This window comes from Micrasema longulum, unplaced genomic scaffold (genome assembly GCF_059751315.1).
Source record: "Micrasema longulum isolate JH-2025_06_02 unplaced genomic scaffold, ASM5975131v1 h1tg001169l, whole genome shotgun sequence".
Lineage (NCBI taxonomy): Eukaryota > Metazoa > Arthropoda > Insecta > Trichoptera > Brachycentridae > Micrasema > Micrasema longulum.
Window position 1 is genome coordinate 193,466 of NW_028278356.1, and position 69,035 is coordinate 262,500.

The 69,035-nt window shown below is 35.0% G+C and overlaps 1 protein-coding gene across 3 annotated transcripts; it reads left to right on the forward strand.

The window, feature by feature from the left end:
• Positions 1–16,790: 16,790 nt before the first annotated feature.
• On the forward strand, positions 16,791–59,034 carry nau (myogenic-determination protein nautilus). 3 transcript variants are annotated; one of them, XM_088233971.1, is made up of 4 exons: positions 16,791–18,111; positions 31,670–31,849; positions 51,418–51,529; positions 58,245–59,034. In XM_088233971.1, exons 1-4 carry the CDS (start codon positions 17,128–17,130, stop codon positions 58,337–58,339), a joined length of 1,371 nt encoding a protein of 456 aa, XP_088090097.1. In that variant the 5' UTR covers positions 16,791–17,127; the 3' UTR covers positions 58,340–59,034. The 3 variants fall into 3 exon arrangements, with proteins under 3 accessions (XP_088090097.1, XP_088090098.1, XP_088090099.1); XM_088233972.1 differs by lacking the exon at positions 58,245–59,034 and adding an exon at positions 55,779–56,771; XM_088233973.1 differs by lacking the exons at positions 51,418–51,529; positions 58,245–59,034 and adding an exon at positions 41,363–41,502.
• The last annotated feature ends 10,001 nt before the right edge of the window (positions 59,035–69,035 follow it).

Below are 69,035 nucleotides of genomic sequence, written 5' to 3' on the forward strand. Positions count from 1 at the left end.
GTTTTATTTCCTCATGTGCTTGGCTAAGAGGCCTCGTCGTGCTCAAATCAAAATCGTTAAAAAATCACTGCTCTAGTGCCATAATCCATGGAGAAAATACGGGAATACGTGTTATAAAAGAAAAGTCAGACCGAGTTTTACCCTGAGCCTTCAAAAATGTTGACGCTCAACTTATGCCCAACGCGAATTTATTCATTCTTTAACCGCCAGCTGTGTTTTAATTTAAGCTGGACATTTAAGTCAAAACCAAAATAAATGAAAAAAAAATGACTGTGTTGTGAAAGCGTGCAAAAACTGTCCGGATAAAAGGAAAAATACTTTTCATTGATAAGTAGGTACCTAGATACTTGTTAATGAATCAAACAAACAAACCATCATGTCGTTTCGCCGTAAGGGTAGGCAGAGAGGATAGACCGCCACGTCATTCTATCTTTGCATACAGAGCTTCCTCTACATTCATACATCTTCTAATGCACGCGCGCCGATTATTTCGACTTTTGACATGTCCGTCTTCAAGTATTGGTTGGATTTGGTCATTCCATGTCTTTCTCGGTCTTCCTCTATTTCTGCATCTATCAACATTCGCATTTTAAACATTTTTAGCCGTTCTTTTGCTGTTTACTCGCTCTGCATGTCCAAACCAATGCAGAGCTCCTTTCTTGATTTTGTCGATAATGCTTATCTCAGCCTTACATAATGTACAGATCTCGACATTAGTGCATCTATCATACACAGTTTTACCACACATTCGCCTGAGAGATCGCATTTCGACATTATTCACCCTACTTTCATCTCTGTTTTTCCAAGTTCGTACTTCGCTCCTATACATCAGGGTCGGGACCACGACTCCATTGTGAACTGCTAATTTTGCTTCTTGCGACAAACATTTATTTGCCATGTTTGATTTATGTGCACCGTTCACTCTGTTCCCGAGACACCCTCCTTTCAATATATTTCTCAGTCATTCCATCCCTAGTAAACATACTTCCCAGATATACAAATTCCTCTACCTGTTTTAGTATAACCCCGTTCACAATGATTTCTCATTTAGTCAAACTTTCATTTCTTTAAAAAACCCTTTAATTCGATTTATCGAGATCGAATAAAAATGATTACTGAATTAAAGTAGGTTCCTTGGTACTTGTTTGTGGTTGAATTCCAAAACATGAAATAATAATTTTTCAAATAAAGAATTCTTTTTGCAAATGTCAAACTCTACACTACTTACCGGCAGTGGTGCATTCCGTTTTGTTTTTGTTAAATTTTTTTAAACATTACTAAAAATCCATTAAAACTATGTTAACATGTAGAAATTGTAAGGAAATTAATTAATTCAGTATCTATTAAGCATAATTATTGTTGTTTGTAAATGATAAAATTCAAACTCTTTAAATTTACAAAAAAACAACATCCTCCAAATTTTTCAAAATATGCATTTCATTCTAATGCAACCCTGGAAAATCGACAAAAACACATATGTGCTTGTAACTTTTTTCCACTTAACTAAAGATGTTATTATTTGTAAACCTTCAGTACGTGAAATAGAAAATTTTGTAAAAAACCGCACGTAAATCTGTCGAGCCATTTTCGAGTTTTTGCGAGACACAACACGGCGATTCATTTATATATATATATATATAGAAGATATTTTCATTAATACTTATTCTAAGATTATTTATCACTATTGTGCACTTATATTAACTTATATATATCTAATCTAGTATTTTTTAATTCAAACTTTGTTAAAAATATATTCAGAAAAATATATTCAACTACTTTCACAAAATACCCCACCCAATACATATACTTTAATTTTTCAGCCTACATATTTAGTTTTTTTTTTCAGTTTCAGTGCTGCAGAGCAGCGTTTATTTGATAATTTAAAATAATATAACAATTTGTTACCCACCAAGTCTAAAGACTTTCTTAAAAACCACACCAGGCTGACAACATCGCGAAAGCGATGAAACCAGTTATTCGAATACGGTAGCTAAAAGGTACTGCTTAAGTGCCTATATGGAGTGCACACCCCTGGCTGTACCAGTACAAGTTGTTTATTGTAGGAAGAACGCTACTATGAGATCTCGTACATAATATTTCATTTTCAATTAAATTTTTTCATATATATATATATATGTACATTACAAAATGGAATATCTTGATTCATACATATAAAAATAATAAAAATAAAAAGGTAAAATTAGGTATATATAAAAATAACACATAACCTATACATTATTATCCAGAGAATAATGTGTTAAAAAAGTAAGAGAATCTTGTAACGAAAAACTCTCTCAGAGATGTGAAAAATGATAATGTCCAATGTAATATTGTTCAACATAGGATAGCCCTTCCAACAGGCATAACCATTGGCAGGTTAATCCTGTATATTGAAATGTGAAATAGTCTATGTTGACGATGTCTAAGGTAATTATCCGGAACATAAAAGCTAATTTCTTTTCATTTATTTTATTCAGATATTTAGAACATTACATAAAAAACCCAATTCATTCTAAATACAATAATAGATCACAAATTATAGTCTACTATATACTAGTTATGTTATTAAAATAATATAACAAAATGTAAAAAGAAAAATTAAGAGTTAGAAAATGCCTTCCTAAGGGAAGGCCCACTGTCGTGATATATGTCGACATGCGAGGTGATGCGATTAAGTAGCAAGATCGCTCTACCAACTGGCATAACCATTGGCAGGTTGGTTCTGCATCATGGTAAATGATGTCAAACAATCGATCCTGTCTTTGTCGAAGAAAGTTATCAGGTACGAACAAACCTACATCCATAAAAATTTCTGAGTTATGTATGCGACCACCAATCACCTGTAAAAAGTGAACACCCAAATGAACGTCGCTCCTCCTCCATAATGACTGATAGTCTAGCAACCCCAGCAAAAATTCGGTTGGGAAGAGCCAAGGATAATATCCACACTCTTACAGGTACAGATAGCGCATATTTGTTCTGCACTCTCTCCACTATCAAAGAGTATCGAGCCTCATGTGGCGACCAAATAATGGAACTAAATTCCAAACGACTTCTTACCAAGGAATTATACAATGTCTTTACAATCTGAGTGTTAGAAAAGATCTTGGCATTTCTAAGAACAAAACCAAGCATTTTAAGGGAGTCATACACAGATTAACTATATGAAGATTTTTTTATTTAAAAAAAAAAGAAATATTAGCATTCTTATAATTTACCCAAATATTTCAATTTTGGTGGCCATTTTCAACGAGTGGTAAATAACTCACTATTAGTAAATGGAAACCAAGTTGGAGTAGAGTGGGGTTCAAACCACGGACCTCTGATCCGTGAGTCCGCAACACTAGCCACGAGACCACAGCCCGATTATTAAGATAACTGAGCGTCAAACAACACCCTGAGATCTCTGGACGTTGAAGCCCTTTCAAGCCTCACTCCATCCATGAGATAACGATAGTATATTGTTTTGGATGCTCTCGTGTATGCCATTACAAAATGCTAATGCTCCGCATAATTTCAGGGTTGTCAATAATACCGCGCAACAATCGAAAGAAGTGCGTAGTTAAATACACATTCCTTCTGGTCTTCAAACTGCTGTAACCAAGCATACCCTGGAGGAACTCAGTGGGATAAAGCCATGGATAATATCCGCACTCCCTCATATAGAGAAACCGAAAAAATTTCTTCTGAACCCTCTCCACCATAAGAGAGTACTTCAACTCACACTGTTTCGGATTCATTTTCTTTTATTCAAGTGTCAAGCCATTCCTTCCTTTGATTCCGGTGGTCCTTGTTTTGAATCCCAATGTACCTACTCCTCCCTGACGGCGAGTCAAGAAAGCAACGCTCGACAACACAACAAAAAACCGTACCGCGAACAACAACGAAAACCGTACCGCGAGCGTGACAGTGATTTCGAATCACCAACATACAAAAACGTGCAAAGTGACCAGTGCAAACGGTAACGGTGTCTTTCTGGACCAGTGCCAAAGGGAGGAAACCGTAAGTCCTTACTCCTTTCATTAATTCCAGGATTGACACTCAAAACCATAACGTCAATTAGTTAACCTAAAATCAAACATTCCCTGTTTTCTTCGAACATGCGTATCGCGAGAGGGCAGGCCTTGTTTACAGTCCCGAGGTCGAAGGTATCGAGCATCCAACACACACCGTCCCCAAATCATCAAGCCACTCTCGAGTCTACTTTGCACCAGCGAGTTATAAAGAATTCTCAGTACTCTTGTACTACCAACAACCCTGGCAGAAAGCAAGACGAATTCTATCATCTTTAATGAACTACTACAAACTGTTTCGATCTGATCATGAAATGTCAGGAAACTCACTAAAGTGATGTCTAGATCTTTGACCTTCGAAATCCGCATAAGATTATGTAGGTGGCAATGCGAGCGGTGATTTTTTATATGTAAGCTACAAAAAATGATAATAATTTGTACATACATGTATATAATATTATGTACATACATATCAGTAGTAAATACATAGCTGTTTTTTCCGTGGTTCTGTGTAATACAACTTCATATCTTTGTTTTAGCTGCTGAAAACAGAAGACAGAATACTTTTTTTAAATAAAAATAATTATTACCAATAATCTATTAATTTAACTTAAACAACAGTTAGTAACTTGATGATATAATATATAGGTATATTCTCCACTATTTTAATACATTGTGTATACGAAAGTTTAAAAATAGAACAATGACATTCAGTAGGTATATTCCCAATAATATGACAACAAAAATGTTAACACAGAGCATCGCCACTTTCCGATTCCTTTTAAAAATGAAGATTGCCAAAAGTGGAAACAATAGCGCTGAGCGCTGAGCGCCACATATTCTGCTAGACTCGACTGTATGAACACGGTACTAAGCCTTCTAAAATGCAACGTTTACAAAATCATACTTTAGTGAGTAAAGTTTTCCAAACATATTATTTCCCTTTCGGCTTACTCATCATGGATAAAATACCGACTTATCTTACATAATATTATAACGATGGCAACACTTAGACACTTCCGCCGCCGCTAGGGTCAGCACTGAAGCTCTACCCTTTCTCTCTCCTGCAGATCTCACCGTGTACGCATCGTTGTCGTTGCTCCGTCCATCTTTTCTCTTGTTAAAATAAAGTGTGATTTAAGAACTGCGAGATTTATTAAATGGGATAGATCCTTCTTTTGTTAACAATATTATATTTCTATAATTTGAATTTCTGGTTAATTATTTGTCAATCTAATAAAGTTTACACATTTTATATTAAGACAGGCGAACAAAAAAACTGGGCCCCGATTATGATGGGAAGATAAAATTTATCTTCAATTTTATCTACAAAGTAAAGTTAAGTTTTCCGTATGAAAAATAGAATATGTTTACAATTTTTTTTCCAAACATGTTCAATTACCGGTTACCGACGAAGATGCTTTGAATTTTTATACAAATATACACACTTTTGTACATAATTATCGATATTAGTTTATACCGTCTCAGTAAATACCTATATCGGACATCGCCGCTCGTATGGCAAAAAAGGCGGAATGCGGCGGAAAGTACCGATCATTTAAAACATCATCAAACCTAGCGGCCCTTGTTGGGGCTCATAGACGGAGGCGGTTTCTACACGAGGAAAAATGTTTGACTGAGCGCTGAGAAATCCTTAGACCTCGATGGCAGCTGAAGCTTCGCGAATCGTCACTAGGGCTACACGCGGCGCTTCAACCAGAGCGACCGGCGCCGGAGTTTTTACAAGTTTTCCTATATGTTAGTTATCTTACTTATTTCGGCTAGTAGTCTCGATTTTGTAATCTAATAAGCTGCCCCTTTAACAAAGACGGTTAATTATGTCACTTGCGGGGGCAGACGTTAGAATATCAAGACTCTAGCCACAAATATGTATAGGATTATGAGGTACTAGGCCTCACTGAATCCCACTAAAACGTGTGTCACCCTTTTAATCGGTATGTAGGATCTTTTCCCGTGTTATTTATGTATTAATTGGGACACGGGGGTGATGCCTACATACTTCATTTTTATGTAAAATGTGTACCGAGGGTGTTATATGACTTTAAAAGTACTAATGTAAAAATAAAATATAAAAATGTCCAGCCAATGAGAGAGCGTTCTACGCGTTAATCTGGGGCAGCTCGACCCCCTCTCGCTCTCTCCTACGGCTTAGGTATGCTGTCCCGCACCCTGTCCGACAGCGACACGGTGCAAATAATTCAATAAAACCTGTGTGTTTTTTGTGAAAAAAGTTGTGTATAAATCAAGACTAAGCGTGTTTTATTGGAATTACGTCTTCTCTGCCTTCGACTCTGCCGCCTGCCCTTCTTGGAGTATATCACCGCTGACCCAGCCAGAGAAGCCTATCTCATCCGAGATAGCCGGACTACAGCAGCTACAGAGCCACCCCTATCTACAGTTCAACTATACACACGGCCAGGTGTCGTGTATAATACCGGTCAACTGTATCCTCTCAAAGAAAATAAAAGCGACCGGTTTAAGGTGTTAATTTTTAAATATATTTAATGAATTAATTTAACATTACTAAATGTTATCAAATATTTTTTTTTAACCACTTACCGCCTTTTCTATGTCTACCGGTTTCGAGACGTACCGGTCTCTTCGTCAGGACACCAATTAAAACCAACATGCCTTTATACCTCTTTCATACTACGTGCACATTGACGGTAAACAGGCTAAGTGACTGATGCGCCACTTTGGGCGATATTGAGTTATATATACCAGAATTTTCAGCTGCATCGTATGAGCCGACTCCCACGGAGATCGGACATAATTTTTGGCGATTACGTCAAAAAATCTCTTGTATGACGTTCATAAAATTAACGGATTTATAGGTATCAGCTGAAAATTGTCTTTTTTTAAATTTAGGTTCTTTAAAAGTATTTTTCGACTGTTCAGCAAATTAAGCTTATTGGCAAACAAAAATATCGTTACCACATCAAACATTTTACTTCATTTAAAAATGAAACATGTACAAAACAGATAAAAATAACTTTATTTAATGTATTTTCATATAATTTTGAATTATCTATCCTTACCTCTGTTTTGTATAAATACATTGAACTCCTTAATAAAGATACCAGTCTCGAAGATGTCGCAAAAGGGATGAAACTGGTCATTGGATATTCCAAATCTGTGGATTAAAGTATCACTCGTATAATAAAAAGTCATTGATATTTTTATAAAAAACCGAAATGCCCACCTCTAACTTTCAGATCGTTTAAATTCTAAAATTTAACCCATGTGAGTGGTTATAGTAATTCATGCTCCGGTCAAAATAAAAATCGGATAGTATTTGCCACCATACATTATATTTTATATAATAAACATCAAACTATTACCACCATTCAACTGAATTATCTTTTTCCGAGGCATACAAACATTAAATTTATGCCCGTAGATTATATGCATTCGGTTATAGAAGATAGTACATGAAAAAAATAATAATCTGGGCTCCATTTAGTGGTTTACAGTTTTCGAGCTTGCCAGAAAGTCCAAGCCTTATTTTTTATTTTTTTATTTTATTTTATTTATTTGGATAACCAAGAGCTATAATTATCTTATCTGTATATAACAAAACAAATAACAAATAAGCCAATTACAGGTTTTCACAAGTAGCATCACAGTAAGTTAAAAAAGATTCAAGATTCAAAGATTAAACTTATGAAGTAGAAATCTTTTCTCACGTAGATTTTGGTCGATTGAGTGCTATATCTGAGAAATACTTCAATGAAAATCTGACGGGAAAAACTAATCGTTTCCGGATTGCTATGTTAAAAAAAACTGCACCAAATAAAATGTTATGCATTCAATGTATTCAAAACCACACGGCAAAGATATTTTGCTACGGCACAAAAATGAAAACACGAAAAATGATGTAATTCCAAAGGCAAAGTATAATGAGTTGGTCAAATTATGTACCTCATAGATATAGGGCTGAATTTAAAGATGAAATGAAAAATAACAACGGAAAGGACACCAATAAAATCGAAAATAACGGATGCTTCTGATTAATAAGAAAGTTTTTATTATACTATAAATATATTGACCACACACAGGAGGCTCTTAGGTTTTTTTGAGAATGCTGTGTGGAGTTTTTTGTATTAGCAGGTTTTAAAAACCTGTACATATTTTGTTTATTAGTGATATATTCGATTTAAAAAATAGCTTTTAAATAATAAATGTAACTATTTCAATATGTTACCGATAAAGTTATTTTACACTTTTTAGAATATTCCTTGATTGCTCAAAATCTTATCTTCCGTTTTTCTTTTACATGATGGTGCATGAACTACTGCATTGGACAGATGCAGTGTTAACATGATCGACAATTAAATAAAGGCAAAGTGATTCTTGAATCTAGTGATGGAATATATTTGATGGAATACAGATGACGCAAGACAAAGAGCTCACCCCGAGGTAAAGGAGATTAACGCTATATGGGAATGTAAATGGAGGAGTGTGGGAGTAGAGGGAAGAGAGGAATCACCAATGGCTAAAGCAATCGGGGTTGTATACCCATCAGAGTAGGTAGTTAATACGACCTACTCGTTAATACTAGCGGTACTCCGCTAATTTGTATGAGTCCTTTGAGGTAATCTTATTACCGCGAAACCGTCCAATTTTGCCCTTAATGGATATTTTGCCCACTGAGTCTAATCTATGCTCAACCTTTAATAAAATATATTTCCATTTGATTTCGGTAAATTTGGTACATTAAGGAGGAAAGTAGATTTATGTCACTAACTTCACTCAGAAGCTTTTGTCACTAACTTTACTCAGTGGCTTGTCAGAACCTGTCAAAGTGCGCGGGTAATTTGTTGTGAGCCAATTACGACTGTGTTTTTTTAATACACTCCTCGATGGCAAAGACAAAAATCTGTGAGCGAAAGGAATAACGGAATGAGTAAAAAAATGCAGGTTTTCAGGAGGGCCAAAACAAATTTAAGAATTTCGTTTTTTTATTAAATATCCCACAAATCGTAAACAGCTTTATTATTTTTAATGATTTTTTGCACCAGTAGGTTTGAGAATGTATATTAATTTTTGTGAAACCTAAAATAGTGTAACTTAATAATTTATTAGTTTTTTTGACTTATGCTATTGTTCCTTTCCAAATATTCTGTCAACCGATAAACAATAAAAAACAATTATAAATTGAATCAAATTTACTCCCAAATGGTGCGTAGGGTACTGGATCATAAAGACGTGGTTTTAAAAATATATATATTCGAGTATAATATATTTGAAAACAAATTTATACAATCTCGTATTTGACAGTATTTCAATTTCTAAATACTATTTTCAAGAAAGCCTAAGCGGCTTGTGTTTGAAAATAGGAATCAAGTGGTGTCGGAACGAGAATTTGAACCGAGGATCATTGGAGTCCGCGACACTACCACTAGGCCACAGTCCAACTTGAAATAGTTATAATAATATTATTATTATTTTATGATATTATAAAGATTAATAATTATAAAAAGGAAAGGTGATCAGACTTGCGCTTCAGAGAGTGCAAAATATTTATTTAATTATTAATCCCATCTCATTACTTAAACTCCATTCCTATATCAAACAGATCTGAGATCTGATATATGATGGGATTCAGATAACATAACTGAAGAAGCTCAGGGGATGAGATAAGAAAAAAATAATATTTCAATTCTTTTTTTTATTATGTAGGTATATTCAAGAGACTTCGCTTATATTTATAATTAAGATAAAATAATCTATACCTGTATATATAAATATATTAATTTTTATAAAAATAATTAATAACTTATGTACATGGCACATTAGAACTGTATTTTAAAGTTTTGAAAAAATCGTGACAGTCATTATCAATTACTTATATTTAAAATACTAAAAAGGTCTTTTTTCTCTGCATTTATTGGCACTGGGCCATCGTAGCATAGTTTTGGTTGCAATAGTTTATTGGATTTGCTTATCCGAAAAAAAATTCAAATGGTTGAGATATATTAAAGGACTCTTTGAATTGTACATTATTATTTTCTCCACCATATCGAAACCATTTGACTTGTTGCCCTAAATAGCTCTTTGAAAAGGCTAGCGAAGTCTATAAAAAAATTATACTCGTACGTCATTCCTCTGACTTCTATCAGGTCACTTTTTTTACTAATATTCTAAATTGTACCAATCTCTTGGCACATGAAGAATACCAGCCTTATTTTTTTTGCGCTCTATTATCGCATGTATTGAATCACATTCCATTGGAGTGTGTCTCAGTACCAAAATTTTTTGGTTGATAATTAAACCTGGTCGCTTTTGCTTCATACATAAAAACATGGCAGTAACGTGACTATTTTTGTTTTGTCCACACAAGTATCGGAGTAAAAGGTTAATTCCTTGATTTCTAAAGACAAACTCAAAATAAAAGTATACAGACAAGAAGCTGTTTGATTAGCTCCTCTACCACCTTCTCCTTCATGCCACATAAAACATTCAGTTTTTTTGATGTGACAGTTGTAGATTGTAAGATTGAAGGTCCACAATAGACTTTTATAAAAAACCTATGTTTGTGTTTACGTTAGGTGTTGGCAGATATTGTTGTCGGTCAAAAAAAATTTTTTATGCTCATTACTTGCTAAAGCTTTATCAATTATTTTAGCCTCATAGGCACCATCAGCTTCCACTGACTTCTTTTCTTCTGGAATTCTGCGTTTTCTTCTATTTCAGCCAACCGGGCTATTTTTATTTCCATGGCAAAAGTGTCGCAGGTATTACATGTATCTAGGGCTGGTTTTTTAATCTTCAGTCCCATGCTTTTGAAAATGGTGCCAAATTTACGAACTGATATAGTTAATTGGCACTTCTTCTTTGTACATTTCATACATAGTGTCCAGAGTTAAGCCTACTGGCAAAAACTTTCTGTCAACTGTTTCCTTTCTAGAGTAATCGGATTCATATAAAGGATACGAATTTATGTGAAGTTTGTACGAAATGGCCAACAGAGTATAGTAAATATGGCCAAATGCGGAAAGGAATATTGAACCAAGTTGACTTATGCCATTGTTACTTGCCAACTGAACGTTAAAAAAATACGCTCCATTGGAATAAGTACACTTATTTCATTAATCCTTGCCAAATATTAAAATAGTTTTTAAAAAAAATCTTTTTTTTTTTGCACCACAACAGGCCAGGAGGCCTAATTACAGTGGTGAATTACATTACAGAACAACCAGGCTTGAGATAAATCACATTTTTTAATTTTTGCGTTCTCACCGGGAATCGAACCTGGAACCTTCCGTGCGTGAGTCAAGCATCTTGACCACTACACCACGGAGGCCGCCATCATGTCATTTGTCCCTTTTCAAAATAAAATCGAATTTTCTTTCATTTTCTTACTCATCTTATTTTTCCTCGGTAGATATGTATCTAAAGAAACACTGTGCATACTTAACTCAAAACTCGTTTTTTTTTTATCATTCCATTTTTCCTTTCGCACACAGAAATAAGTTTTTCTTATTGCATGATATAGACAAAGGTTTTTAGATAATTTCCTGTTTATATTATGTGCTGTCAGTAGTTTAAATCAAGAATTATGATGGTGGGCAAATTAACCCGCATAAGTTGAGCCTCTGGGGTGTCAATTTTTCCCAAACAAAAAAATGTGTTAGGGTTGTCACTTTATTATTTTTATAATAAGTTTGAATTAAATTAAAACTTTTATGAAGGTTTTGCACACAGGTATTTTAGATTTTCAAAATTATTAATCACTATTGTGGATAATATAATTTAATTCTTCTTTGCCTTTCTTAATTCATTTGATAATGTGTTTTTATATTCCTAATATTGCTTTTTAATAGTTTCTCAAGCATTTCTCATTTTTTGCATGGTATACAATTTGTTTTTATATTAGATCATTTTCATTACATCTGGAGTTTACCAATTATTATCCACCCTCAAACGGTATTTTTTCACTTTCGTAGCTATGGAGATTCTGAAATAATTTCTATTAATTTTTCAAATTGATGTCGTCTGGTTTTAACCTTTTTAGTTGTTCATCAACTATATTCCTGAAACAGTTATTATTCCTCGCAATAAAGGTATATTTGCCATTTCGAAAAATATGTGTACCTACCTGATATTAAAAATTGTCATTTAGGTCATTAAGACAAGGATTATTGGTATGTTTACTTAAATAAAACATTTTGAAAAATAAACAAGATTAATTATTTTTTCTTAAGTTACTAACCAGATTTTGATAACCCTTAGGCCCAAAAATTGCTTGTATGAAGAAAAATAGAGTTCGGCGGCTAAATTTGCCCAATTGTTTTTAGGCGAATATTTTATTAGTTAGTCATTGAAAATATGCTCAAACGACAATTTTTTCCTTGAATAAATAATTAAATTAAGTAGTTCTTAGACAAGAACGCCATATGAGCTACAATTCGACAAATAATGGTTGCAGGCAAACATGGATGAACATGAGGGTAATTTTGCCCGCCATCTAAATTTTAAATAGCTTGGAATCGCATTTAAATATGACTGAATTTACAATTGTTACCCAATTCAATGATTACCAAAGTTATTCTTAGTTTTTAAAAACTAAAGCATAACGTACATTTTTTTTGAGAAAATCAACATAATTGTAAAAAAGCGGGCAAAATTGAAAGGTTTTGCGGTACTAAAAGTAATTGATACAAAATGATATTTATTCGTATTCGTAAAGCTAAATCAAGATAAATAGTAATTATTATTTTGATAATATAAATACGTTAAATACAAATAATTTTTATGGAAAACATCTATTTTTAATATATTAAGTTAATTTCCTAAGTATACCGGCTGGATTTTGAGGTTATTTGAGGCTATTATCAAAATGTGAATAATATTGTGATCGGTTATTTTTGGTTCATCTAAAACTTTTACTTCAATATTGTATGTGTTGGATATAACGAGATCAATTAAAGTTCTTGATTTATCTGTTATTCTAGTTTCAGTTTCAACTAATCGTTTCACCATACCATTCGCTTGAGTACCTCATCGTTTTTAGTTTTTTAGTATATGTGTCTTTAATGTTCATCATATTTATATTGAAGTCTCCAGTGATAATGTTATCTTCATTGTTCTTTAAATTCTCGCTTCATTAGTTCTCAATAAATGATAAAATATCTTTAGTGCTTGCATTTGGGGAATGATAAATCATTCCATATACCCCTTTTTTGTGAGTAAAATCCAACAATTTTTCTCAAGTTTGGTATTACTGATAACTTCATATAAATTGTATTTTTTTATTAAAATTCAAACATCTCCCGTATGCTTACTGTGAGAATCACATATTTTTTATTTATATCCTTGAAAATTTATTTCACTATCTTCAATTTTGTTTGTACATAACAAACAAAATTGAAGATAGTGTTTCGCTCAATATTACAATAGAGGGTTCGTTGCGTTCAAAAAGTATTTGTATCTCTTCGTTATGGGAAATTAGGCTTTGTCATTTAAATACATTATTTGGTTTAGTTAATCCATTAAATTTAATTTTTTTGTATTCCATTTCCAATTTTCGTTTAAACACTGGGCATTCAAAACTCGATGCTGGATGTCCCAAGTCTATTTTAAGTTTTAGTTTGTTTCCAGTATTAATGCAATTGACACATTTTTCATTGCCTTTTCCAACTTTGCATTCTTCGCTTGCACGATCTTCTGTGTATTTGGGACAAACATGTTTGACGTTTTTACAGTTGATTCCTTTGTGGTTAAAACTAACTATCCACCACGGTGAAATAATTATGAAAATGACCTATTCTCATATCTATTTATAAAATAAAGATGATAAATATGTATACATCTGAAATCAGTTAAGAAAATTAAGGCAATTGTTTTGTTTAGTATTAATTCAGCTAATTAATGAAATAGTTTTAGTCACAAATGGGAGGAACCGCACATTGGAAATATCACGCCTCACACCTCACACCCCACACCCCACACCCCATTCCCCAGCCGTTCAGAGCAACACGTAAAAGTACCTAGGTATCAAACACATCGCGGTATTTATATTTCTACTTCCCACAGGGTGATTCTACTCGTACTTCCTTACAGATTCAGAATGACAATCTCATATCGCAACGCATCTCATGTGTTTCTTATTTCTTCTTAATTCTGTTTGTGAAGCGTGAAAATATTCATTATGAACACGACAGTAGCACCATCGTCTATAAACAGCATTGCACTTAACATTATAGAATGCATACATTCTTGGATTTTTTTTCTGAAAAAAAAGTTTCATAAATATAATTTAATGTAATATTTTATATAGCTACCTATGCACATTATGTAAACCTTATAGTAAAAATATTCTAGGTTAAAATACACACATATATAAATATGTCAATGAGATGATTTATATCACGAAATAATCCGCATCTTAGAAAATACAGTGTACCGGTAAAATCTGAAGATGCGGATGTGAGAGCGCTTGCCCCCTACCTTACGGTCCATTTCAGACGGGATTTGTACGACCGGCACTTTTGTGAAATCGGTCAGTTTCTGATACTTTAAGGATCTGTGATTGGAGAAAAATTAGTGATGTATATGAGCTTGAATGCAAAAAATACACACTACCTTTTATTTGGAAAGAGGAGCAATGAATCTATTGATATCTTTATTGGTGAAAATTGCCTGGAGAAAAAGAGTAGAAGGTTTTCAGTACTACTTTAGTTTACAGTTTACTGTTTTAGTGGACTCTCAGATTACATGGAATGAACATGCTGAGCGTGTGAAGGGAAATATTGTCCCAGTGGCGGTGACTGGAATACTGTTCAGATTTCAGAGAATGCTCTCAGTCTCGTTGCTTGAAAGCAATCTATTTTTCTGTGGTCTATTTGCATTTATCGTACCTTTGTGGTGGGTATTTGAAATTTTGCATCCAAGCGGAAAATTTCATAGGTGCTGAAGATTCAGAATAGAGCTAACAGAAACGCATTTCACTTACCGTATGATACTCATGTAAGGTACATATATTTTGAAACAAAAACTACGCCTTTTAGCATGCTTCCCTATCACAAGATTACTATCATTCATACAATTTTCGACCCAATGGACATTGCTCAGTAACATCGAGCCCGCTTTTAATACAGTACATTATTTGATCAATAAATAACATTTATATTAGACCTGTGAAGTCCACGAGTTTGGTACTAGATCTTTGCAATCCAAGGTTTCAAAGAATTTGATCAAATGCCATATAGAATTTAATTAATTGCCACAAATATTTTGTATATAAATAATTTTCTTAATTACTTTTTAAGCCTGTATTGTGTTTAGTTTTAATTTTTAAAACTCTTTTAGACTTTTAAATTTTTTATCATTTATTTGTAATTTTTAATAGTGAATCATGGACTTTTTTGATTTTATTATGAATAATATTTTTAATATTTAATTAAGCTTAGATTTTTTTTAAGTTTGCAAAATGTGTGTTTTTTGCGAGTAACTTTGATTTATAATGTACCATAACTCTTATTCTACTTTTTTATTTTATTTTTTTATTTTTGAAAAAACAACAGTTTTTACATATATATACAGAAAATAAGAATATGAACGAAAATCGTGAAAACAGTCAATAAATTTTTTCCACAGTGGTGTAAGATATTGATTAAGTACATTATCGGTATCAAAATAAAAGCAATTAATAATTGTTAAGCACTTAGAAGTTGCAAATAAAATAAAAATACATATACTTATATACAGTTATCAGAATAAAGTTAATAGAAACAAGATAAATTAAAATTTAAAGAATAAGAAAAGAAAAGAAAAGAAAAGAAAAGAAAAGAAAAGAAAAGAAAAGGAAAGAAAAGCTTTTTTTTCTTTTGTAAATTAAACTATGGTTTCATACGTCTGTAAATAAATATTGCTTTCTGCATGTTCCTAAATGAGTTTTTTACAAAACTCCTTGGTATTGTATGAAATTTTGTATGTTTTCTAAATAATGAAAAAAAGCAACATTGTTATCAACTGCTTCCTCACATGTAAGTGGAGTCTTTTTGTAAAGTGGCAATTAAAATTTTATAAAAATAAATAAACTTTCAATACGGTTCACTGTTCACCCGGTACTGATATGAATGTCTCAAACTAAAGAGATTTGGAGACTCTCTGTATCCGTATAAATATATCGCACTAGTGTGGGTAGCTCCATATCTCCACTCTCTAAATCCTAATGCCGACTGTCAGCTGCCGACACTGCCGAGTCTCCCGTCTCCGCTCCGCAACCAGCGACTCGCGAGCCTACCGTGCGCCGTGCCTCAACGTATTGCAATGTCAGACCTTCACAGGCCCGTCCGACTGTCTTTCGCTCTCGACTGTAATGTGCACGAAACGCTCGCTTTCGCTCACGGCTATGGGATTCGATCAATTAGATGACGATATAAAAATGTGATTTCCGATATTTTATTTTATTGAAATAAACGGCACTTCGTGCCCTTTTACACATATGGAGAAAAACATAATTTATAAAATTTTACACATACAAGTAAATTAGGTTGTTTCAGATGTTATTTCAAAACTACTTGAGTAAATCGACAATTTATAAAAAAATAACAAAAAGTGGAAAAAAGTCAATAGGACAGCATTTACTAACGTACCTATCGGAATTTACCATTTACAACTTACAACATATAATACGCAATAATAAATATGCAAGTATGTGTGTGAGCGGTATGTTAATGATATCCAGAATGTTGGTGACTCCCCCTGACAAGCAGCAAGCAGCCATCCTGTTTTAGTACGTGCGAACATCGCTTTATGCAGTCTGGGAACTAACTCGATACCGCGCTTACTCCTATCCCAGGACCACCCTGGACTCGCAAATTATATACAAAAAATACAAAATGTCCATTCGCGCGAAAAAAAGGGTTTATTTTCTGTCATTTTCGACCGTGTGGCGTGTAAACATTGCTCATTTTTTAAATTTAACTTTCTCACTCTAGTGTTCAATGTATTAAACATTTAAAGTAGGTACCTAACGTTCACTTCGGAATCTAAAAAATGTTTCAATACATAATCATAATGAACGAGTGAATGATTTGTTTCTGTGCTGGTTTAAATTGTCGGTTGTTGTTCTTTTGTTTTCACGATGGAACCTTTGGGTTACGATTTAAATAGAAGATTTATTTCTCAAACGGAATATCAAAGAAAAGATGTGAATTTTCCAATAAGAAGATACGCGAGTTGGCAATATGGAGCTAGTTACCGAGAAAATCAAACTCATGGCATTCAGCACGAAGAAAGTAATGTCCCGTATAGAGAAATTAATTCTGCGAGCGACGGAAGGTATCAGGATGTTTACAGTAGACATCAAGAGTACTACGCTAGTAAAGAAGTTCAATACAAATGTGACAATGGATTTAGTCACTGCGGACAAAAGAATTTTGAAGGATCCACCGTAGGCCGAGAAATTAGTTTGCGGCAGAAAAAATGTTTCAGTACGATAAATGCATACGGGAATACCAACGGCCTCGATTCAAAATCAACCCTTAATAATGTTAAAGATACAAAAGTTTACTCCGAAAACATAAAAAAATCAATTTCGTCGGTAGTAAAAAAGCGAAGAAAACAAATATCAGATAGGATGTTACGGAATATGATAAATAAAAAAAAAAGGTCAGAGAAACAAGAAAACGGTGAAAAAGAAGAGCTAGCAAAAATAGCAAAGGATTCAGTAGATCAAATTTCAAAATCGCCCAAAAAAGTTGGAAGAAGAGGAAATAATCATGACGGGAAATTGTCCAAGGAAAAAAAAGGCGTTTCAAAATGTACAGAGGAAGATACTATGGAGAGCGATGAGGATGAGGGGTTTCCGGATAACGAATCCGAACAATTAGAGTACTTTGATGATGAAGATGGCAGTGTGAGCTCTGAAGATAACATCCCTCATGTTTTAGCTCCCTTCGGTTCTGCAGGCGCAGATGGCCCAGTGAACCATTGCTGGAGTACCCAACACGGCGCAGGAGGAGCGAGGGAGTGCCTGGCTTGGGCGTGCAAGGCCTGCAAGAAGAAGAGTGTGACGGTGGATCGGAGGAAGGCGGCTACCCTGAGGGAGAGGAGAAGACTAAGGAAGGTAGAGTAGTGTGGTATCATGGCAACCATACGTGTGATCGCGGACTCGCCAAATAAAATATTCACCGAGGACTCCTTATCTTGCTCAACTTAGCTTAACTAAATATTATAAGGTAGCTTTTATTTGTTTTATACCTTACATAATAATATATTGAGAAAGTTGTAACCCAAAATATCTTTTTTAAATGCTTTGTTTGTTTTTCTCTAGGATAGACATTTTTTCTTCGAGGGTGTTATATAATTATTCCAAATGAGTGTAAAAGGTGAATTAAAATAAAAAATAATTTGCCATATATATATTTTCGAATTTTCGTGAAAAGTTAAATTTTTAATAGTAAGTATATAATAATTTTATCATGCTAACTTACAGTTTTAATTGATTTAATTATATACATACCCAAAGGAATATTCGCGTTCTTTCGATTGACCAAAATGTTTTTATTTTGAAAGAATCTTTTATTTGATGTACATTATTATCGTGTTAGAAAATAAACAAACTGAAATTCTAGTAGAGCGGTGTTCGAACCTTAGAATTCTAATACGCGAGTGCGCGGCACTACGACGGGACCACAACCCTATAATTTTGAATCGGTTTTTAGTGCCAAATAATAAAAAGAGATTTTTTTTACAATTCTAAAAATATTGTTTCAGACCTCGGTCGTTAATTCAAACAATAGCAATAATACTCACCGTGTGCCATGGCAGTACCCTCAGAGTAATAATGCTGCGGTAGCGCCTTATTTAACATGTATGATTTTTATTTAGAAACATCGCTGGTCAGTTTAAACCTCATTTTAATTATGTTATTTTATCAATGTTGACTGTATGTTTCTGTCAAATAAATAATAATTACTTTGAGGTCATGCCTACCTATCTTTTACTTACTAGGTAATATCGTCTAAAATCGAACAGTAAAATCCTCTAAATGACAAAATTTGGTAAAAGAATATTAAAATGCAGTTTTACGCCATTTTTCGAGCTTTGTCAGCTGATAAAATAAGTTTCAAAGTTAGCTTGAATTAAAACAAACTAAAAGTACTTTTTTTGTGAAAATGTTTTCTGGTGAAAACCATTTTTTCCCACACATTTTATTTCGAAATCTCATAAGTGGAAACAATCTAAAGTCTAAAGGAACTAAAATGATTTCACGAGTGCGTATCAGGTACAAAATATGAAAAAGGAAGACCGGAAGACTTTTGTCGAGTCAAACATTCGAACAGATTTTTCTCAGTATAGAGCAATAAGTACATATTTATATTGCAACAAAATATGAATTCAAGTCATTTTTTGGATCGAACTGGCGGGTTACATTAATCACTCGACACTCGACACTCGACACTCCGTGTAACAATTACATAACAATTATTTTGGACAAGCGAACCTAAAACATCGTCAATTGTTATGGCATTTTAAGTAGGTATTTATGTATATTTTATATTTCTGTCAGAGCTCAAAACGGTATTATGTGTATTTTAATAATGATATAACATCATATGTATTATTATTATTTGAAATAATTTATATGAACATTGAAGCCATATTTGACGATAATAACGGTTATCATCATCACCATCGTTATTTCCCCATCTTTATTCGGCGCAACATTAGTATTCTAAGTTACACTCGATGTTATCGAGAGTTACTATCACTTTAAAACGGGACGCGGGAGGAGGGCAACTAAGAACAGATGGTACTTGAAAAAACGCAGCATCATTGTAGAATTAATCAATTTGGTAAGAAACAAAGTTGAACAGAAGGGAAGGTTGGGTAGCTACCTGTAGATGTAGACACGGGGGTGAATGCACATAATAATACGGCGACGCGGGTCGCGGGGAGCGGGTAGCGGGTACCCACTTATGCAGTTTAGTGCATTAATGTGTCGCAGGAAGTGTCGAGTCAAAACACATCTCCCCAGATCCAGATGCGCATGCGCACGTTTATGGGTAGCCGAGGCCTGAGCGCCCGAGTTATTACCGAGGACCACTTAACACTTAATATTTTGTACCTACCGACTGACGCATGGTCGATTGATCGCGCCATTTCCCCGTAGGGGTAGGCAGACAGAATGGACCGCCACACACGTCTATCCTGGCATACATTCCTAGCCTCTTCCACATTCATACATCTCGTCATACAACCAGACAGATCTTCCACGCCTTCCTCGGTCGTCTTCGATTGATAAGGAATATTATAATATTATATCATAGTTGCACTTAGACACCACTGCATTCGTCTTATGTATGGACAAAAACATACCTCAAATATAACGTAGGTATCGAACTGAAAAATACCGCATTAGCCCGAATATAACGCGATGTTTTTACTCAAAACAGGTATTTTGCCAAAAAAAAAAACGTACCCGCTATATTCGATAAAAAGAAAGGTAAAGATGAGGGGTACGGGGTAAAGATGACCTTAACTTTTCCTTTCATTTCTGCTCCAAATATAGGTATAGGTGGCGTTATATTCGGACTTACGGTATTTACTTAAAATATTTTGAGTGCATCGAAATATTTATAGACAAGTACCGAATTTGACACTTCAGGGATGGTCATGGACCTAGAATTACCTCCTCGAAAAAGTTATCTGTTTTTGTTGAGATGTCCGTTTATATTTATGAAATCGGTTTTGGGCACAGGTTAGGTAGGTATGCAAAAATACACAAACATAAAGGTAGAAGAGTAAACGATCCAATCGCAGTGGGTCGGGTAGGCTGGGCTGGGCTCTGTCAGCGCCGACAGGAGACGTGATATGAATTTGTCAGCATCTGTTCACCGCTCTGTTCGTCTCTGGCTGTGGACTGTATCAGTATAGCCATGACAGGTGACGAGTAGTGCCAAGTTATGTCGAGTAATTCACACGCCGCAGGCGCACGCGCACGTGTCACTCACGTGTGGTCTGACGCTGATGATGTAATTTGACGTTGTCTTCAATTTTATTCATATTTAACCGACGACGGTTAAATATGAATTTTTATTCATATTTAACCGACGACGGTTAAATATGAATAAAATTCAGATCAAACGATTGAGCTATATAAAAGGAAGAAGGAAATGACAAAAAAACTCAATTTTACAAGTTTAAAGATACTAGTATCAATGAGGGTTCCTGAGGGGTCAATATTAGGCCCCCTTTTGTATTTATTATATATTGATAACCCTAGACATTCAAATGTATTGGGAGGTATTTCGTATATGCGGATGATACCCTGTTGATCTATAGTGACGAAAATGAAATCCAACTGCAAAACTATATCAATGGGGGTCTGAATAAATTTATTTACTGGTTAGTTAATAACTTATTAACAATAAAAACCAATAAGATGAAATATATGATAGTAAAACAAAAAAAACAAGCGCCTCATTAAACTTAGCCTAGTAATTAAAAGAAAGCAGAAAATTGACAAACAGAAAATGTAAAGTACCGGGTTTTGAAAGTAGATGACAAATTAGCACGGACAAAACATATCAAACAGGTTATAAAACAAATGGGTTCAAACTGCAACGTAATCAAAAGTACAAAATTCATAATGTAAAATACAATACTTTCATATTTCCAAAATGTCTATAAGGATTAATAACATGGTTGCAGTGAAATAAACAAATGCAAGACATAGTTCACAAGAACAATGAATAAGGCACTTAAAGTAACATTTAATTGAATCAATATACATGTAGACAAATCATAATTATAATTTCAACTACGTTTTTGTATTGATTTCAATGATACTATTATTTTTATATTTGATTATGTAAATAACTGATTTTCTATAATTTATAAATAATTATTTTTTATGTTACCTTCTTTGGAATATTTTATACTTTGTTTTTCTGGATTATTATTCTATTGCATCACGTTTTATAATACTTTAATTTATTTTGCGGTGTATTTTTTATTGTTAATTATTATAGCTTAACACGGGCACAGCCTAAAAACTTCAATAAACTTATGAATATGTAAACGACTGTAATTTTGAATGAATAAATTATTAAATTATAATTATATGTACTAGATATACAGATTTATACAGATTTATATAAAATAACAAAAATGCTCAATTTTGATGAATTAATTTACACTGAAAAGTTAAAGATGATATTTGAGATGAAAAACAATAAAATAAAGACGAATATTAAATTAAATTTGAACTGTAATATACGCTCAAGAAATACAAGAGCGTCAAATATTTTAACTTGCTAACAACTTAACACTAACAGTAAAAGAAAGAGTTTTGTCTAAATCTTACAGTTTTTAATTAATAATCAAATAAAATAGTACAGACATAATACTGTGTACGTATAAAATAATGAACATTTATTATTTTGTTTTTGATACTTTGAAAAATATTATTAAGAAGGTAGAAAAAAAAAACTCAACTTATTTTATTTTTCAAAGTAAAAAAATAGAGAAAAATAATACAATTTAAATGAAAGAATAGCCATTTACATAAATATGTAGGTACCCAGTCACCGGTAAAACTTTATAAATAAAAGTGGAATAAAACTATATACGTATTTTTATTATTATAATTTAAATATGTAGGTATTTTAAGATTTAGAAAAATGTTCTAATAACTACCCATTGTCAATTCAGTATAATATTGAGTATTTACGAATGAAACAACATAAATGAATACAATATATACCTGTTTTACAGTTACAGTGGAATTAAAGCATTTTCTTGCCGATCATTACACGCCGCGGAGTTATTTTTCGTAGCATCCGATCCGTCCGATCCGTCCGATCCGTCCGATCCGTCCGATCCGTCCGATCCGTCCGATCATGGCTCGAGGCGGGACTGAAGGCAAGGGTAGCAATTTCCTACTAATTCAAATGCCATATTTTACGCACTTGTAACATGTCTATTCTGTTTATTATTATACCATTGGTAGTAGGTATCTACGAAAATATTTTCTATTAATTATTATTAATGGTTTTAGACGAAATAAATTAAGGTATATATTTGTTTTGTTCAGAGATGGATAACATTATTGAGAAGAAAATATGAATGTCTAAGCATTTACAGGGCTTATGACCTGTCATTCATTCAAATGCGCGTCACACAAGCAAAGAATGTATGTATTAGGGAGAAGGGGACTAGTGTGGACTCGGGACTAGTGTAAATCGTTAGAGTTTCGGGCGTAAATTCGAAATGAAAAAATCCAAAAAAATATATGCGACTAGTGAGATAACCCATATTAATTTAGTTCCACCGACTTTCATGTTTCGAACGGTGCCCATGCAGTTTTGTTTACGCCACTTAAAAGTGTTTCTTTATTAAGTGAACAAACTTGGACTTACATTTTCTGTGTTTGGTATTTCGATTGTGAGGTCAGAATATAAAAACGTAAGTTTCTTAGGCCCTTATTTGTTAATATAATATTGAGATAAACGAAATACCTTACTTATGTGCGGAACGGCATGAAGGGGCTAGAGTAGACGGAAAGACGAGGGCATGTCCACTATAGTCCTATTTTTTGATAAAATATATTTGAACATGTATATTAATCTTAATTGATATTTTAAAACAATTCTCTCTTACAAACGAAGAACAGTTAGGTGCAATATATCAGAATGAAATGTAAAGAAAGCCCTAAAATATAATTCGTGAAAAAAGTTTTTAAAAAACGCATCCGAGAGACAACATTGAAACATAACTTGACAAAATCTTTGTGGCATAAATAAGTAAAGAAGATTCATGTTAAAAACATTACTTCAACACATTTAACTTAAAATTCATAAAAAGAAGTTGACTTCTGACGATTTCTGGTGTAAGTATTATAACTTTTAAGACGACGTTATTTTTTTTTGTCTTTGTTCCTTTTCAAAAACTGGTTTTGTTTTATTTTTCGGATTGTATATTTTTTTATTATTAGACAATACAGTTACGGTACTAGTTTATTTTTCATCAAATGTTTTTTTTTAATTTAAAATCACGAGGAATGTTTCAAAAAATATATATATTTACTTAGTCCATACTGGCATCTGTCAAATGAAGACCTGTAATAAAATAGGGCTTAAATACCAAAAAATAAAAAATGACGTTGAGTATGAGGAAATGTTCTATATGCCTACGCCAATAACACAAATTAGAACTTATGTACCAGAAAAAAATATTTTATATCAATCTGAAGTCATGTATGTGGGATGGAGCCTAAGTGCGATACCCATTAACGCATATAAGGGCCTACGTGATTAATCGCAGCGCTAAGCATTTCATACAAAATGACTGGACGCGAGACTTGTGATCCGGATACGCCTTTTACAACAAAGCGGAAAAGAAGTGGTTTTAATAAGTTAAGTGAAAATAAAAAGTTAAAAGCCCAAGGGAAACAATATTGTTCCACTAAAAATGTGATTGTACCAGCAATAAGTCCTCCGAATACTTCGGTAAGTCGATTTGTTTTTAAAAATCTGTTTTGACAAGTTTTAACTAGCGTTCAGAATCTAGGGATGTGCAAACGATGTCTGAGGTGCACAGGGGTCAAAACACGTAGCCTGGGAGGAGAAATCGAGTGAACACGATCACCAAATAGTTAGTGATATTTTCTGCCATTTTTAAAATGAAAAACCGGCTGTCAAAAATTTTATGTTTGTATGGGGAATTCCAAATAATTGTCGGCGAATTTCGTTTTCGAATTGCACGGCGTCTGATATTTCAATTATTTTAGTATGGAAAAATATCGGCTTAAAATACAATCTTTGAGTGAATTACTAAAGTTTTAAGAATAACGGAGTATTTTATGTTTATTTGCATGATACTTTGCCTTATTTATTCTGAGATTGTAAAGGGATTTTTCTATATTTATAGCTGTAATAAGTGCTAAATTGACCCCGTTATACCAAATTTTACAAATTTTATTCAAACGTTTTAACTAAAATTCATGTATAATTTAGTATGTATTTCATATATAATTTAGAAGATTAATAGCTTTATAGCTTAATTTACAAGAAACATTGGGCATTTTCCTAATTACTCCTGCAAAATTATCAGATAGGTGGGTGAATATTTATTTTTTGGCAAGAAAGCGATAAAAATACGGCTTTTCGAAATGTCAAAAGTGAAATACATATTCACCCAGGTAAATAATTTGTAGTATTGCTTGTATGTTAACCTTAGAAAGTGCCATTTAGGGTTATTTTTGACAGTCCTCCGTAAAGTTGACTTTTTTTTTCAGTTCACTTGCAAGTGCCAGAATGACTGTAAAAGTCTTCTTTATGATCAAAAACTGCAGTTGCATAAATAATTTTACGAAGCTGGTGACTGGTTGAAGCAAAATGCATATTTAATGGGATTATTCCATATTTCAAACATTAAAAGACGGAGAAATGGGAAATACAAAAACCCATCAGAAAGCAAAAGGCAGTGTACTGTTTATTACACTGTCCCTAATGACAATGGTCAAGTAATCAATGTCTGTCGTGCCACTTTTATTGATATATTTGGAGTAAGTATTAAGGTATTCGAGTCCTACTAATAGAGAAAAAAACGCGGAGAGACTATCCTCACCGAAAAAGGGGTAATAAGAAAAAATATCGAAAATTCGATCTTGAAGACGAAAACCAAGTCATCGGGCATGTTAAATTGTTTCCACGACAAGAAAGCCACTATTCAAGACAAGTAATAAATTAATTAAATTTAAAAATAAATTAAATTATTGGCGATATAAAAACCTATAAACTACGCCAATTAGATTACCAAAGCCGGATCACGGACGAAAAAAAAAAGATTTACTCAACATGATCGAGTATATGCCTTCTGAAGAACACAAAAATTTCTACAAAAATCTTTTTCAGTAGAGAGTTGTGATAGATATCTTTTTCCATTGATTAATAATTATTATTTTTAATTTACATACCTGCATTATAAATGATGTATTTTTTTGTTCAAATTTTTTAGTTTTACGCATCCTTGAATTAAAAATCAGACATTTTAATGGATGTTGGTGATAGGCCCTATTTTATGTTTTTACGCTAGGCACTTAGGCCTGACTTATGAAATAGCAGTTGGTCTTAAGGCCTTCTCAATTACTTTGTTATTTTATACCCTTTTAAAATAATATTTTACTATATAATTTTCACTAAACTTATTTCTTACACATTTTTACACATTTTAAAGAATTATAAAATATATGCTGTATACCAAAAAAACTGAGTATATCTTTAAACCCATGTAACTTTTTTTCACTTTTCTGGTGCTTAGGCCCAATTTTATTACAGGTCTTCAAATTATGACTGCGTCCACAAGAGCCCCTACTATGGGCTTAAAGTGGAGCATTGGTTTTTATCCTTATTTTCAATTTAATAGTGGTATTTGAAAAAAAACATCCCGTTGCTGACTTATAAAATAAAGTATACTGATAAAATTTCGTGGGCATTTCAATATTTGTTTGCATGATTTTGATGCTTCGTAACAAAATGTCCACACTAGCCCCCATCTCCCCGACTCGGTTAACCGATAGGCCTTACTGTACTTTACTCGCTTTGTTATCGGTAGTAAATAAAAAAAAATCGTTTCGGCAATCACCCAACAAAAGGAGATAATATTTTTCCAATGCCAAGTTTTTTAATAGTTTTATGATCCATACGAGTACTTAAAGTGCGCTGGAATGTTTCATAACCTTATGTTAATGTAAACGGAGTAAATATACCAAATTTTCATTCTTATTAGTAGGCTCACTAGAATATTTTATTTGCAAATGTTCCTCCATGCACTCAAATATCTGAACGGTCTGTACTCTGTTTCGCGCCTTTAATGTTTACAAATAAAACAAAACTGCGTTTATGGTTTATAAATCCGTGAAGCGCTATTTTTGGGTGCGGATCAGGAAAAATAAGAAGTCACCAAGTCTCAGCATGTCGAATGTAGGTGTAGGGAATAGAACATAGTATTATGTAAAACGGTGGACGGATTAAGAAAGAGCACGTCTCACGATTTTACACTCAGTTTCCCATTAGTGGATTTATGGTTTACTTTAACATAAGTTTGTCACGTTTTTATTAGGGCCTTTTACCAACACATGATAGCATCTGCCGAAAACAATTAACCTGCTTTTATAAATTACAATAACAAAATATACAAATAACGCGAATATACAAAAAAACATAAAATTAATGATATTTGTAATATATTAAATAAATAAAACACGAGTGATACTTTAATCCACAAATTTGGAATATCCAGTGACCGGTTTCATCGCTTTCGCGACATCTTCGAGACCGGTATCTTTATTAAAGAGTTAAATGTATTTATACAGAACAGAGGTAAGGATAGATAATTCAAAGTTATATGTAAGTAAATTAAATAAAGTTATTTTTATCTTAAGGATCATCTTCAACAAATTTTCTTTGGGTTAACTAATGAATTGATATAATGCTATTTTAATGAGTTTAAGTATTTTTTTTTTACAAAAATATAATAAAATACTTAAACTCATTTAAAAAAAATACTTAAACTCATTAAAATAAATCAATTCATTAGTTAACCCAAAGAAAATTTGTTGATAATGATCCTTAAGATAAAAATAACTTTATTTAATTTACTTACATATAACTTTGAATTATCTATCCTTACCTCTGTTCTGTATAAATACATTTAACTCTTTAATAAAGATACCAGTCTCGAAGATCTCGCGAAAGCGATGAAACCGGTCACTGGATATTCTAAATTTGTGGATGAAAGTATCACTCGTGTTTTATTTATATAATAAATTACAATGAACTTCCATCAAGAATTTTCACTTACAAACTTAAATATTTGTTATAATAAATACAACCAAACCAGTAAAATATTAACGTAAACTGGAATAAGCGCTATCAGAAAAAATCCACCAAACACCTAAAGTACCTATTTAAATAAAATATGTTAACAGAAAAGACATTCCTTTAATAAAATACACCTCTAGGTAGAAAGTTTGTCACGTCAAAAGTATTTTGAAGTCAAGTGTTTGGATTTGGACGTGCCCAGTAAGTAGATTCTAGGTTATCATCATCATTCCCTATCCGCACCTAATAGTGCATAGCGCACTGCATTGGTACACCAATCGCAGAGTATCTTGATCATTTTTGTTACATGAAGGTAAGATGACCAGTCTTACGCTTCAGGTACCGGTCCAGGGACTAGGAAATATTTTAGTGTGAAAACACCCTAATAAATAAATATTTTATAACAACTCTGTCGAGAATCGAACCCAAAATCTCTTGCATGGTAGGCATATGCGCTGACCATTACACCACGAGGCCGACTAAGTAGGCCCAGTAGGTAGATTCTAGGCAGGAACCCATAAAGTGGTAGATTCTAGTAGGTAGATTCTAAGTAGGCACCTATAAAGTGGGTGACGTTGACACGGATATGCCATGCCGTTTCACTCCAAAACAAAAATTATCACACCGAAGCATTGAAAGAATATGGGTAATCCAACATTGGCAGAATAGTGAATGTTACGCGTGTATAATGCCACCTAAACCAGCCAATGGCAGCTCATACGCCCTGTTAATGCACAGACTTCCATATCCCCTCTCTAAAATGTTCTCCATTTCGGTTGTAATATGTTGATCTTAATAAATCTCTAGGGGTTGTAATGCAGTCCTTGTCGACAAACTGTAAATATTGTTGAAGTCTCTACCATACCAATATTGCGCAAGTGCTCATCCAGACTTCCGCATCGTGCATACAGCTGCATTTTCTGTAGACCACTAGGTATCTACTATCTACTGATTGTTCGTCGGCCGTTCATACCATAGCTTCCGAGATTTCTGTAGACCACTAGATATCTACTATCTACTGACTGTTCGTCGGCCGTTCATACCATAGCTTCCTAGATTTCTGTAAACCACTAGGTATCTACTATCTACTGACTGTTCGTCGGTCGTTCATGCCATAGCTTCCGAGATTTCTGTAAACTACTAGGTATCTACTATCTGCTGACCGTTCGTCGGCCGTTCATACCATAGCTTCCGAGATTTCTGTAAACTACTAGGTATCTTCTATCTACTGACTGTTCGTCGGCCGTTTATGCCATAGCTTCCGAGATTTCTATAAACCACTAGGTATCTACTATCTACTGACTGTTCGTCGGCCGTTTATGCCATAGCTTCCGAGATATCTGTAGACTACTAAGTATCTACTATCTACTGACTGTTCGTCGGCCGTTCATGCCATAGCTTCCGAGATTTCTGTAAACCACTAGGTATCTACTATCTACTGACTGTTCGTCGGCCGTTTATGCCATAGCTTCCGAGATTTCTGTAGACCACTAGGTATCCACTATCTACTGACTGTTCGTCGGCCGTTCATGCCATAGCTTCCGAGATTTCTGTAAACCACTAGGTATCTACTATCTACCGACTGTTCGTCGGCCGTTCATGCCATAGCTTCCGAGATTTCTGTAAACTACTAGGTATCTACTATCTGCTGACTGTTCGTCGGCCGTTCATACCATAGCTTCCGAGATTTCTGTAGACAACTAGATATCTATTATCTACTGACTGTTTGTCGGCCGTTCATACCATAGCTTCCGAGATTTCTGTAAACCACTAGGTATCTACTATCTACTGACTGTTCGTCGGCCGTTCATGCCATAGCTTCCGAGATTTCTGTAAACCACTAGGCATCTTCTATCTACTGACTGTTCGTCGGCCGTTTATGCCATAGCTTCCGCGATTTCTGTAAACCACTAGGTATCTACTATCTACTGACTGTTCGTCGGCCGTTTATGCCATAGCTTCCGAGATTTCTGTAGACTACTAGGTATCTACTATCTACTGACTGTTCGTCGGCCGTTAATGCCATAGCTTCCGAGATTTCTGTAAACCACTAGGTATCTACTATCTACTGATTGTTCATCGGCCGTTTATGCCATAGCTTCCGAGATTTCTGTAGACCACTAGGTATCTACTATCTACTGACTGTTCGTCGGCCGTTCATGCCATAGCTTCCGAGATTTCTGTAAACCACTAGGTATCTACTATCTACTGACTGTTCGTCGGCCGTTTATGCCATAGCTTCCGAGATTTCTGTAGACCACTAGGTATCTACTAGCTACTGACTGTTCGTCGGCCGTTTATGCCATAGCTTCCGAGATTTCTGTAAACCACTAGGTATCTACTATCTACTGACTGTTCGTCGGCCGTTCATGCCATAGCTTCCGGGATTTCATGTCACCGTATAGAGAATTGAACTCGTTGCATTGACTGTATCCTCTCCGCTTGATGACAGTTATGCACCAATAGGTGGAGAAAGAGAATTAATATGATGATGATAATAAGGACATCTATTTTCTTTTTTTTAAATAAACATTTTCGTTCTTATGATTTATGCAAATGTAGATAGGAATCAATTTTGAAGCATTTTTAATAAGTCATTGATAAATGCTCTAGAAAGAAAACAAGAAGTAGAAGAGTGGGGTTCGAACCTTGGACTACATTCAGACACAATACTACAACCCAGGTCCGGACTATTTGCCTACCTTATTCCTCCCGTCACAAAAACGTTGAAAATTCCAAAATGGAACATTCCTTTTTGTATTTAGTACTTAAAGGTATACTGACCGGTCCAATCAATAAATGTAAATATTCTAGTTAGAAGCTGTAAAAGGTATGTTTCCAGAGTATTTGCATATCCACATATTCTTGCAAGAGCATTCTACGATAGTCTGTCCCAGAGTCAATAGTTCACAATAAACTAGTACCTTTCTAAACCGAATCACGGGTTTTAACTCGGAGTAATATCTGATACAGCTGAAGTGATGCCATTTCGCTCTATTGCATAGAACAGAAGCGTTGCAAATTTTAAGTTTGCTTTTTGTTCAACAACTGACGCGTAACAAACGATTTCGTCGTTGTGATTTTGGTGCGTTTTGCAACTCGTTTGCGTCTTTCAAATCATTAAATTAAATTATAATTAAATAAATATATAAATTATAATTATAAATATTAATTGGATGGGGCTAGTTCTGGACTATAGGTATGGTGGTTTTATATTTGGAATATACATATTTTTGAAGAGCAGTCAATGCAACATTGCTTTTGTGCACGGGTGAACTTTTTGGGGGTGGTGTGCCCTTTTTATGTCACTGCGTGGCGTTTTGTTTTAATTCAGGCCCATAATGATGAACCCACGTTTCTTATTTGAAACATTATCCTTTTATATTTAATTACTTACAGCGTATTATACATTTTTTGAGACACAAGTCCCAACTTCATGGTACAAAAGTCCTTCGTTAAGTTAAGACTAAAAATAAATTAGAGAGAACAGACATACGTATATATCACCACAACGATTATATAAAATCAGAAATATTTTAATAAAAAATAAATAAAATATGTTTATGGCACATCAATATGATAAAAGGCAAACACAAACATTTAATTTACGTTTAATAATAAAAAAGAAGGGCATGTATTTGAAATATCGTCGGGAAGTTTCCCACTCAGATCTCTCTCGCTAAGGAAAATCCAGTCCTTAACACCTCTCTTGAAAAAAGTGAAAATAGTCAACTGTTACATTCGATTGCCGACTGTTGCGTGCTGGTTTAACTATTATAATTCATTTTTTTACAGGTGAATGAGGCGTTCGAGGTTCTGAAGAAGAGGACATCGTCTAATCCAAACCAAAGGCTTCCAAAAGTAGAGATATTAAGGAACGCCATCGAGTACATCGAGGGGTTGGAGGAGGTACTGCACGGTGGAGGGGGCGGAGGCGCGCCCGACCACCGCAACCTTCACTGCAATAAATACGTCGTAAGTTTGTCATCTCTCCATGGCGAAGGCGTAGCCAGGATTTTCTCCAGGGGGAGGCATAAAGTTTTTTGTTAAAAATTGCATTTATTTTATCATTTAAAAACGTAAAAAGTAATCAGTTACGACGCTATTCGTACCTATCTAAATATTTTTTCAGTACTAGCCTAGGAGAGTTCTGGAAAAATCTTGGCAAAATGTATTTCTCAAATTTATGTTTACCTCTCAGAACCCTTTTTTGTATACACTTATCATATAAAGACTGACAAGCCGATGTTCTGTCATTGTTGACCGTAACCAAATGTTTACCATGTGTAAGGTGCTGAAGGATATTTCGATAGTGCACGTCCGTCGTGCAGAGCTGTGCGAGCGAGATGGTAGTGCTCGTTTTATGGACGGGTAAAACGTAACTAGTGCAACTAGTTCCATCTCCTTCAGTTCAGCATTGGTTGGACCGAAATTTAGCTTCACTGGCGCATAGTTATTAACTTTTTGATGTTATCGACGTGCAATTTTTTGTTAGACTCATTTAGCCAGGGGCGGGCCAGCTCCCCACTTTGCCTCACCGTGGCTACACGGCTACGCCTATGCTCCATATTATGTGTCTATGGTCTCGATTGTGATGTCAGGTGAACAAGATGGATGCTACATTAACATCAGTATCAGACATGAAGGAATTAAATGGTCTTTTTTCAAATAATTTTTTTGAGAAGAGATATTTGCGTTTTTATGATTTACCCTGATATTTCAATATAGGAGGCATTTTTAACGAGTCGTAAACAACATATTATTAGAAAATGGGAATCAAGTCGGGGTAGAGTGAAGTTAGAACCACGGACCTCTGATTCGTGAGTACGCAACACTAGCTACGGGACCACAACCCGATTCAGTCTAGGCTTTTACAGTCCTTATGACCTGTCATTGTCAGGTCACACGTCGCACCTCGTTTATGAGAAATATTTATGCATAGCATAACCTACCCAACATATTGATAAAAATAATGTCTACCCGATTTAAATATTCGATATTTTTTACCTTGTGCGGATTTTTTTTTTTTTTTTAACGAAATAAGTATGTACATAGTATTACATGTAAAATGCTTATTTATGTAAAATGAAAAAAAAAAACGATATTTTTTAGCCTCATGCTGTCCCGAGGCAAGTATTTCCTGAAAATAGTCTAAAATAAAACATTTAATAGCCAATTAGCCGCAGACAACTCTATGCTGTGATCTCGCCACTAGACACGAGTCGCCATTTGGAAGTCGGCATTTAAAATTTGAAAAATATATTTTTTAATGTGTTGCCAGACTCGACCATAAATCTCGCCACGTCGCGCACATTGGTAGGTAGGTAATAGGTACCTACCTACATACATAACACCGCGCTATTTCTGATTATTATGTGTCTCTCGGCCTTATATTTATCGCACCCGGAGATACTTGGGTACATCTAGGTATAGAAGTGCAAGTATAAAATAAATGTGTTGTAAATACAAAGATCGCGTATAAATACAATACGAAATTTAAAATTTGAGTATCTGGGAAGTATGTTTTCAAGAGATGGAAGAGTAGCAAAATATGTGGAAAGGAGAGTGAATGGGGGCAACAAAATGAACGGCGCAGTAAGCACAGTAATTGCTAATAAAAATATGTCAATCGAAGCTAAACTGGCAGTGCACAACGGAGTTTTAGTCCCAACACTTTTGTATGGAAGTGATACATGGAACTGGCAGAGGAAAGATGAAAGCCGAGTGCGATCTCTTAGACGAATGTTTGGGAAATCAATGTATGACAGGGTTACGAATGATGAATTCAGGCGAGAGTGTAAATCTGAGTCAAGTATAATTGATAAGATTAAAAAAGGGTCTCTGAGATGGTTTGGTCATATAAAACGAATGGACGACGAGAGAATGGTAAAACAAGTATATATGGCGAAAATGAACGGCAACGTGAGACGAGGACGACCAAGGTAGACGTGACATGATCAGATAAACCAAAATCTTAAGTCTTTTCATGCCAAAAGCAGACAGAACAGAAGGGCATGTAAGACAAGATGTATGAATGTGGAAGAAGCTAGGAATGTATGCCAGGATAGACGTGTGTGGCGGTCCATTCTCTCTGCCTACCCCTACGGGAAATGGCGTGATGGTAGTAGCAGTGTTGTAAATACTATATTAGACTTAAATTTTAACCATAGAAATAAATAAATGAAATAACAATATGAAAAAATCGCATCTTACAATAATTTATTTATAGCCGCATATTTTATTAAGTAAAGTGTTCTCTTTAGGTGACTTTGCGGAGAGTACATAATTTATATTCAGAGAAACCTTAAATAATCAAATATTTTTTGAATTCATATTATACATGTATTCAGTAAACAGTGAAAGAATAACCATATTTGAATATGTTATAAAGATGATTAAGTATATGATAAATGTTCTTTGCAAGAGGCATTATTAGCTCATTATAATTCTCTTATCACACCTAATACCATTAACACGACAGGGTGTACTTGTGTGCGTGAGCTAGGGTGCGTGTGTGTGATGGTGAGCGTAGGAGGCTGATGTATGGCTTGTTTAGTCTGCTGTCCGATGCTAAATACCGGACATTGATTATTTGGACACTCGGGGACTCGGGCCGACTCGGGCACGACGCGCGACGTCTCGCGTTAGTTGGGAAACATTTTTATCCAGCTACACAAAATAGACTATGTATCCTCCAAATGAGATTGAAAAAACAATGAATCCAGATATATTACAGATAGCCCAGGAATATTAGACCAAAAATAGCCATAAACATCAAATGTTTCATAACCAGCTGATTTTTTGCAAACGTGTTCTAGATGTGGTCCACCCTTGAGAGATTTCATTATACAGGGTGTTCGGTGGTATATTTTATACTTAAAACCGTTATAACTTTTTATCGCAAATAGCTTGAATAATTTAAAGTATGGCGTTTTAATCACAAAATTACTTTTTTTATTAGAAAAAAAAACATTGGTTGAAAATGTGGCGTTGTTTCGCTATCGAGACGTAATAAAAATACGATTTTTGCTCACTGCGACGGCGGCGCTACGCAAATTCTGTAAAAGTGACAATATTAAAAAAATAGTAAAATTCAATATTCCGACTCGTAGATTGAGAAACAATGAAGTACTGTTCATCGATCAGCATAGAACAAACTATGGCCTTAATTCTCTAATGACCCGTCTTTGTCGTATTATTAACTCGAGACAAGATCTGGACTTTATTGGTTTAAGTTTACAACGATTTTAACGAGCACTAAATAAATAGTCCAGATCTTGTCTCGATGTCCCTTATGTTTTTCAATGCTTCTTTTCTTTTTTTAAAAATGTTTTAAACTATTCTTTTATTGTAATATTTAAACCTTATAAATTGTATACATGGACAGTGTCCGTTGATAAATAAATAAATATTTACGGGATAAGAGCACCCCGCGACTTGACTTCCCCCGCCGCTTCTCCAGTATTGCCGCCTTCAGTTTTTTCAAAACACCAGCGTATTAGGCTCCTGTGATCATTTCCTTGTGGGGAAGGTAATCAATCAATAGCAAACCTTCATTATCCCATTTCTGGTCGCCATAATCTTCCCGGCGGACGGTTGAGTCCGAAGTTTCTTGGGCGGCGGAGAACTCTTATGTTTCCACTGCATTGACTCTTGTTTTGTTTCCAGATCCCAGTGGTGAATTCAAATTTCATTACCCGTTACTATTTGAGACAAAAGAGCTTCGCCGCCTTCCTCAAATAGGTCGAAATTTTCTATTGCAAACTGAACCCGTCATTCCTTCTGGAAAGGCGTTGGCATTCTTGGAACCACCTCGCGCTGTCCTTAGTCATCCCTAAATGTTCATGTAGAATTCTTAGAATGGATGTTTCTGAAATCTTACATTCATGAGCTAATTGAGAAGCCTTTGAGCGTCGGTCTTACAGCACAATTTTTTATATTTTTGCCACTATTTCAGGGGATGTTGCTTCAACCGGCCTTCCACTGCGTGGGTCATCTTTAATGGACTCACAACCACACTTAAACTGCTTAGCCCAGTATTTTACCATGTAATAAGAAGGTGAAGAGTCACCGTATGCTCCAATCATACGCTTATTTATTTGTTTTGGTCCATTCCCTTCTTTTACTAAAAATTCGATGACGACACGATGCTTTAAAGTCGTTTTATCAATTTTTACCGCAACTTGATGCACTCAGTGACCAATTATTTCAAGAGCTTACGCGCGACTGAACTAAACTGAAGTGACCTGACACGACAAGACATGTCGCAGCTTGCAACAACCTACTCAACCCCGCACTACGTATATATCATAGCTGGGTAGATTACTTTTGAAGGTCCCCTCGTATATTAGTTCAGAATTTTCACATGATTTACCAAGGTATTGGTGGCGCATTGCCGAGCACGTCAAGCTTGCTTTCCGACACTCGCATCAGCGTAAGCACCCTCTTTTACAACCACAGCTGATACGATGAAGTAACTGATTAGGCTTAGAAGGTCCCTCTGTTGCTATCAGTTACTATATATTACTATAGTTTAGCCACGCTTTGTCCAACCCCATTCCCAAGGTGGATGATCGTTTCCTATTGAGAGCTGTATTTGTAAATAGACACGATGCGAGTGTTGCCGAACTATGTCTTTAGTAGCTGGTAGAGATGAAAGTAGAAAATTATACTTAATTGATTGCTTGGCAACTGTATGTTTGCACAAATGATATTTCAGCTCATCCAAATCAACCGTATGATTTGGATTTATTATAGAGATGCAATACAAATGTTTCTCCAGTCCGTGCAATTTCGTCTTGGTTAGCTCAAAGATCGTTGAATACGGCAACTGTTTTTGGCAATTCTCGACTAATTAAACATTTAAAAGTTTTTATCTTTCTTTTTCTAAAGAACGCCGATGACACAACTAGACAAATAGCGACAATCGTAACATAAGAGCTACTTGAAGACAAACTTATTGCTGTCTCAGCAAAGAATTTGTTTGCATCAGCTTCAACTTGGTGTAGGACTATTTTGATGACTCATGTCTTCTGTGTCAATAATTTTAATAGTTGTGCTTCCTTTTCTGAGTTACAAAAAAATAAATCCCTTCCAGTCATAGTTGATAAATGTTTTTCCACTTTAGAGTCTGTACGTAATTTAACTGTAGACCGGCGTTTTCTTCTTCTTTTTTTGTACTTATTGCTCACATTTTGTACTTATTGCTTACTTGTAACCATAAAAAACTGTTAAGCAAGATGATCTTTACTTTTGTTCCACAAATGGTGCATACAAATTACACACATCTTCATTCAAAAACATGAGACGTCACGGGTGGAGTAATTAAAAAATCCCAAAACTTATTTACATATATACTGTAGGATAATAATTCATCTTAACTCATCAACGATAATTCATCGTAACTAACAATTCTGTGGCTTGGGTCTGGAAGGGCCAACGTCCGATTTCATATTTTTCTTGCCACTATTTTGTAGAGGATCGATGTCGATTCAAAAAAATGTTTATTTAACTATTTTATACACACATACATGCGTCTAATGTTTCTTTTATTAATATTTGTTATCAAAGACGTCAAACAGTTCTGTTGCTGACTGAAGGGTGCTGGGCGACCACGTGGCTAACGAAAAATCGCCACACCGGCGCGGGTCCGACCACTGCTTCAGTTTCCGGCCCCGGGTTGTAAATCCGGGACCCGAACGGCGCGCTGCTAGCAACAGCGGGAACCTATGATCCGCGGTGAGACGAATACAGGGACCGTATGCCTGACCATGACCTTTCCTTTCGGTGTTCTACCCTGCAAGGGCGGGACTCCTATTTTCAGGGAATGGTCATAGTCGCGGTGATCGCCCGTACCCTGCTTCAGCTCGGAGGATTGCGGCGTAGAACCTCTTTGCTTGGCCCGTAAAATAATCATGTCTAGGGTCTGGCATACTCAGCGGTCTGCGAGCAGGAGGAACCCAGATTCTAGACGTAATTAAAATCGGGGTTGCAGGGCAGGGCGCTCGAAGATCCGAGGAGCTTCGAGAAGCCTTGATAAAAGTGGAGTAGAGTAGAGGTGGGGCTTGTAGGACGATTTGACTAGAAACGCAGTATAGCTAACTTTGTTTTTGATTGTTTATTTCACGAAAGGTTGTCAGGTTTTATTAATTAGGTTGCGCCGTGCCGCAGTCGGTTACAGCATAATTACAAAAAAAAAAAAAAAAACAAAAGTTTTTTGTTCGACGTTAGATGTATTTTAAAGAACATAAATATTTTTAGAAAATTTATTGGAGTCAATGAATGCTAGTCTCAAGCCAATAATGGGGGTTAAAAGTATATTGCTTTATTAAAAAAATAATCTCGGGCACTGGATTATAATACATTTTCCCAGAATTTAAGTTGTCAAATGAACGGAATTAATTTGTGTAAAATCAGTTTGAACTTAACCGTTCAAATTGTAAGAATGTACTTCGAATAGCGCCTTCGATACGATCGATCGAGTGAGGTCGAAGAAAATGAATTGAAAATGTATGGCAAATTAAAATGTGCATGTCTAGATACTATGAAGACGCGACAATCTGTAGAAATATCTGTGAAATCTAATCTTCTTTTTAGAATCGAGCAAACCGAATTCAAAAGTTCGCGCTTTTTCGTCCGGTCTGCACCCTTATTCTGTCACATTGTCGTTTCGTAAGTTCGTTCATCCCTCATATATCCATCTAAATTATTTACGTAATATTTACGTATTCCTCCCTCGTTCCCTCTCATACGATACAAATGAATTTACGAAACGAATTAGTTAATAGATTTGATATATCCACCTGATTTACAAATAAATCAAAATATATACAAGATACGTAAATAGATCGGCTCCCGGCGTAGTAAGATTCGCGAGGAAATAATAAAAAAGGACTTATTTGTCCAAAAGTGGAAAATCCCTCGGAAAATTCTTAAATAAATTACGCGTTTAAAAGATAGTGATTTTAAATTAACAATGGGAGTTAAGTGCACCGGACTTTCAAAACTCAAATATAAATATGAAAAAATCGCAAAATTTTGCAGATCGTAAAAATTTGGTAATTTGTAATTAAATTTAAATAACGCGTAAAGTGATGTCCGATACAAGTTCATTTTAACGCCATGAAATGGCTTAATAATAACTCTCCTGTAATATTACGATTAATGACATTGCCAGTCGCAGAATTATTGTTGTGAGCATCATTAAAACTCGAGCAATACGAGGGTTGCCTTTTATAATTCGAGATTTGGCAATATTGGTGCTGCCATTTGGGAACTGACACCTCTACCGTAGACTTTGACATTTTGGAAGCTATTTTTATTGATAATTTTTTTTATACTGTCGCTATTTTTAATTGTTATGGTTATCTCAAAATTTAATATCAGTGCAAAAATGGAATCAAACCGTGAACATTTTCGTGCGATTATTTTTTCAATTTTCGATGTGGATTAACTCAACAACAGTGCATTGATGAACTAATTTTGACTTTTGACAATGAAGCGTCATCAAGGACCAGTATTTATCGATGGTATTCAATGGCGGAATTTAATCGTGGCCGCAGTTTGCTTAACGACGAATTTCGTGAAGGTCGTCTAAAATCGGTTGTTGTTCCGAAAAACATTGATGCTCTGCATCAACTGATAAAAGAAAATTGTCATTTGACTTACCGTGAGATTCAAGCATCTTTGGATATTAGCGGGACCAGCATACATTCAATATTACATAAAAATTTGGGCGTCAAAAAGATTTGTTCACGTTGGATTCCACATAATTTGACAATCGTTCAAAAAAAGGCTCGTGTCAAATGGTCGAAAGAAATGCTCAAAAAATATGATCGCAGAGCTTCAAACATGTCTATAACATTTTGACAGGTAACGAACCTTAGATATATTCGTATGAGTATGAAACGAAACAGCAGTCGACGGTACTGGTGTTTCAAGATGAGTGAAATCCAACGAAAGTTGTTTGCGGACCAAGCACTTTAAAACAAACGGTCGCCTGTCTTTGCGGAAAAACAGGACATTTCACAACTATACTTTTGGTACAACGTAAAACAATCAATTCTTAATGGTATACAATTATTTGTTTGCCAGAAGTCTTCGCAAAAATTAAAAAAACCAACCTCCGATGAAAGATCACTCTCCACCACAATGCGAGCTCTCATTCATCGGCAAAAAAAATAGAATATTTTACCGGTCCAAACATCGAATGAATTATTCATCCACCGTGTAGTCCTGATTTGGCACTTCTAGGCATTTGGCACTGATAGGATTTTCACAACTTCACAATGTCGCGGGATAAACTCGATCAGATTAAGTGTATAAATATAATACCTAAGGTTAAGAAAGCATCTACCTGCTGAAACGTTTTAGGAAAGAGGTCGTTTTTATTTTAACTGCCGTCAGCGAGCGTCAGCTAACTATAATAGCAACCATAGAAATAGTAGAATCTTCAATCTAAGAGCTGTCTGGTCGCATTTTACTTCTCAGTCCGAAATAAAACTATTTGTCTGTCTGACGATAAATTAGAGCATCTTGACGGCTATGATAAATCAGACTATATCTGATCATCTGATTTCTGTCTTCGGAGCCAAAATATATGTACCAATGTTCATAATTAACTCGCTTGACTTTGGACTGCTTTTAAGTTCTGCTAAATATTATCAGAATATGTTTCATTCGTGAATTAAATAGATTCTCATTCCTCAGGTCGATCGGCTTTTTTAACTAATCTTTACAAATTTCATACAGCACATAGCAGCAGGTCGATATCAATACTTCCTAGGTAAATTTGTTGCAACAGAGTGTTAAAACACTTCTGAGAAGGGAATATGTTAGTCTAGGCATTTACAGGGCTTGTGATCTGTCATTGGCTAGTTAAAATGGCCACTGTGTAATATTCCACCTAAAACCACCTAAACCAGCCAATGACAGGTCATAAGCCCTGTAAATGCTTAGACTTCTTTTTTATTTATCTTTGTTGCAACAAATTTAGAACTAAATAAATAAATAAGTAACCAAGTAAATCCAGCCTGTCTGCAAGCATTTGAACATACTCAAAACATTGTTGGCTTTCCTAGGTAGTCTAGGTACCCAGCCGCAGTCGCATTGGACGGAAAACGTTAAATGGAAAAGCTGGAAAAAATAAATCGTTCATTTGGTTTGACTTGCATTTAGTCAAATTATTATATTGGTCAGTTAATATAACACGGCACATACAGCCCTGTTTTTATATTCGAAAATCAATAACAATCAGGAATTGCAAAAACAAGTAAATAGGCATAAAGTAATGAAGTTAGCTAATATTCCTTAAAAGCAAGAAAAAAGTCATTCTTAATTTATTTTTATTTGTTAAAAGACTATACATTCGAGTGTAAAAATATTTGTTATCAACCCATGTTTCTATCATATATTGTAACGAGTCAATTAAGATGCGTAGGAACTTTAGTTCAATAAGTTCCGCTACTGACGACACTTTAAATTTTATAGCTAAAAACCGGGATTGTCGAATTCAAACGTTGGCAACACGGAATTACTTGAGAAAGGTTTCCGATGTCAAGCGCACCACAGATTAATAAGCGCACTACAGAAGCGAAAAGAAATTCTCCAGCACGTTTTTGAAGGTTCAAGAAGGCCAACAAACATGTAGTCCGAACGATCTGGTGGACGTCTAATATCAGACGTAAGTATCAATCTTTATTCGTAATATCGCGATATCCAAAATCGTTTTTTTCTGTCAAAATTTGTATCTCTTTTGTATTAGGTCCATCTCTCCATTACATTTCACAATTACCCGACCTAATTCTTATCCTTATATTATCATTTTTTAAATATGAGATCATCATCATCACCTTGACTCGTGGGAGCATATTCCGCCTGTCAATTTGAGGAGTCGACGGTCAGAATTGTCAGCTGACGCGCGTGTCAAGTTGGGAACGTTCAATTGATTCCAAACTCAAGCTTTTTTTTAAAAATTTTTTTAATTTTTATATGGGAGTTGCTTTATTATTTACCTTGCTTATAATATACAAGGTTTATATTTCAAAAAGTGGATTTTTCTGCTATTAAATATCTTAAAATTTATCTAAACTATTGGGAGCAGGAGGGATATATTAATGTGGGCTAATCAGGAACTTCTCAGCATTTGCTCACGTGGAGAGGAAACCACTTAAAACTCTTCAGGAGAAGCCGGCCTGTTGGCAGTAGTCAACAGGCCTTCCGTTCCACTAGAGGAGTGTTCGGCATTTTGTTCCCTACTTTGGTTTATTTTACCAATTTCCTGCGCTATATTTATCATGTATGATACTACCTCTCGTGTGAGTTCTTTATTACCTATCACCGATGGGATGACGCATAGATCTTCACCCAGGCCTCTGCATCGCGCCTCCAGCTGTTGTCTTTGAAACCTGAAAAGGGGGCAATGCATCAACAGGTGAGGGACATCTTGAGGAGTTTCATCGTCGCATGGGCAGCTGTCGATCTCTGAGAGCTTGAAGCGATGCAGGTAGCTCATGAAGCCACCATGACCCGTAAGCATCTGGGTGAGTTCGTAGCCAGCATTTTGCATTTTTCTGAAATCATAGGCATGAAAAATTGTACTCAAGCTTTGGAAGTTGCAAGTATGATCATTCAATGACGTTGCAACAAGATGTCAAAGATGTTATTATAATAATTTTAAGTACTTGATGGCATTGTAACATTTAGGAAGGTATTATTTTTAAATTTATAAGCAGGTCAAATTACTGAAGGTAGATTATATGTATTTGAGATGAATAAGTCTTGTTGGGAATCATTTAATTAATTTTGTTTCTATTTACTAGTGATTTCTTCTTGTGGAAATTAAATGCCATTTTATAGCATTATTAATGCAAAGTTGATGAGAATATTATATTTAAACGTCATATTTCAATTCTATTTTTTAGAACATCCTTCTGTTCTACGGTAATGATGAAAATGTATTTTTTAACTACTTTTATATTAAAATGCAATTGTTAACTAAACAAAATCTTTCATTTCATTGATTCGAAGGTACTGTGAAATTTCATAAAGGTTGAGCATTTTCCAGAATATTCTCCTGTATTACTCTTTAAACAATGTTTTATTTCTTTCTTTTGGAAGTGCCTATTCCCAGCGTTTCGTGCTTTTTGATTGAGCTAGATCGGTGAATGCGTTTGTAGTAAAACTCGGCCATATAATATTTACTTTATTTATTTAATTATTGTTCATTAACAAATGGGTAGTTTTATTTATTTATTTATCTATTTCAATGATGTCCCTTTTCCTCTGAGATTTATAGAATGTTAACCTCTGGGTATAATCCGCTTGAGGTCGATTTGAACGTCGACCAGGATTCACCTTCATATTGATATTTATTTATTTATCTTGTTCTTTTTGATTAGACAACCCTTACATTGTCTAGGATGAGTTTGTATGTTGTCTTGACCCATTTGTAAGCGAGCAAGATTTGTATGATTGATTTTTATTCAGTGGCTATCCATACCGAGTAGGTGATCTTATGAGCATCTACATGCGTAAGGGCCACGGCGTTACAATATCACAAATTTTTTATTGTATATCGTATATCGCTACAATTTAAAAAAAATGTAAATTTTTAACTACTCCGCGCGGGACACTACTAGTTTTCTTCGTGAGTTGTCCTGATTGGAGGGTTGGCTTCTCGAAAACCGGAAATCTATCACAACACCTTTTCATTGGTTTATTTAGAAGAAGTTGTGACGTCATTTAAAGAAGTAATTTTTTTTTTTTTTTCTTACGTTTTAGAAAAACTTTGTCGTACAATTAAATTAATGCTCTAATTTTTACCGCGCGTAAGAAAACATTTTCTACACCCAATTTCCCGTATCACTTAACTTCCTCATTGACGCGTTCGGGAAAAAGCACACGATTAGGGCTTTATTCGATAGCGCTTCGCAGAGAGACATAATAACCACAGGTTGTTGTGAGTTACTAAAACTAAAAGTAAGTACTTCACAAAACAAATTCGTTTCCGGTATTGGTGACGTAGTCAATCCTATTGAAGGCATTACTTCGCTGATTATTCAGTCTCGAATAGACGAATCGGTGAAATTTAAAATTTCGCCTATTGTTGTCAAACAAATAACAGAAGAGATACCTTACACTAACGTAAATATCGCAGATTTCGAGTACTTAAAAAATATTCGCCTCGCAGATGAATATTTTGACAAACCTGCAAAAATCGACTTGATTATCGGTGCAGATTTATTTACACGGGTTTTATGCAATAAAACCATTTCGCGCGCTTTAGGTGAACCGGTAGCTTTAGAAACTTTATTCGGCTTTTTGATTATGGGACAGGCTCCCATACACACCGCAATAGATAACAATCGCGCATATTTTACGGTAACTGAATCATTCGAAAATCGCATGAATCGATTTTTCGAAGTAGAAGATGTTCCTAACGCGTCCACGCAAACAATTGATGAATTGGAATGCGAACAAATTTATAAGAATACAACTACCCGCGACGAAACCGGTCGGTACACAGTTGTATTACCCTTTAAATCCGAATCGAGTCTCCTTGGCGATTCGCTCAAGTTAGCCGAAAGGAGATTCTATTCTTTAGAACGCAAGCTTTTATCTAATCCATCTATAAAAATGGAATACGATAAAATCTTCGAAGAATATTTAAGGGAAGATTATTTAACACCTATAGAGCTAAATTTGAAAACGCGCTCTAGTATTCAATATGTAGCACCACATCACGCAGTGGTACGCGAAGATAAAACAACGACGAAGGTTCGCGCTGTAATGGACGCTAGCATGTGTACCACGTCCGGAAAATCATTAAATGATATTATGCATACCGGAAAAAATTTACAGAATGATTTATTTCAAATCATTTTACACTTTCGTTTGTTTCCGATAGCTTTGAGCGCGGACATCCGTAAAATGTATTCGCAAATATTAGTCGACAAAGAACATCGATGTTACCAGAGAATATTATATCGCTTCGATGTAAATGCACCGCTTCAATTATACGAAATGACACGCGTCCCGTTTGGTCTAAGGTGCAGTCCATATCTCGCCATGCGCACGATTCGTCAGCTGGCTCGAGATGAGCGGGAACGCGCTCCTCTCGCAGCCCAAGTCGCGGAGAGAGATTTGTATATGGACGACTTAGCTACGAGCTGTCTAAATGAGAGCGAGGCTATCGAACTCTCAAACCAACTGATTAGGTTATTTCTTTTTGGGGGTTTCGAATTGGTGAAATTCTCCAGTAATTCGCCACAAGTGATGAAAAGCATACCTCAGGCTTATCGCATTTCTGAAACGGTGGAATTCAGCTCAGAAGACTATTGTAAAATTCTGGGGTTACAATGGCTACCCGCTAGTGATGTTTTCACCTTCAGCGTCAACAACAAAACTCGCAAATGCACAAAAAGAAATATTTTATCCACGATCGCTCGTTTTTGGGATTTGATGGGTTTTGTTGCGCCGGTGACTCTTATGTCTAAATTAATTATGAAATACCTTTGGGAAAACAGAGTTGACTGGGATGATAGTCCTCCTGAAAATATAATTGTTACAAAATATCTTTCACTCGTAATAAAAATAAAATAAAATATGACTATATGATAAATGAAAATACAATTAGAGAAGTAAACGAAATACGTGACTTGGGAATTATTTTGGACTCAAACTTAAATTACAATAGTCATATAGAAACTATAATTAACAAGGCATACAAAATGACTGGATTTATCATGCGGCTGTGTAAATCTTTTAAAAATTTAGGTTCATTTATATTGCTTTACATAACATACGTACGCCCCCATCTTGAATATTGCACTGCTATCTGGTCTCCTGTTTATAAATTAAATATTAATAGAATCGAGAATGTTCAAAAAAAATTCCTGAAAAAACTAGAATACAAATTTCATTTGCATTTTCCAAATTATTTAGCTTCATTAAAATTTTATAACCTTGTTTCATTAGCACACAGAAGAGATATGTTTGATCAGATCCTGCTTTATAAAATTGTCAATAATAAATTCGATTCCCCGGAACTCATTAATCTACTTGCTTACCGTGTCCCCTCCAGGCCAACTAGACTCTCTGATATTTTCTATATTCGTAAATTTAAAACTAATCATCGGAAACATTCTACAATCCCTCGTATATGTGAAACATTTAACAAAAAATTTAATAGTCTTGATATATTTAACACTCCATACAATATGTACAGAAGAGAATTAATAGGCTTGATTCATGCTCTTCATTCATAATTCGTTTAATCATTAAATCAAATGCAATTTTCCACTCTCACTTTCCTTCAATCATCCTTTACCACTCCTTATCAATGTCCTTCTTTTCCTTTCCACTATCTCCTTGTTTTGTCCATATTTATCTTATTTTAATATATAGTATATTTATTATTTATATAGTTTAAACTTCAAGCCGTCGTCGCTTTATTACAGTAGTATTTAGTGAATACATATAATTGGATGGCAGGCCCTACTATGTATACATTTTATATATTTTTTTTTAAAAAAAATATTCATTTAACCTGTACATCTGTTTGTATTCGAAATAAATAAAATAAAATAAAATAAAATAAATAAATAATTTCCATATGGGAAAACTTTGAATCTGAACTTCCGCTCCTTCAAAATATTCAATTGTCACGACATGTAGGCGTTACACAGGACTCTATTATCTCCGTTGAAGGATTCGCAGACGCCAGTGAAAAGGCATACGGTGCTGTAGTTTACATTCACGCTTACAACCCCTCAGACAATCAGATCCGAATAAGTTTAGTTTGCGCAAAATCTAGAGTTGCTCCATGTCGTAATATATCGTTAGCGAGGCTGGAGTTATCTGGAATTTTAATTTTGTCAAAATTAATGCGTGTAGTTATCGATACATACGCACCCCGCTGCAAAATTAATCATGTTTATGCGTTTTCCGACAGTACCGTAGCTCTGTCCTGGGTCCACTCGCATCCGTCTCGTTGGCAGACATTTATTACAATTCGGGTTACTATAACTCAAGATAATATAGCTCCATGTAAGTTTTACCATATATCTGGAAAAGACAATCCCGCAGATTGTTTATCTCGGGGCCTGACTCCTGCTCAATTAATTGACCATCCGCTTTGGTTCAAAGGTCCTAGCTTTGCACGCTTACCGGTAGAAGAATGGCCGGTAAATAAGTTCGATCCAAGTACAGTTGAAAATCCGCCCGAAATGAAAACTAAAGTGATGACGTTTTCCGCTAATCTACCTAAACAAACATTATTATGTTCGCTCGCTTCGCGCATTTCTTCATGGCCTAAATTACTTAGAATCGTAATTTATATATTTCGCTTTATTAAAAAATTACCCGCCGAATTTGAAATATTTCATTTGCAATTCGCGGAAACTGCTATTATCAAAGATTTTCAATATTTGCATTTCTCGGACGAAATCAAAAAGGCACTAGGAAGTAGAAAATGGTCGCCCGCTTTCCGCAAATTGAATGCTTTTATCGATACGAATGGATTGATAAGAGTAGGTGGTAGGCTGGGAAAATCAGACTTGCCCTACGATAGCCGGCATCCGATTATTTTACCTAGTCGAGGTCACATTGTCGATCTTCTGATTGATTATTATCATCGTAAATACCTACACACAGGCCCGCAATTACTTATATCGCTTTTACGACAAAATTATTGGATTTTATCAGCGCGTAACATAGTACGCAAACGTGTGCAATTATGTAATATTTGTTTTAAGTCAAATCCAAAATCGCAATTTCCGCTAATGGCAGACTTACCCGCCTGTCGAGTAAATGAGGCCAAAGCCTTTTCCCATTGCGGGGTAGACTACGCCGGTCCTTTAAGTATCGTACCTTGGAGGAAAAGAGGTGTACGCAGTGTAAAATGATACTTATGCTTGTTTGTATGTCTAATCACTAAGGCAGTTCATATTGAACTAGCCTCCGATCTAAGCACGGAGTCGTTTATAAACGCATTCAAACGATTTTTATCGCGACGTGGACCAGTAAAGGTTATGTATTCTGACTGTGGAACCAATTTCATAGGAGCAAAGTCTCATCTCGATTCTGTCTACACTCTACTGGAGTCTCGGGACTTTAATAATAAATTCGCGACAGAATTACGAGAAAATCAGATAGATTGGAAATTCAATCCACCGTCCGCCCCTCACTTTGGAGGAATTTGGGAGAGTAACGTCCGATGTGTCAAACTCCATCTCAATAGGGTGGTCGGAAAACAACTACTAACATTTGAAGAAATGTCGACAGTACTTGCGCAAATTGAATCAATTTTAAATTCAAGACCGCTTTCTTGTTTAAGTTCCGATCCTTCGGAACCTTTGGCTTTAACCCCAGCGCACTTTCTTACGCTGACTCCTCTCAAGTCATTACCCGCTGAAAACACTTTCCCTAAGGAAATAAATCTCTTACATCGAAAACGATATGTCGATCATTTAGTTCAATCGTTTTGGAAAAGATGGAAAATAGAGTATCTTAATACTCTTCAAGCGCGTCAAAAATGGAACACAGACACAGATTCCATTCGGAAAGGCACTGTAGTTCTACTTAAATCAGATAATAGTCCACCATTCATTTGGCCGCTTGGGATAATCGAAGACATTTTTCCCGGAAGTGACGGTGTAGTTAGAGTAGTAAATGTCCGAACAAAAACAGGCATATATAGGCGTCCTGTCGTAAAGGTTTGCCCTTTGCCTAATCAATAAAACATTAAAAATACAGTCCACTTACTTATAATTAATTTAAAAATTTAGTTAGTTTTCGCTCTTTATGTTAATTTAGCTTGTTGTCATTACAACATAGTTAGGATTATTTGAATGCGTCCTTTCGTCGCTCAAACGCTCTATCACCTGCCTAATCAGGTGTTAATCTAAAAATGGAAAAGATATTCCATAATATGTTTATATGTAATTTATAGTTTGTTTTTTTTTCTTTCCTTATCGCGTATATAAACATACAGTTTTTTTTGTTGTTGTTTTTTTGAAAGGACTGCGTTCTGTCAAGCTGGGGGGCATGGTTAGGCCGATTGAAAATGTGTCACAGCGTAAATAAATTCCTATGCCTGTCTCCTTTTCTCTCGCCCACTTGAATCCTGTCCCTTTTGCACCTTTATAGTTCTAATAACTATTGAGTTGATGATTTTGCCACCTGGGGTCAGTGTCCGATTTGACCGCGATCGAAGTGCATGTTCGGTTGAAAGTTTCGCCGCTCGCTCCGCCTTATCGCCGCCTCAGCTAAGTTTGGAGAAAACAAGAAAATCAACTAAAAAGGTCAGTCCATTCACTCCATTTCCTTGCATCCATTTCCTTGCATCCATTTGCGCTGTGACATTTGCAAAATTTTATATACCTACTGCCGAGAACCAGCTCACGCATCGCCAATAAGTCTTGTTGGGAATCATTTAATTAATTTTGTTTCTATTTACTAGTGATTTCTTCTTGTGGAAATTAAATGCCATTTTATAGCATTATTAATGCAAAGTTGATGAGAATATTATATTTAAACGTCATATTTCAATTCTATTTTTTAGAACATCCTTCTGTTCTACGGTAATGATGAAAATGTATTTTTTAACTACTTTTATATTAAAATGCAATTGTTAACTAAACAAAATCTTTCATTTCATTGATTCGAAGGTACTGTGAAATTTCATAAAGGTTGAGCATTTTCCAGAATATTCTCCTGTATTACTCTTTAAACAATGTTTTATTTCTTTCTTTTGGAAGTGCCTATTCCCAGCGTTTCGTGCTTTTTGATTGAGCTAGATCGGTGAATGCGTTTGTAGTAAAACTCGGCCATATAATATTTACTTTATTTATTTAATTATTGTTCATTAACAAATGGGTAGTTTTATTTATTTATTTATCTATTTCAATGATGTCCCTTTTCCTCTGAGATTTATAGAATGTTAACCTCTGGGTATAATCCGCTTGAGGTCGATTTGAACGTCGACCAGGATTCACCTTCATATTGATATTTATTTATTTATCTTGTTCTTTTTGATTAGACAACCCTTACATTGTCTAGGATGAGTTTGTATGTTGTCTTGACCCATTTGTAAGCGAGCAAGATTTGTATGATTGATTTTTATTCAGTGGCTATCCATACCGAGTAGGTGATCTTATGAGCATCTACATGCGTAAGGGCCACGGCGTTACAATATCACAAATTTTTTATTGTATATCGTATATCGCTACAATTTAAAAAAAATGTAAATTTTTAACTACTCCGCGCGGGACACTACTAGTTTTCTTCGTGAGTTGTCCTGATTGGAGGGTTGGCTTCTCGAAAACCGGAAATCTATCACAACACCTTTTCATTGGTTTATTTAGAAGAAGTTGTGACGTCATTTAAAGAAGTAATTTTTTTTTTTTTTTCTTACGTTTTAGAAAAACTTTGTACAATTAAATTAATGCTCTAATTTTTACCGCGCGTAAGAAAACATTTTCTACACCCAATTTCCCGTATCACTTAACTTCCTCATTAAATATATTAATACCAGGCAACGGGAAACCACTCTGGTCATATTTTCCCAGGAATGACTATGGCGAGTACATCCAACAAGCGGTTGTCCTGGCTGCTGGCTGCTGGCTGCTGGCTGCTGGCTGCGGAACATAAGAGTAGCGCAGCACCGAGATGCTTTCGCTGTAGTGATCGCCAACGTCGCGTCGGGAGTCGGGAGGACCTGACAAGGCACCGCAGGAAGAAGATATTTTTTAATCATAATAATTTGAAATTGTACAATTTATTGTTGTTTTATGTATAATTATAATTATTATGTTTCCCTCGGCACGGGACACTCCAGTGAGGGAACATCATTATGTATAAAATACAAACATTGCAAAAGTATAAATAAAAAACGAAAATAGAGGAAAATATATTTTTTTTTACTGTTATTTTTCAGAGGTTTTACAATATTTCATATTGTTAAAGCTAAGGTATGAAGAATGTTACCCAGTATGGAAAGTGGACAAATAAACCAAAAACATATCACCCTGTAAATGACTGCCTTCTTTAAAACATTGCCCATTTATTTTGTGATATGATATATAAAAATTTAATAAACTCACTAGAGGACGAAATCCAGTATTTGCCTCCAAAAATCTAAATATGGTTGATTAAATCAACTGTTCCAATAAAATGTATGGAAATTGAAAAACGCTTTCAAGCGTTGCACAAATCGGATGAATCTCACCCATATAAATAAAGATTTTAGTTCTTTTGCTTCACGAAAAATCAACGAATGAATATTCAATGAAACGTGTCACCAACGTGTGTAGTATAACATTCACCACTCCGCGTCCATCAGGCCATCCAATATTTATTATCTCTCTTTCTTACTAAGAAGTAAGCAATTCTCTGTTCGGTGGTTTGATTGTGTAAGATCTTCGGAATGTTATGAAGTCTACCTCTGATTCTCCGGGTACCGTTGATAAAAAAATATGCGAAAGTTTTCAAACATTGGCAGTAGGTTGTATCTTAATAGACATTTTAAGAATAATTTCTTACAGAGTGGATCTACAACGCCTTCCTACGTCACTGGAGACAAGGAGCAGTCGGTAGAGGAGAGGATGGAAGCGCGGGTCGCGGAGGATGAGCATCTATCGCCCGTCACAGAGAGAAGTTAGTACCTAGTGATTTACCATTGTGAATTCATAATTAATTATTAAATGCGTCTGTGGTCGCTTAATGTACTTGCTAATACCTAATTGTAATGAATGCAAAAAACCATGTGACTAAGTCTCGTCTCCGGTAGGCTCGTTATTCTTTCCCTTACTGTTACATTACACATGCAAAAAATGAGAGATTCTAATTATTTATAGTTGAAGTCTAAAGTGATAATGTTTTTAATCTGATTGATAAAAATATAAAAAATAGATTAGTCCATGCTCGCAGTGCAGGCAAAAGAACCACTCCTGACTAAAGTCGGATAGCTACTAATTAGAAGAGACTAGGTTATGCAAACTGATGTCTGGAAGAAGTAATATAAACTTTGCTGTTTGCGCGCGTGACGCGTGAAATTATCTCTCTCGCTCCCGAATATACCTGTATCGAGACGCAACGAGTGTGTGAAACAATTTTATATAAGGTTATTTGTTTACTTCCCGTTACGCGTTTGCCCACCAAGCTAGAGGTCTCGGGTTCGATTCCTGAAATAGTAAAAAAATAAAATATTTTCCAAAATATTAACACGAAAGTCTTCAAATTAAAGTCTGGCTGAATAAATGCGGTTGATATGAAACATTTAAAAGGGTGTTTTTATACTAGAATCTTTCACAGTCCCTGGACTGGTATCTGAAGTGTAAGACTGATCATCTTACCTTCATAAAAAAAATGATCAAGACACGCTTCGATTGGTATACCAATGCAGTGCTCTATGCACCATTAGGTGCGGGAAGGAAATGATGATTTTTTTTAATTGTATTTATTTACAATTTTAAAAAACCCGTTAGGGTTACATTAGAAATTTAATATTGTCTAGTCATTTTATGTCTCGTCTAGTCTAGTTAGTTCAGTCATCATGTGCTTTTTCAGATTGATTTTAAATTTGTCTCCATTAAAAGTTTTCAAGTAGTAAGGTAAGTCGTTGTAGTGTTTAAGTCCATTATGTAGTATTTTTGACTGTCCTGTAACAACTTTTATTTCGTCATGGCCAGGTGATGTGTTGTCTTTGAGCCCGTTTATTATTTTGCTGATTTCTTTGTTGCTCGTATATCTTAAGTAAATTTCTGCGTCGTATTCTATTTTTCTAAAATTTGTTTTGGTTGTATTTTGATTTACTATGGCGCTTGCTAGTTCCTTTCCGATGTTTGTGTAATAGTTGTTTATTATGTCGGCTATTTCTTTTGCATTCTGAGTCTCTTCACTATTTTCTTTTTTTAATTTAGATATGTTAGTTTTTTTGGTATATTTTATTGGTAATGTTTTTAATTTCTTTCTATATTTTGTAACTGTTCCCATTAGTTTCATTTATGCGACTGGCAAAGTGTTTTTTTTTTGGTTCTTTTTATGTTGTTTCTAACTTCTGCTTGCAGAATTTTAAATTATTGGGTAAATGATGGAAAGTATTGCATTTTTTTATACAGTTGGTCTCTTGTTTTAATTTTCTCATATATTTCTTTTGTCATCCAGCCTTCTTTAGTTGAAGTTGTATAGTTTTTAATGGTGATTTTTGTGTTTTGTCTCGTTTCTTCTTGAATTATTTCTTGTAGTTCCTTAAAACTTTCAATGTTGAGATGATTTGTTATTTTTGTTATGTTTTATTTAAGTTTTGCATAGTCATTTTTTTTAGAGGCATACTTTTTTAGGCTTTTTTTGGGATTGTTTTGTGGTATTTTCAATTGTATGTCTATTTGTCTGTGGTCACTTAGTGGGGTGTCGGTAAGGTAAACTTCTATTTTCTCTTTTGGTTTTATATTTGTTATTACATGATCTATTATTGAATTTCGTCCTCGTTGGTTTTTTCTGGTGTATTCTTTGTCAGTTTTTCGGTTGATAATTTTTAGGTTTTTGCTTTTAAGCATATTTATGTAGTCTTTAACGTCGTAATGTGTGTCTAGTAAATTAATGTTAAGGTCTCCGATAATGATGCTTTTTTCAGTTCCGTGACTCAGTCGAGGTAGTCGATGTAGTCTTTTATTTGATTTTTTCCAGGTTGTCTGTAAATTGCATATATTGTGAGTTTTGGGTCTATTACCTGTAATTTAATAATATTGTTTTTTTCCTTATAGGCTTCGCTATTTTCTAATTTAAAATCGTGTTGATTATCTATATGTATGGATACTGCTCCTCCTTTTCCATTTCTGCATGAGTGCGCTGCTTCGTAGTTTTTTATTTTGTATGTGTTTGTTTCATGTTCTTGCAGCCAAGTTTCAGTGAGTATAATTATGTTTGGCTTAATTTTCATGTTTGCTATATGCATGTTAAGCTCATCTTTTTTCGATTTGATTCCTCGGATATTAAATTAAATAGATATTATTTTTTTCATGTCTTATCTTCCCTGAATTTAATCTAAAAAATCTTTTACTTCCTACTACATAAAATGATTTACTTCCTACTCTGCAGCATGCGACACATTAATAAACTTTCTTTTATATTGGTGATTAAAATGCTGTTTCTGTCTCAATAAGCATTAATTAGTTAATAAAAAAAATATTTTAACCGATAAGTAAATGTATAGCGAAGGAAAACCGAAAATCTTAACCCATAATTTAATACATTTTACATTTACATTACATTTGTTACATTTTTTTTGCACCACAACAGGCTAGGAGGCCTAATTACAGTGGTGAATTACATCACAGAGCACCCAGGCTTGAGAAAAATCACATTTTCATTTTTGTGTTCTCACCGGGAATCGAACCCGGAACCTTCCGTGTGTGAGTCAAGCGTCTTGACCACTACACCACGGAGGCCGCCATTTATGGAGATATCAAAGTTATTAGATGCGATGTGTACTAACTACACATCAGCAGAAAGGGAGAGCTAATCACATCGAGCATTATTCTCAATTTTCAGTACGGCATTCGGTATATTGTCACATTTATTATACAGACGAGTTATAAGGGGTGCTGTCATCGCTATAGCACGGCGCGGCGGCGAAGGGGTAGCCCAGCCCGACCCCCGACGGCCCCTACCGATACACGCCTGCACGCCTCCCCGCCCGCGCCATGCTCGTTAGTATAATAGCAGATAATCTTGACTTGAGTTCGGTTCTGCATTACCTCATTACCGCAATGAAGATCATTCGAAATTATTATTTCACTAGACAATCTAGGCATATTGGATCCGCCGCCAGGGTCCGGTCTCGGTAGTCGCTAGAGCGACTCGCGACTAATGACGCAGCGCTAATAGTCGGCGGTTGGGGGCACTGTGGGCGCTGGCTGTGGGCGCTGACTGCGGCGAGTAGTGCCAGAAGCTAGTAGCCGGTAGCGGAGTGCGTTAAAGCACTTATCTACCTCTAATGGTGCGGAACATCTCTTCATGTTGTCACACCACTCGCACTCGTCTGATGACTAATCACTATCATTTCCGCTTCGGGATTATCAAATGTCGTATTGTGATTATATACGAGTATAGATATGTACTTACACAAGCATACTAAATATATTTAGATTGCGCATTCAAGAAGTATCCTCTCTCAGCCGAACAAAATCATAACTAGTGTCATTTTGCCCATTAATGTTTTAAAATGCTTTAAAACTGATACCTGTTTAGAATTGTCATTAAAATACATTTGTTAACACAAAAGTTTATTTTATACTGATATAACTGGCACTTCTTCAAAACCAACAAAACAATTCATTGGTACCGAGACTCCATAGGTTAGGTAACACTTGTGGAACGGCTGCAGACATTCTGTCCAATTTTTTACCATCTTATAAGTCCACAATATCAAATTTATTTGTAGCTGCTCGTCAAACTATTATTGACAATTCAATTCCATAAATTAAAAAAAAATACTTGTTTATTTTTATTACCTAATACTTTATTTTATTTTTTACTATTATATCAAATTGCATTGTAGTATTGGCAAATACGCATTTCATAGATACATATTTTTATTTCTTATTTTTTCGTAATAATATATGCTTGCTTGTTTATTAATTTAACTTAAAAATGTCTTTCTTGCTTACCGTAACACTTTATTTATTGTTTGGTTTACAGAATTTATTTCATAAGCTTATATCTTTGCATTTTTTGTTTATATGCTTACTTTTTTTCTTGCATAAATTTGTTATTATTGTTTTTTTTTTACTTGGTAAAACTTTTTATCATATCCTTTTTAACTAATTTCACAATTTTTTTCTGTATATTCTGTGTTTATTATTTAGTATGTTAGCATGTATTTCATTTTTATTTTTTGGAAAAGCATTTTGGGCGTTAATGAACAAAATAAATAAATAAGAGAAGCATCAAATCGACCGACGCACAGAAGAGTACTCCCATGTAAAGTTACGGTGAAAAGTCGAGATCACCAAGTTCATTTGAACTAACTTGGACTGCAATTTTTATGACTCTTAATATTGAGAATGAAATCAGAACCTTCGAAAATACAGAAATAGAAACACCAAGTGGATTTTTTTCCATAAAGCATACATTATTGCCAACAGTAGTGGACGGAAAGGTATGCAATGCTGCCACTAATACTTCTTCAACAACGAGGTGCTACATTTGTTATTTGATGTCTAAAGACCAAGAAAAAAAAGAAAGAAAGAAAACCCCGAATCGCTGCGGTTCAGACTCTCAATCCTCCACGCAAGAATCAGGTTTTTTGAGTCACTACTTCAGTTAGCTTATAAAACTCCCTTAAAAAAGTGGTAAGCCAGAACGATTGAAGACAAAAAAATAGTATCAGAAAAGAAATAAATCATGCAGCGAAAATTCAAAAAAAAGATGGGCCATTTTGTGGACATTCTAAAGTCAGAATTTGGAAACACAAATGACAAAAACACGGCATGAAGACTCTTTGCGGATCCCGAGAAATCTTGTCAAATTACGGGTCTAGATTTAAACCTAATTAATCTGTTTAAAATCGTATTAGAGACTATTTTTAATGGTTATAATATAGATGGAGCGAATTTAATTAACCATGCCAATGAAACAGCTGAAACATATGTACAGTTATATCGGATGGCATCCCATGTCACCCACAACACATGAAATTTTAAAACATGTTACTACAGATATTGCACATGCAATCTGGCCAATTATTTGAGAAAGCGGCAGAGACTAGAAACAAGCACTTGTGTCTCTACAGACAGAAATTTTAAAGAAAATTTTCAAGGGAAATGTGCAATAGGGACATATCAAATTGTCTTTTGCTAAGCTCCGGCCCATTATTGAGCAATACGCAAAAAGAAAAGTAAGGCGTTCTCGAGTAAAACACTAAATCTTCTACTCCCGGGAATACAGCTTGTGCCTCCAAGAGAAGAAAATAGTGACGAAGAAAATAGTGACGAAGAAGTTAAAACACAAGAGGAAAGTGAATCCAAAGAATCTGAATGATGATATTCAGTAGTTATATTTAAATTTTGTATATGTATTTTAAAATTTCGCTTTTGATTCTTAGTGCGATATTTTTAATAAAAACATAAAACCTGTTTTTTTGTAAAATAAGAGTAAAATAAACCATGTGAGAGTGGAGGCGTATAAAAAAAAAAAAAAAACATGTGAATACAAGCAATTGCTTTAAATTTAATTCTACATTCAAAAAACGCAACAAATACTTTTGGCCAGTAATTTCGTCAAAATACTCCTCTGTGCGACGCTCGACGACATTAACTGACGATGCGACGGTCTATGTTTATACGTATGTCTAAACGTCCATTGTAAGAGCGAAGGGAGAATTGATTAGAGATGGGCGTTTCAGTTTTTTATAAGAGTACGAGTAGCAGTAACAGTTACTGTTTCACGAAGTAAGCTGTTTGTCAAACCCCCCCCAAATTGTTGGATAACACTGGTTCAAACTATTTTTATAACTTAATTTGTCGCAACAGAGAGGGGAAACATTTTTGAGGGGAATATGGAAGTCTAGGCATTTACAGAGCCTATGACCTGTCATAAGCAATCATGCAAATCATGTTTAAGTGGCCATTTTACACATTTTATAAGTTTGTGTTTAAAATTACTTTTTTTTTTTTTTTAATATTTATTTTAATAGTATAATTATACATTTTTACAATTTAAAAATAAATTCACTTCTTATATTTTTACTGAAACTAAAATCCTACCAAGCCACTTTCTGTAGCTTGTTGGTGAAGATTATATTTATACTAACTTAATAATATTATTTACATTTATAAAAACAATGAATAACAGATAAAAATTAACAACCGGAAAGATCAGAATAAACATGTTTTTACAAATAATAATTATTATATACAAATTTATTTTCTAAATACAAGAAAATATTGGAAAAGTTAAAAAATTTACACCTAAGCTACTATTCATATATAAACTCTTTATATTAACGATTTAAAAAATATATTAATTTCCATAAACATAAAATTAGGCTTTTATTATACCTTAAACATGTAAAATATGTCAATTGTGGGGTTTGGTCTGTTTAGACTAATAAATTAAACAAGAACGGTAGGTATATAACAAAAGGCATATTATCAATATACATATGTATGTACATATGTGCATGTTTTCAGGGAAGTAAAAATATCCACTTACAGTTAAATAAATTATCAAGCTTGTAAGAGAAACAGGAAGGATAACAAGCTCAAATATTTATTTCTAAAATTCATAAATTACATAATTTTTCCCCTTCACTATTTATCCAACGGTCGTCATCATCCAATTATATTATAGATAAAGCTTTTTATTTCAGGATTTTCCGCGGCCGGCGGTTCAAGCTTGGACTGTCTAAGCCTCATTGTGGAGAGCCTCAAGGAGCGATCTTATCGAACCAGGGACCCCTCTTAAACCGTGATCCGTTTAAAATTAATATTTTGTCAAAAAAACGACTAAATAATAATACACGTAGATACCTACTCATGCTGAGGTAGGCACTGATACCGTGGAAAAAATGCTTAAAATAAAGATATGATTTGTAAAAACATAATACGCTAATTTAAGTTTGTTCATGGAGTACTCCTTCGATGGCAGATTTTTCCTACGATAACTAATTTATCTAACGACGTTTGTGCCTACGGATAAATTAAGATGAACAACAGAAGCGGTGCAAAGCTCACTTACGAATCTAGAATCGTTTAATTTCACCAGGTCGTAATATCATCAAGTCGCCGACTTTTTAGTAAAACAAAGTCTGAATCGAAGTTTACTCTTCGAGAAGCGCATATTATGTCATTTTAGGTGCACTTTTTTGATTTCTTCATACTCATTTATATTTATGTGGAACAGTGCAGCGTTTTACTAATGAGAAAAGTGCTATTCAAAATGACTGTATAATATTACTTCTCGCCACCTTTACCGAAAGTAATTTGAACCACGTTGGTATGATTAAACACGTATAAGTTTACTCCGATTTCCGAATTTCCTTGCAGACTGCTTTTTGCACCCCTCATATTAGCGCTTTTGCTGATTGGGAATATTTTGTATAATATGTAATGTAATATGTAATTTAATATGTAAAATTAAACGGTACATTTTGTCATCAATATTTTTTTTAAATGACTGTCGCACATTAACCAGTCGGCAGAGTACTTATCAAATACTATAATGTACCCGCTTCGAAAATTCATAAAACCGTTATGCGTCAAGTAATAACATTGTTTGACGGGTTATTATATTTCCATTTGTTGTATCTCAGGTAAATCTAAATATTTATTTTACGTGTATCTGAATTTTAACGTAAAAATTTCATGTTAATATTTTCGTGTTAAGAATAATTTGATTCCCGACCGAGTTTTGAATTGTAATATTATGAATTGATTTCGAGATATATCAAATTCCTATTTGATCGATTATTCTATTTACCTTCGAGTGACCCGCGTCAACTGATGTTATTTAGGTAATTTAAAATGTCGGTCCAAGTCGTTTTTATTTATAATACTGTTATTCGTTAAAAACAATACATAGTAATATAGTACACTACGCACATTTATTTCTTGAATAATATAAGGTGAAACTTATACATAAATTCATATGGAGTTGTTCATATTGGAAGGCTGAGATATTATTGATTGAGGAGGCCTATCGTAACAAAAGCTTCCATCTCCAGTCTATAAAGTTCTAGGATGAAATTGAAACAGCAGTAGGTATTATCGAGTCTTTATTCCAAAAAATACATATGTTAGTAAAGAATCATTATTTAAAATAATACGTAATATTACATTATATATAATTGAATAAATAATATTATATAATTTAACATGATATATTTAACAATAATTATTCCGTAAGCTATGTACTAATAGTTTGTCATCGGGTGCTCAGACATTAGTGTGAATATTTTGTAACGTATAGAAAATGATATTATTATCTCTTTCAGATAGTGGATTATTTTCTTGTTATGGACGGCCTTCTCTCCTGTGTTACTCGTGGTGTAGGGGGACTATCTACTTTAATAATAAGAGTTTACTTTACAACTACAATATATAATTTATTCCAATAATGGGCATTTGATAGACAAACAAGGCAGAACAATTAAATAGGGATAAACAATTGATAAGTAGAATTTTACGTTAATGGCTCTTGGCCCAAACAGTACAGGTAAAGATTACAGCAAATAGATTCAACCAGCCGGGGCTGTGATTACCAGTGAATACTCTACACGAAGCTTAATGCATATGGAAAGTAATGTGGAGCTTATCTGTTACGACGGACGGTGGCATGGTGGAACATCGTGGGGGCCGCCTGCTACACGCGGCCGGAGCGCAGGTCGCAGGTCGCATCACCGGAGGTGGTGAGGGGGCCATAGCTGGACGCTCTCGGGGTCCAGCGACGAGCTATGCAGCCAGGTCGAGCGAGCTGCTTGAGGCGATCGGGAAACTTGCGCGGTCAACCGCGGATGCCTTAACTTTGTTTAACGTACAAATATATATATTTGAATGGGCCAAAATTGTTGAAAAATGGAACATAGATGTAATTCATATGTAATTCATAAGTGTTATACATGTAGGAATGATATTTGAATGATTTTTAGATTTTATAAAAATAAGGCTGAAATACTCGTATATCATATACGAGTAACTCCGACGGGACAAAACAAATCACGACTTCGTGGTTTTTTATTCGGACTTCCGAAAGCTTTTGCTCATGTCATAATATACTCAGTTACGATTATTATTTATTGCTCAAATTATATTAATAATGTTATTTGCTGTAACAATTTTTTTTATAGATTATGTATTTTAACACTGCAATATTTCAAAATCCCTGGACTGATACTTAAAGCGTACAGCGTATTCGCTGCAATTATTATATAAATGTAGTTTCCCTCGCCTCATTTGGTGCAATTAAGGGAATGACTAATCATCCTAAGATAAAAAAGTGTTTTGCTCAATCAAAGATATTTTTCCATGTGATTATATATTTTATGTGAATGAAATCTATGAACTGAATAAAATAATATCGTAATATATCTGCTAATATTAAATTATTATTTATTTATTAATTAAATAAATAAATGCAGTTTTGTTTTAATGTTGTTTTATTTTACTATGTAAGAACATCTACAAAACAACACATCCGCTTAAGGCTGTAGTCTGGTAGCACGCAAAATGAGGAAATCATACGATTTCACCATTTAAAACGAATTTTTTTTAAATCACGCAGTAATAAAAAAAACATAAATTAGATAAAAAAATAGTTCTTAAAGGTATTTCTGTCAAAAAATAAACTTAAAAGTTTTATGTAACTAAAATATAATTACTTTTAGATCGGCAGATTACGCCATTTCAAATTTAGACTAAACTTAGGTATCTGGAGACTATGTTTTGAACTAAAATTTGATAAATAATTATTTGAAGAAAATAAATTGAACATGAAAGTGGCCGAAGCGAAATTTTCATTTTTTGTTTTCGAAAAGAAATACAAGCGTTTTAAATCACATACATTTTTGTGACATTTTCCTTTATTTCTTCGTAAAATTATGCCTTCGGTAATACTTTAAAAAATATATATTTATTAAAGTATTTTAGTAGAAACCTTTTTTTATAGCCCCTTTTTAAAAAGAAGATAATTCTGGTTGTAATATTTAATTTTTAACAATATCTTATTATCGTTCTTATGACCTTCATACCTGCCCTTACCGGTACCGATTACCGGTATAATTATCCTACATCATCACCAGTGGCTGAGCGACAACAAGTCCTGGAGCGCAATAATAGGAAAAGATTTTTCGTGTGTCCTTCTGACAAGTGTGCGAAGACAATTCATTTATGTTTTAAATGTTAAAATCCCATTTGAAACACGCGCACTGCCAGAGTAAAGTTAAATCTGCTTCAATTAGTAAAAAAAGTGATTTATCCATTGTTATTTCTATTTATTTATTACACAAAAACCACTCTGGCAAATTCTGCTTGTACTACGAGTAGGCTCAGTATATGAAGGGTCGGCAAGCCAGAAATATTAGTACGCCTAATGTTGCAATCGGTTCCTATATAGGCCAATTCCTGTTCTAAGAAACCGATTTGTTGCGGAAAATATGGTTTTCGAATATGTTTCCTACAAATAAAAATAATATTGAAGAAATAGAAAAACAGTTATAGCCCAAAAAAGAAGAAAAGAAAAAAAAGCACAGTTTACGTTAAATGTAAAAATAAAATTAAATATATAAATATATACACATGCACGCATACATACTACATACACACATTTACGTCATATACACATATATATAAACATGTACATATAAATACACACATAAATACATAATATATATGCACATACAAAAATACAATAAATTTATAAATGATTCAATGGGATAGCATAATATTTAGATTACTATCCTCAATAAATTCTCAGATTCCTTACTTCCAATGTCTGTCAGCCAAATTGTTATTCTTTTTTTCAATACTGTTGGTTTATTAGATTTCCAAACACATGGTATCAGGTTGTATAGTTTAGGTCCGTTATAAAGAAATAATTTTTGGAATACCGCTGTACGTGCTATTGGAATCACCAAATCGTTTCTTACAGTACTCCTGGTTGAGTGCGCATGACTCCCAATCACCCGAGTGCTCTTATTTTTGTGAATGTCAAGTATTACTTTCCTTATGTAGATTTTCCTTAACCCTTAAGCCAAGGACATCTAAGGATTTGAAAAGGCCTTCACTCGGATGATTGTACGGTTTTTGCAATATTATCCTTAATATTGATTTATGTACCTCTTAACCAAGGGATCAACAAATACAACCTTAGGCCAAAACAGAGTTTGCACAAACCATAGTATATACTTTTAGCATCTACAATGGACAATATGTTTCGCAGTATTATAAAAATATAGATTAGTTTACTATCTCTACCTACTAAATAGTTAATATGTTTTCTCCAGTTAAGGTAAGCGCCAATAAAAATTCCTAAATATTTTATGTCTTGAACACATTCCAGATGGTAGCAATTACAGCTGGTGAGCGTGTTACAATTTGTATCATGAATTTTTATCCTTAATTCTATTCTTGGTAGACCTTCTATATTTGCGCGGAACTTTACGTATTTGGTTTTCTTTGAGTTTAGTGTCAGCAAATTATCTCTGAGCCAGTTTTTAATGATATTCATTCCTCTTTCGGCCTAAACATGTATTCCTCCCAAGTTTAGTGTCAGCAAATTATCTCTGAGCCAGTTTTTAAGGATATTCATTCCTCTTTCGGCCTAAACATGTGTTTCCTCCCAATTATTACCTTCAAATACAAGAACTGTATCGTCAAAGGTGATTATATGAGCGTTAATATTTAAATTACACAATTCGTTTATATATATATATATATATAATAAACAGCAAAGGTCCTAGCGTACTACCCTGTGGTACCCCAAAATTTATTTACAAAGCTGTACTGCTGCATTTTCCAATTTTAACCCTTTGTAATTTGTTGGAAATGAAACAATGTAACCAATTTAATGTTTTCAACTGTTTTTAAAATAATTTTGTGCGATATGGTGTCAAACGCTTTTACCAAATCGAGAAAAATTGCAAGTGTTTTCTTAACACTGTTAATGTTGTTTACTAATGCTCCGGTTAATTTTTGGATTGCGTCATCTATGCCTGTACCTGGTCTAAATCCAAATTGGTCTTCCCTTAGTAAGTTCCACTCTCTACATAATCGCTAAGTCTATTTTTAAATGCTTTCTCCAATACTTTTGAATATGCACTTACCAACGATATTGGTCTGTAATTTTCTGTATTCCGTTGTTCATCCGATTTAAAGATTTGTTGCACTATTGATTGTTTAAGCTGTGTTGGAAAACTTCCTGATGAAAAACTTACATTGAAAATGTGCGACAGAGGTTTGGCAATTAAATTGTTTAATTGTTTTAACATAAAAGTATTGACAATGTCAGGACCCTTGGAATATGTTTTTTTTTAGTCTAAACTGGTAATCATTTTTATGATTTCTTGTTCTGATATTTTATTTAGTTGAAACGATGGCATTATGTATAGATGATGCTAGATAACATTTATTCAGTTTGGATACACATAATAGAGCTTCAGATAATTTAGAACCTACTGTAGTAAAATTGGCAATATGGGCTATTTTTAAGGAATATTTGTATTTGTAGAGTCTGGCAAAAGTATAAATGTAATTTCAGGCCCCTTTTTTTATTTGGTTTTTGTAATTTCTCGGATTGTTTCCCAGATTTTACCTATAGAATTATCGTTACTCAGTATACTTTTAAAATGTATCTTTTTTGCTCTTCTAATAACATATTTACCACATTTCTGTATTTCAGATAATATTTTTGTTTATTTTCATTAAATGGATCTTTTTTACTATTTTATATAAGTGATTTCTCTTATGAATTGATTTTACGATACTATCCATAATTCAAGGAGTAAGATTAAACTTTTTGTGGGCCACCGACTTACTGAAAGTATTTTCATCAACGTAATGTTAAATTTTTTTTACAAAAATATTCATCGCTTCGTCAGTGTCAGTTTGTTGAAGTATGTCTTCCCACAACTCGGATTCGAGGTCCCTTAAAAGATTTCAATAGTTTATTGAATTTGTAAATTTATTAACTTTCTTTTATGGCGTGTTTATTCGGATAATAATACCGGTAGTGCAATGATCAGTTATAGTGTTCTGTATAATGAATGTAAACGAATTGTGTACGTTACGAGTGTTGATATGGCCAAGGCAAGGCCTATGCTGTTTAGGTTTCTTTCGTTATTTTTTTATTATTATTTTAATATTATTATTTTTTTTTCTAAAAAACACCCTTTTTCTGTCAGGTTAGGTTAGGTTTTTTCAAATTTTTCATTTTCTTGTCTTGCAGTGCAGTCCTGGTGTAAATTCATATTGTTTCTGACTCAACTTACCTTTGCGATGAAAATGCCAGTTGATCCGATTGATCATCAACTTTTCGAGTACTTTACCAAATATCGAGATGAGTCCAATCGGTCTGTAGGACTTAATGTCTTGAAGGTCATCTTTTCCCGGTTTGGGTATGACAATGACCCTCGCTTTTTTCCATTGAGCTGGAAAGTGGCTCACTCTGAGACATGCATTATACATACCCAGTACCAGCGACCTGTCTACGTTGAAGAAGTGAAGGCAGATCAGCCGAATACTCAGCCGAAGCTAGGGCTTAGGTTAGGTTAGGTTAGTATTTGCTGCCATCCTTTAGCGTCGCTAATGGAGTGGTCTTTTTTCGGTTGACCAGCACTCTGCGAATTGCAGGCAAGGCGGTTTCTCTGTTCTGAGAGCTGTAGTAATTTTTCCAGGATTCCGTTTTTGCTTTCTCAATGGTGATTTTGTAGGCTTGTTTGGCTTCGAGATACTCAGGAAGTGTCTTAGTCTCTCAACGGAGAATACCTGAGTTCTGAAGCCTGTGTTTGCATTTCCTAGCTTCTTTTTTTAGTTTATCGAGCTCAGCGTTCCACCAAGGACAGGGTTGCCTTTTAAAAGGTTTCCTGATTCGTATACTTGCTTTGCACGATTCGTCTAAAATTTCCATCAACAAAATGATTTTCTTCTCCAAATCCAGCGAGTTGCTTACTTCGGAGAAGGAATTCTGTGATACTTTACGTTCCTTTAATTTACGTTGAACTTATTTCGAGAATTTCTCCCATTTGGCCTTCTTGTTGTTATAAATGGCCGTTTTGATTTCTGTGGAGTTCCGTATTCTGGCTGAAATTTTAAAATAAATTGGATTATGATCACTTAAATGGTTATTGTTAGACTCCACTCTCCATCTGTCGACGGTGTCTAGCAGACTTGAAGAGCAGAATGTTATGTCGATAACGCTTTTGAGGTGAAGGTGACCGCGAAAAGCCTCGAAAGTGGGCCGATTACCTTCATTTGAGGTGTGCAGATTTAGTTCAGATAAAAAATCGGCAACTATTTCGCCCCTTCTGTCCGTTCTCGCGCTTCCTCACCACACATTTTTGGCGTTAAGATCACCTCCTATGAGAATGGGAACATCTCCTGAGAGTCTGAGTTTATCCAGAGCGGGAGTAACATCCGAGGTTGGTTCCACGTACATGGATCCGATTACCATGGGTCCAGCGTCAGTTGTAATTTGAACCAGCATTGTATTTGAGTCACTATATTTGCTCAACAGAATTCCATTTAATTTGGGTTTGCAGATTATAACCGCTGCTTTACAAACATGCTCCGATGATGTTACCGATTGATAAACGGTAACTCCTGATGCATTAATTTTGCCCGTGTTGCCTGTGTAAGGCTCCTGAAGCAGCAGTATATCCGCCCCCCGTCTGTTGGCCAGTGCTTCTTCTTGTGCCGCTTTACAGCGGCCCAGGTTTCACTGTATAACTTTAGTTGCGCCGGCGATGTATGAATGGATCCCGGTTGTGGTAGTCACAATAGAGCTAGCCATAATTAACTCTCTCCATAGTCCTCATCATTATTTTTATTCGGTAGGGACATTCCCTATCGTTGGCCCTGTGCTTAGATGCCTCAGTTTTACCCTTGGCCATCTTGATGCAGTTCCAGCATCGATGATCGGCTTCTTTGTCCTTCTTGGTGCAGGTCATAGATTTATAGTCTCTCGCACAGTGCAAGCAGCGGTTTTTGTTTTCCATGCATCTTGCCACGGAATGACCAAAGCCCATGCATTTATAGCACTGCATTAAGGGGCAGCTGTCTTTAACCTGTACCTTCTGGTATCCAATGCTGATTCGACCTTGGCTGATCATGGCTTCTCTCAACTCCTTGCTTACAAGAAGGACGGCATTTCTCAAACGCTCGCTGTTTTTGTTGCGGAACGACCTTTGCAACTTTATAGCGTCTTTGTTTTCCCCCGTGGCTTCAAAGATCGAGTCATTCTGCTGGAGAATGTACTCGATCATTTCCTCATCGCGGGTTTTCTTTTCGATGCCTTTCAGTAGGACGGTCGGCATTAATTTTTTCCCCTCCTTGGCGGCCAGGTTCCCCTTGGTCAACCTTGGGAGAGCAGCCCTAATTGTTTCGGCGTCATTGGATGTTGGCAGCTTGATGATAACCTTATTGTCCTTTGCAGGTATCATGGCGCTAACTCCAACCTTCAAGACGGGGATGGTCTGACATCTTGCCTTAATGTTGCCATGATATTTGAGCTCGTCTTGGATTTATCCGAAGAGCTCACGATGATAGCACGGGAGGAACCTGATGCTGCCATGTATATCTTTATTCATTCTCATTTCTCTATCCGCACTCGGTGGTGCATATAGCACCGTATCAGTTCGTTAAGCGATTCCCTTGTTACATTGAAGGTAAGGCGATCAGCTTACGCTTCAGGTTCCGGTCCAGGAACCTCTATCAACCATCAACCACGAGGCGAAATTATAAATAAATTATATCTTAATCTCCATGTTTGTATTTAAGTTGATTTAATTAAGTTAGTGTAAGTTAGTTATAAATATAATTATTATTATAGTTTTGTTAGATATAAGTTTAGATGTAAGATTTGCGTAGTAATAAGGGTTGAAAAAGGACAACATTCTAATTGTGCTATATGTGTGAGGGGGAAAGGAGACAGACACGATCGGGTGGTTCTATAAAATAGGCCACAGCCCTTACAGTTTTTTTAGTTGAGGGAAGACAGTTGAGGGAAGATAGTCGAGGGAGTTTTTTAGTCGAGGGAGTTTTTTAGTCGGGAGAAGAAAGTCGCGAAACTCGTCGCGGGACAAGTACTCGGACTTGTCCCAGCCCTTCGGTTGAATCTCCAAACTCCGGACCTTCGAAGTTTCATGGCCCAGTCTGCCAGCTTTCACCACGTGGCCGCCTGCAGCCATGTACAAGACGTCCGCCTACGCGCTAACCACGCGTCCCCGCCGCAGCTGGATGCTGCCGCCGCAAACAACAACTCCGACTGCCACACGCAGCCTCACGCGTCGTCGACAAGACGTCCGCCTACGCGCTACCCACGCATCCCCGCCGCAGCTGAACGCTGCCGCCGCAAACAACTCCGCCTGCAACACGCAGCCTCACGCGTCGTCGACAAGACGTCCGCCTACGCGCTAACCACGCGTCTCCGCCGCAGCTGGATGCTGCCGCCGCAAACAACTCCGCCTGCAACACGCAGCCTCACGCGTCGTCGACAAGATGTCCGCCTACGCGCTAACCGTGCGCCCTCGCCGCAGCTAGATGCTGCTGCCTCCAGATCGTTTTTTGGGTAGTATTAAGTTTAGTTATAAGTCCGTAATATTAAGAATTAATGGGACATGGGTTTAATATTTGTTTAAATAATTAAACGGGATTGTTATCCTTTATTTGTTAAAAGACTATAAAACCTACATGGGAATTTGATCAAGCCTCTTTCATTATTATATACCCATTCCTCTCAACATAATATTACAAGGCAATCTAATTAATTTTTACTAAATTCTTTTAATAATTAGGATAAACTTTAGAATTAAATTAAACAACTGGAAATCCTATATTTCTAGTGTGTTAAGCTAAACAGGGTTTTGAAGTACTTTAACATTAACATAAAAAGAAAAACAACAAAGTTAGTTTCGTAAATCTAAATATAAGGAGAAGTTCGCGAGCTCGACCATGCTCGCGAAAGAGGAGGCCGAGCGCGAAAGAAGACGCCTCCACCCTCGCGGCGTCGATGCGGGCGCAAGCGGACTCTCGCAGCCCGGTGATACAGGCGAGGCGTCTTAGGCGGTCTTAATAGGGAAGAAGTGGTTAGGTCGGTGGCTAGGCTAGGTTAGGGACGCCTGTCACTGATCGGGCCGGGCAGACCGTGGTGCCCAAGTCGAACGAGGTGAGGAGATTCCTCACAGACCGGCAACCCAGCGAAGTATATTCACATTAGAGATCCGCTGGGTGCATATGTCACTGTGAGAGGGGGGAGTTTTTTAGCCAGTAAGAATCTGGCACTGCCTGGCGGTACGGGCCGCCAGGTGTCTTATGAAGATTTTCCTCCCCCTTCGCCAAAAAAAAAAAAAAAAAGTTAGGTTAGGTTAGTTAGGTTAGGTTAGGTTAGGTTAGGTTGGTTTTTCTTATGTTTTTTATCTTTTTTTTATTATTTTTATCTTTTTTATCTTTTT

Bases quoted from the DNA above. Each gene is read 5' to 3' on its own strand.
- nau (XM_088233971.1), top strand. From the start codon at position 17,128: ATGGAACCTTTGGGTTACGATTTAAATAGAAGATTTATTTCTCAAACG. The intron at 18,112-31,669 runs GTAGAGTAGTGT...ATTTTTTTACAG, and splicing joins AGAGGAGAAGACTAAGGAAG to GTGAATGAGGCGTTCGAGGT. The intron at 51,530-58,244 runs GTTAGTACCTAG...TTTTTATTTCAG, and splicing joins ATCGCCCGTCACAGAGAGAA to GATTTTCCGCGGCCGGCGGT.